The sequence below is a fragment of the Scophthalmus maximus genome, chromosome 21 (assembly GCF_022379125.1).
Source record: "Scophthalmus maximus strain ysfricsl-2021 chromosome 21, ASM2237912v1, whole genome shotgun sequence".
Classification (NCBI taxonomy): Eukaryota; Metazoa; Chordata; class Actinopteri; order Pleuronectiformes; family Scophthalmidae; genus Scophthalmus; species Scophthalmus maximus.
The window spans coordinates 10,928,898-11,000,986 of NC_061535.1; the positions used below are offsets into that span (position 1 = coordinate 10,928,898).

Sequence of the window (72,089 nt, forward strand, 5' to 3'; positions counted from 1 at the left end):
CTTTGCAATAAAACCAAAACAGCGTTTGTGACGGGGGGGGGGGGGGGGGGGGGGGGGGGGGGGGGAATATCTGCACGTCATTTCACTTTGGGGGCCAGTACAACCCTGCGGAGTTTATCGGCATCATGCTATTAGTCTTATTTACTTTTAATGTGACAGAGACAGAGAACGCCACGCAGCAGCCTTTTATTACAAAGCCTCGAGAAAAGTGCGGGTCATGCATCACTCTCCCTCTCCTCTCCCTCGCTCGCTCTCTATCGCCTCCATTGTTTCTTTTCCCCATCCATTTATCAATTCGACTCCTTTCAGTGCCGGGAGGATGCATTGTCGTAAGTTCACACGTGGCACCGAGAAAGCCTCCTCTCGATAACCCTCCCCGTCTTATCTGTCTCCATTTTCCGCCATAATTCACTTAAAGGTGGCATCTCCAAGTCAACAAATGGAATGGATTTAATTGGAAAGTGTTATGGGGGAGGTGGGGTTGTTTTATTGTTCATCGCGGTGACGGCTGGAGGAGAAACACCCCCCATGATGGAGTTGGAGGGACTGACTTTGCCGAACAGACTGACTGAGAAAATGCAATATACTTCGCCAGGAGGTGAAGAGATGCAGAGGACGATTTACTGTACAAATGAAATGCGGCAGCAGCGGAGGCCGCCGAGCAGGGCTCGCTTCTACACCCGGGCCCAGCACCCCCACCACTAAACCTCCACTGGACACTATAATGAATGTATTTGGATTTTATTATTCATCATTTTTCCCTTGGCTAAATTATTTATCAACACATTTCCAGCTAAAATGAGAGGAAATTGATGATCCTAAGCTTTCACACTCACACACACACACACACACACACACACACACACACACACACACACACACACACACACACACACACACACACACACACACACACACACACACACACACACACACACACACACACACACACACACACACACACACACACACACACACACACACACACACTGGATTATTGAGCCGGCGGAGCTCGAGGCTGTTGAGGGATGGGTTCTCAAAGTCTATATTCTTTCAACATTTCAGATGTTTTTTGAAGAGAGAACTAGAGTAGGACCACCATCATTCAAAACGGCACACTGTACCTTTTACTCCATTACATTTATTTGATAGCTACAGTCGCTAATTACGTAGTTAAATAATATTTAAGTAAAGAAGAAAAAAACCTGAAGTGGGGTGTCAGGTTTCTTTTCATGCAGACGCAGGATTTTGTTCTACATCATCGCAGTATGGGGAGGAAAATTCCACCGCCGACACGAAAACAAGATTACTCTTGAAATTGTTGCACTGATTCCTCACCGATTTCCATGTCAAATCTCAGTTATTACCTTCAGGGAAATTATCGTCCATTTTTCTTACCACCTCTGGCACCAGAAGTTCAACTAAATTCAAAAAGTTTTTTTTATTTCATTTCCCTTGACCTCTTGGCCTCTTGGATATTTCTTGAGGTTCGGTCTACATGAGCATGGAGAGTTAAAATGCGTACAGTTCATTAAGGCGGTTGTGTCTGAGGCGTTCGTGTGCACATGAAATGAAAACCTCCGCACATATTTAGGTATGTAATCATAGAAGTGGATGTTAGAGACCGTCTGTGTTTGCGCCGATGTGGATTTGCTTTATTCTCGTCTTTGCTTTGATTAAACCTAAAATTCAGCTATACGCTCTGTGTGCTCGTCTTGTCGGTTGAGGTGTGAAGCTCTGCTTCTTCATTATAATGTTTGAAATAAGTTGCATTGTTTAAAAAACGACTTTACACAAACAAAAAAAACTGGATTGGATTTGATTAGATGTTTTCATTTCAGCCATGACAGCGTTTGAAGCTTGAACATTTTAACAAAAAGGTCAGATTTTTTTTTCTATCTGCTGTCCTTGAGGTGTACGTGGCAGTTGCTGCTGACGTGGGACAGAAACGAAGCAGAGATTACAAAACATTTCCATTCTGCAACCCCAGACCTCCTTACAGTACTGGCTGTATTAGGAGCTTTGTTGACAATGAACTATGAGCCATGACGATGAGAATGACAAAAGTAGGAAAAAACTTCAGCCATTTACCTTCTTTCTTTTTTTTTATGCAGTTAGAAAAACTCGATTAACAAAGCTGACAAAGTTTGGAACTGCAAACTATCCGGTTCACTGTGTATCGGCGTTTGGGTTTGAGATCAATTTCAAATTTGTTTAAGAAGTTCCAATAGGGACCAGAATGCAGTTTTATCTGATTTCATTTGTCATCAGGGACCAAGTTGATTTTGCCATGAGCACAAAGGAAAAGAGGTAACTGCAAATCATCCAGTAACTGCAATTGTTATGTGGTGCAAGCATTCAGATATAAAACTTGACCATTTAACGAATATGTAAACACATTTAGTTTTATTCAATGATATATCTTTTGAAATGTTCCAAAGGCAAGTAGCTGCTCGTTAAAGGGAAATATTTATTCACATTAGTGTGTGACATACACCAGACAAATTTTCAAACGGCAGATTTCCAGTTTGCTAGTTTCCAACACTGGATTTTTTCAAGTTGAATATTATTAACAGTATTCAGTCCACCTGTTCTGACAGCATATTTGTTTAGTTGTTATTGTCTGACAAAAAAAATCATGTCTTGCGGTGTGAACAGCAGAGCAACTCTGAGTTTTGTAGTCAGAAGCCTGAAGTGCCCTTTTTTATAGATTTTAATTTTGTTTTGTTTTTTAGCGTAAAATGCACTCTCTTGCTGGTTTCATTATATTTTAAGCACCAGGTGTTCTCTGTTTGTGTATGTTGAATATTTAAAGAGCTGAACCTTGAGGAGAAACTGTTCTCCGAAAAGGTTCCGTCTTTTTGTAGACGTCTGAGGGAAAAATTGAACCCTGAGGGCTGGACCAGCCAATTCCCTCCTGCCATCACCTTACCCCCCGTTTCGGTTAAGGGACAGGCCGATTCCCACTTTAAACTAAAGCTATCTGCATTGACAGACAGCACTGGACAAAATATATATTTTTTTGTGATGGAGTGAAGAGACCGTGTGAATCAGGAGATGGATTCAGATTAAGATTTGATTAAGGCTGCCGGAAGGTGTTAAATTAGAGATGAGGACTTGGGTACATAGGGTTAGGAAATAAATGCCAGTAAAAGTATAATAAATGTGTGAGTGTGTGTTGGTGTCAGTGTGTGTAGCTCTCATTTGTATGTGTGTTTGGAGGTGCACCTGCATTGCCTCCAGTGTATGTCCATGAAAACTGCATCTAAAAGATGCTTTTCACGTTCAAGCAAACAGTTCCTCATACATTTAAGTCGTCGGGTGACTCAAATGCAAACACACACACACACACACACACATACAGAGAGAAGCACCCTGCACCTCCCTTACGGTCTCGTTATCAATAGTGACATAAATATCTTTCCTTCCAATGAATACTTATAAACAGATAAACCGCTCTCTATTAAACGGTAGCGTTAGATGGAAAGTCCAGGTGCTAACGTGTCGTCTCAAGGCGTTGTCCAACGGAGGCAGTCTGATTTTTTAAAAATTATTATTGGGGGTCATTCACAGTGTCCATGTGCGGCTGCCAGATCAGAGAGCGGCGCTGCGCATGTTAAGCAGCAGAATGTTTGCTTCCACAGATTATTGTGTTCACGAGCGGGACTGGGCACCAGAGAAGCTTCCAAACTGGGATTCAAGGACAACTGCCAGTGGATATGATTTGTTTTGCATCCCCGCTGTGGCTGGAAGAAGTGCCGCCGCCGGAATTTGAGCCAGGGTGTTGAGTCATGCTGCTCCAGTTTCCCTTTTGCAAACTTTAACTTGACAATCGGCAAAAAAAAAAAAGAACTTGCGCATTGCTTTCAATTTATCAAATACCAAGGGCACAGAAAGTGTCCCCCAACTTCAACTGAGAGGATTAAACTGGTCCCCATGAAGGAAGATGACATTTTTCACACGTGAATCCAGTGATCCAGAATGGGACTTGTCATAAAAATCACGGAGGAAAGACACAACAACATGAATACATGTATCAAAGTAGCCAATCCAGGGTAGCTGCTGCTCAAACAATAACTTCCTTTTTGGAAAACCCCAATTTTCCCTAATTATATCTGAATGCAATCAGTTCATGTCCAACCTTAAATGGTACAAAGTAAAGTTAATTTAATAAAACACAAAAAACAGGCCATTTCATGGATTACAAAGTTGCTAAACTTGGGAGCCTTTATTATTGAGCCTTTCAAAGCGCTAAGACAGAAATGGAAATAACAGATTTGCTTGGCCTCCGGTGCGAACGCACCATAACATGCTTGGACGGTTCTTAACAATATTTGATTTCCACTGTCGAAAAAGAACGCCACAAGTGTGTTGTAGTAAATTTATTATGACCGTAATAGAAATGAGACAATAAAAGTATCTGAATAAAAAATGGAAACAATTACTGACTCTAGCAGTGTGCTGAAAGAGTTGTGAGCTTTGACCAAACTGAAGCGGTGAGTCTCACAGGCTGCAGGAATCGGGGTAAAAGGCTAACACTCATCGACTCTATACTGCGAGTGTGCTACGTGCACAAATCTGGCAAGCTCAAGAAGCTCCCAGGCGACCTCTTCCTCGGTGTGAAGTGTCAAGGGCAGCGAGTCGGCATGAGAGCTGGTATTAGAAGCAGCAATGTAATGAGTCGAGTTTATAGGCGTTTGCGGTACCCAACTTTGACGCCTAACAGTAGAAAAAAACAAAAGCCCAGTTGTGAGTAATGAAGATATTGGAAACCTGTGCCTCCTCCGACTATGACATGTCAAAACGCCTGCTGTGAAAAGTTGACTACAGCTACATTAAGTAGCTGAAAACGTGTCTGTCAATGATCACCTGCTAAATGTAGCTGTCACAGGTTAATGTGATAGCTACATTTAGCTTCTACAGATCCATTCAAATCCGAGAAGCCCCGGCAGTGAGTCTAATAGATCAAAACAAATGAACTTGTCTCAGGCAAAAGGTTAGCGATCCGCTCCTTCATTAGGAATTTGTCTTCCTAGCGTTACTGGTATTGAGGCTGAACCATCTCATGTGAAGGCAAAGGAACTTTTACACCATTCTAAAACTAAAAAAAACTTGAGAATTTGACCTCATCAAAGCTAATAGTGGCAATATTATTCAACATCACAGTCATACATTTTAGTTTTTTAAACGCACTTTTTGCTACACTCCTGCCTGACCTGTGCACTAAAGCTGAGCTGTGGACCACCTAAAAACTTTTGGAACTTTTGGAATGATTCTGACACCGAGGTAAAAGGCTGCGCTATAGAGAGAAATCGCTTCTATCTTAAAACTCCACAGTGTAGCGGAGGTGGGATAAAATGCGAGACTCATATCAAATCCTGAAGGATCAATTGGGTGAAAACCAGTTAGCTGTCAAAAATGGCAGGACATGATACTTCTCTGAATTCAGTGAAGAAAACGGTCACACTGCCACACTTAGAGGCTTCTCTGCCTCCTACTGTGAAGATACTTTTCTTCAGATTCAAAGTACTTGACATCGGGGTCCGTATCAACCTGTACCCACTTTAACGGTTTCCTCTGACAACACTGCAGTTCTAGATGCCGCGAACACCACCACTCCCCCTGAGCCTCATCCTATTATTTCTTCTAGGAAAAAAACCTCGGACCTGTTCTCTTGACGTTATTCCGCCTGAACTTTCACAAAGACGTCATTGGCACCATTGCCCCTCAGCGTTCTCTCAATCATTAGTAGGTCCTCGGAAACAGACCAGGTTCGTCGGTCTTTCACACATGCAGTCGTCCGGCCATAAAAAGTCAAACTAGCAGTTGGATCCAGCGGTTCGCAGTGATTACAGATGTGACTCCAAGCTCCCATTTCTCTCTGAAATCCTTGAAACAGTCTTTGTTAACCAACCGTTGTTCCATCTGCCTCAAAAAAATCTCTTCTCAGAGCCCGTCAAAGGTACTGAACTTGCATTGCTGAGGAGAACTGATGAGAATCAAGTAACTGATGTGTCCTCCGGCTCCTCGATCACACTGCTGCCTTTTGACACAGTAGATCATTTGATTTTCGTTCACAGGCTGAAGAAATGGGCGACAATAACCTCTTCAACACAACACGAGCCTCCTTGACTTTCCCGGAAAAAAGCGGTATGCTCCATGTCATGATCGTAGACATTTTGCGACGGTGAACCGTGCCAGGTACCTCTCTCCCCTTGTGTGGGAGGATAAGGAATTGCCATAAGCAACTAAACAAAACCTTATATTCACTCAGTGTGGTAGGGGGATGACACTTTCCATTCGTTCTTGTTCGGCTCTGGAGAATTGTTGTGCAGTGAATGAAATGATTCAGTGGACTTCTGCAAAATAAAGGAAGTTGGCGTCAATATTGTGTGATGTTCAGATAAGTTTATTAAGGTCCTGTGGTGAGCTGGAGACTTTTTCAGAGTTTACCCTGCAACCTGCTGCAATGCATGCTGGGACAGGACTCTCGACAGAGAAGGTGGTTATAAAAAGTAGATGGATGACGGAGGCCTCAAAGGCAAAGTATGAGACCAAATAAGCAGATTTCAGGAAGGACGTATAACATTTTCTATTTACATAGTGGGGATAATTTACATATTTGGCAAGTCACAAGTATGTGGATACTCAGCATCGATATTATGTTCCCACACACAAAATATCAAGTCTCTCAGTATAATATCCAGTTGTAGTGACTACAGCAATACTAAGTGTTTTCCTGGTTATCTCACAGCGCTTGGTGAAAAGATTGTGGTCTGAGTTTAATGAGGAAAAGTTTCTGCAGCCGATAATAAATGTAGCACTTCATCCTTTCAAAAAAATACGTTGCCTCTGAACATAATCCAGTCAGCAAATACACTCAAAAATGTTTTTGTTTTGGTTGCAGTTTAGTTGAATGGAAACATAATATCAGGGTGATGGTTTTTCTTTTGGCAGTGTACCTCACTCCTCCCTGCAAAGGACTCAGAATGTGCTGCAGAAAACGCTCCTCCCCACAGATGAGTGGAGAAAGCCACAACCACTGGAATCACAAAGCCCCTGCCTGTGGTCCTTTCTCCTCAATAATACACTGCTGCTGCAGGCGGCTGTAAATAAATAAATGAAAATGAGCGGGGCTACTCTCTCTCTCTCTCTCTTTCTCCGTGAGTACCTTTCTAACCCAGGGATTATGATGGACCTCACTACAGCTCAGTGCTCAGCACTGTAATGTCTTGGAATATTTGTACAAACATTGAATAACGAGGTAGATTTAAAACAACTTCTTATGAAATACCACACGCATGCACGATATTTTTTCCAATTCCGTCGTATTTTGATCACAAAACAACACAGGCGCGCGATGGTGGACATTATTACTAATATCTGAGTAGTAAATCTCGCGATGGAAAAAAAAGGTTTGCCTGTTTTAAAAAGGATTGAAAAGTATATTTGCAGATCCACAGCCTCTATAGGCTGATTAATCCTAGACAACAATAGCTGCTTTTTTTTTTGAGGTTTGGGAAATTTAATGGATGGAATGCAAACTGTGGAAATAACTTCCTCCCAAAGACTTATTTGCAGCTTTGTAACATAATGCCACTTTTTTTCCTATGTTACAAAAGCTTTTATAATCAAACTGTTTTCAATAAGGTTTGCAGTAAAGTTATTAATCAAAGATAAGTTAGATGAATACACGTCATTCCAGCTACGTTTTTGAGTGAAAGTTTGGGGTTTTATCACAGTGCGGAACACTGTACTTTCTGATTACATGTATTGTCATCCTGTTTTTCAACTTATTTTCCAGGTATTTCCATAAGTTTGTCACTTGTCTGTACACGTATAAGAAATACGATAAACTCATGTGCAACCATGGCAATGCAGCCTTGTCTCCTAGAAATATTGCTAAGCTGACTAAACGCTACATAAATTGATGGTATAAAGTACACAAGTGCAAAATGTCTGAATGGTTTTCTCAAAGTCTTGAGAAATGAACAGACTGAATGTGTGCCTGAAGTCACCATTGCCCCTTGTCACAGGGTCAAAGTTCAAATTCGTTGACGGCGGAGCCATGAACAGAATTCCATTTGGAAGTTTTGCTGCGCGACATGCCTGCTGACCCAAAGCTTCCCCGTCCAATGTTTTTATTTTTTAATTTTAACTACCCAAGAGGCAAGGATGAGCTCCAATTAGAAGCACATTTACACCTCAGTGAGGAGAGGACTGCCAGACTGCAACATTCCCCTGTTACTACCCCCCAGCGACTGATTGTTTATAAGATTTCGTTCATTCCGTTGGATTTGTGGTTCCGAGGGTGACAAAAAAAAAACGAGAAAAAAAAACATGACCCTAGATAAAGTAGTTCTTCGTCGTGCACCCATCCTCGGCCACACAGTGTCTCACACCGGTTATCGTCCCCCGAGACTCAAACACCGGTTCAGTATTAATGATCTGTGTTTCCATCTCGCCGTGGCTCATTAGGCTGGATCTGTCCCGCCGCAGAGTAAACTGTCGTCTGATGTGATGTGGCCTGCCCTGCAGCATGCAGCTCTGGGAAATGACAACCGGTCCGGGCCTGACTGCGGTGCTCCTCTTATCTCTGCTGCTGCTGCTGCTGCTGTCATCATTTGGGGGGGGGGGGCTGAGAGTCTATGGAGGCCTGGACAAACTCCCTGGTGAGTCAGTCAGAGAAAGTGGGCTCCAAAAAGTTGGACAGTAACTTCATTAGTGACTTATTAAATTATAGTCCAAGCCAATTGATATTCTGCCCTGCAGCTAATGCAATCATATTATTTTGATTTATTTTTTCCCCCCCATCCACCAGCTTGACTTTTGCTTAGTTCAATTATTATTATTATTTTTTTTTAACAGACTAGCCATCTCTCCCAGTCTTTGGTGGTAATGAAGCTCGACTAGGTTTTCTGCTAGTGCTGTTCTATTCCCATGTTTTATGCCTTGTCCAATTATTTGCCGTCATTTTGCTCACTAAAACTTTCTGGAAAAATCTTTGAAATTATTCAAGCCGTTCATTATGTCCTACTCATTCGCATTGACAGCTTTTATGAATAATGTGCCTCGTTCAGGTGCACGTACAACTACAGACACACACACACACACACACACACACACACACACACACATGTCCACGCAGAGATACGCAGGTTAAACTAGACCGTGTCTGGCATGCAAAGTATAATCAGCAGGATTTTTCTCAACAACCAAAATGGATCAAATCAAAGCTGACTTATTGCCCAGAGTGGTACTGCGCAAAATAAAATCACTGAAGCTGGTTAACCCTTAACACCCGATCAATGTGTTTTTACGTCACCAAGCCTGTCTTCTGGAAATTATGTTGAAAACAGTTTGCCACTAATTTGTTTTGGCAAATATGCCGTGAGGGAAATGCTGCGCCTTCAAGGATCAATTGTCGTGACAGACCACCCAATTGTAGCGAAGGTGTTTCAATTAATTCAACATATGTCGACAAAACGGTGGCCCCATGTTGAAAAGGTGGGATTGCGTCTGTCTCCGGTTTTATTCCTCGCGACTGTAACTAATTGTACATCAGTATGTGCTCTGTGGGAATAGTAGCTGTCTCGCTAAAGCGTCAGGAAAAAGGCCGGCTGGTTTCTACACTTGCTTTTATGAAATAGAAGAACTGAGCTGTTGTCACATTTTGGAAGTAATCTGTGCATTATAGTTTAATTTTTACCTGTTAAATGTTTGTCTTATTGAAAATGTATCAAAGTTTTTGGACACTTGTATTTCATTCACTTTGCCTTGTGGGTCTGTCGGCCTATGAGGGATTACCACAGATCAATTAGTGTGTGCTGATCAAAGTATGTGAACAACTTTTTTTTTTCCGTCCAGCCACTAGGAAAACCGGTCTCCACCTACGTGGCAACTAAGCCTAGTTCGCATAAAGAACTGAGCAAAAACATCTCAGGGTTCAGGATGTTTACAGGTACATAAAGTATGTGTACCCCTCAAACAATATCTTATATGCATTTACACATTCAATTTCAGAAGTGCCGACATGTCCAAAGGTTGCGTTAATCCAGTGAACCCTCTGCAAACACGCTTTGTATAGAGCTCGAACACTACAATCACCTGGCAAGCATTTTGACCAAAAAATAATGTTAATTACCAGCCAAGTAAGTGGAGTACTTTCTCTATCGTTGACCTTCGGTTATGTAAGCGCCGCATCTGTCTAAATCACTCACACGCAGTGACAATGAGGATAATTTAACAAGGTTCCATAAATTACTCTGCGGGGCAATAACTCCTGCCTGGAGAGTCACTACTCAATCAGTCTCAATTTGGCAGCACTTGCTGCTTCAAGTGTTTTTTGTTGTTTCTGAGTAAAGTGCATCACAGAGCCGATGCTTCGGAATCAGTCTGGTACACTGACGACGTGCTGAGCAGATTCCCCCCCGCCCCCAAAAGTTTGATCGCGTGGGTAAGTGATTCATCAATATATTGTCTCTCAACACTAGTGTGTAGGATTAAGCATGTCATCCTACATTGTGGATTTCAGTTTTAAGACCATAAGGAAAAACTCCTCCACAGTGCTACTTGCCCATAAGAGCGGGAAAATCGGAGTAAATTCTCAGCTGTGAAATTTCAAAAAGTAACCAAACACTTGCACAGAGCGTATAGGTTATTGCTCTTAGGACAGATCTGACGTTTTAACTAAGTTAAGGAGAAGCTCTGAGGTGGGACTTAAGAATGCAATATTGTCTTTTATTGGATCTACCAGCCTGCACAAAGTGATGGAAAATATTTTCACGGTGAAAAGAATGCACATTTAGTATTAGGTGAAGTAGCAATATAATCCCTGCAAGTCTGAAATTTAAAATCTACTCGAGGCAAAAATGAAATGAAATCAAACAGCCAGTAGATGAGTCAAGTATGATTGGGAGGAGATTAAATTACAAATTATCTTCTCAACTGGATGGCGATATCAAAATGTCACGGATTTCATTCATCAGTTATCAGAGAAGCGAGCTGAGCAAACAGCCCCATGTCGCAGCCCCTCCCGACGTCCCGTGTCAAGCGAGGAGCTTCAGAGAAACACTGATTTTTTTAAAATGTGAAATTCATTCATTCAGCATTTTTACCGGTTTTAATTGCAAGGTGGGTTCGTTTTCGAGAAGTGGAGATCCTCTGCGGATAATTCGGCTCCTGCTAAAAAGCTCCTGAACAATGACCACTGAAGATATTCTGAAAAAAATATAATAATTGTTGAAGTAAGCAAAATGATAACTTCATGCCATTTTTTTTTACAATAAATTATTAAAATTAACAAAAAAAAAGATTCTGCCTCAAAAGTGATGATGGACAACTTGAGCTCATGATATTGAGCAACAGCAGTCGTCCCCCCGGCCCCCAGCTGGCTCCTCCCCTCACCCAGCTGGACACTGTGTGCACTATAGAGGGAAAAGCCCTGAAATAATGAAGCATAAACAACCATATAACAACAGCCTGCTGCTGTAAAGCGACATTATTGGTGCAAAAAGTTTAGAAACTCACCATCTGCCCTTTGCTGCGTCTTTCCACAACAAGACTGAAAAGCCAGATAGTCCCAAACAGACGACGCTGTCCTTTTATAATGAAGGTTTTGTTCCACAAAAGAAAAATAAAGAGAGAAAAAGCGACAGCGAATGGTACAAATACGTCTTGTAAACAAACTGTGACAACCTATTGTCCCATTAGGGACAAAGATCAACTAATGAGCCTGAACAGGCCATTTGTAAGGTCACTGGCTCTGAAAACTTTATTTTCCCTCTCCAATGATGCAGTAGTGGACAAGGAAAAAAGGGAGGAAGGACGGAAGAACTGCACTGTAGCGACCAATGGCTGCTGAGCGGAGTCTCTGACACTTTTTCTAATTTTTTTTGAACAACCAAGACAAAGCAAGAACTATTCAGAGCACTCCCCTTCAAATGAGAGCATGTACACCAAGTTTAACAGAGCCAGCAATAACCCCCCCCCCCCCCCCCCCCCCCCCCCCCACACACACACACACACAAGCCAGAAAAAACACAGAATGCAATAAAGTTTCAATGTCCCCCACTCGCCAAGTGCTTGATCATTGTTGGATTTATTTTTGGGGGTTTTCTCTGTAATATTGTAATATTGACCTTGAGGCAATGTATGTTGTGATTTGGCACTATACAAATAATATTGAACTCTAGATATTTGAATTTTTGTTCAAATATATATTTATTATTTCCTACAAGCCTCTATCCAGGGGGCGGCTCTCTACATCCGTGGGTCAGTTTTAAGTCGCACAAAAGTCAGTAGGAGTGGTACCTCCTGTTCGGTTTGCAGCTATGTCGTGTGCGCCAGGTTTACCGGCGTTACCTCCGGTTCCAGGAAGTCGGTGCAGCAGCAGCAGCAGACGACTCACGCCGGCGATGAGCCGATCGGGGCCGTTCATCGGAGGGAGAGTTGGCGGTGAGATGTGGACATATGCCGGGTTGGTGAACCGCAGCGGATTTGATTCAACGGATGCCAGTGATTGACACACAAGCTAGCGAACCGTGGGGCGGTCCTGCTGCCTCTTCATCGGTGAGTGTCTGCGAGCACGCGCCATTTCTTTCTTTTTAAAACTAGCCAGTCATTGGGCTAGGAGCGTCGGCGTCATGAGGGGGCGGTGTCACGTGACTCATGTAGACTTCAGATAGTTCCCGGAAGTTCTTGGCGCGCAATTCGAATCCATTGTTCAGAGCGGCAGAACTGCGGTTTTTGGTAATTAGCAGTCAATAAATGTATCGATTTACTATAAAGCAGACCAACATGCCTATGTAGTTACTATATGCAGTGAGTTAATACATTTTCTCTAATCATAAATAAATCATAAATCACAATCCACTTACACGCTTTAATGCGCATTTAGATTTGATTCAGATGTGCTGATTGTTTTAAAGATCTTACCCTTCATGAGTGCGACACAGACTGTCCATTGATCCATTCTGCTGCTACTCTATTCTGCTGCTCATTTCCAGGAACTATTGAGAGGCTCCACTTTCCGCCATTGCAGGGAAAAAAAACTGGTCGATTGGAGTCACCGGAGATGTCGCTACACGCTCTCTCAAGGGCTCTGCACAGACGTACATACACTCAGATATACTGTTCATACATAAATATATGTAAACACACACACACACACACACACACACACATATATATATAAAGAGAGATATATTCACACATATCCCTATAGAATAAACATTTGCATGAACCAAATGCCAAATAACATGTTAGTACTCAAGGATGACCATTTGTGAGTTTTTGCTTTTTTTTTCTTCGTTTTTTTTATTCAGAGCTGATTTTTTTGGGCGGTATTTTCTGTTATACAAAGGTCAAACTTCATCCGGCATTTTTTCATCCTCACTGAAGGTGTTTCATAGCTCTAGGACTGCCCCGCAGCAGGAGGGGGGGTTCAGTGCAGCCTCTGGTCCACAGATGAACTGAAACTGCTGCAGTGGCCTTGGGCTGCTCCACACCGCCAGGCTTTCAGCCCACTAATGATTCATGCTGCTTTCACAGTTATGGATGGAACGAGGAAATTGCCACATTGTACATCCACATTCATATTCTATCATGTTATAATTTTAACGAGATGAGCTATAGACCTTGGGGCAGTGGCTAATCAGGTCGATGATTAACCGCAAACCGCCCCCCAACCATCCTGCAATGTGTCATCATTCATGTTTCACTGGGTTCATGAGCCCCAGTCAGAATATGTCTGTTTGAACAGAGCACTCTTTATCCTCGCAGCCTGATCAGAAATGGACATTTCAGCACTTTGCTTGAGACTAATGATCCAGAATGGACTGAATTACACCTGAGAGGATCGTTCGTTGAAAGGATTATCCCATAACTATGTCTCCAAACCTACAGACCCTATTTTAATTCCTATGTTACAATAACATAGAATCATCCAATTTGCTGCAGCGATTTGACTGTACTACTGGACGGCTTCAGCACATCAACATATACCATGAGGACCTTTTTAATCACTCTGTTTAATCTAATTATCTGAGCCATTTTCTATATATATAAAGCACTGTATACATAGTACAGTATAGTTAGTATTGAAAAGCTGCCTACTTGAAAGAAAAAAAAATGCTGGGTCATTAAGTGGGAGCTGGTGCAGCTCTTTTTAACAATGAACTTGTATTCATTCATTCATGATCTGGTAATATGGATGAAGTGGTCTTTACTGGGAGTCATTAAGCCTTAGATTTAAAAAAAATCCAAACATGACTCCTTCAAATTGAAATATCTGGAGCCAAGTGTGTGATTAACGCTTTCGTAACGTATTTCATGGCTTCCCAATAAAATATGACTTAAATATGGCCGCCCTTTCTCAATTACTCTAATACAAGCTAGTTTACTAGTTTGTTATTGCGATAATCTTTTATCTGGGTGTGTATTAACATACATGATATAAATAAATAGAATTTAATTAAGATTTTAAAAAAGCATAAGAGGGAATATTCTCAAACATGCGACAAACCTGAGGGTGAGTTTAAATCTCCAGTATGATCTGGGAAAAAAAACATGTTTCCCTAGAGTCAGATAAGAGCATCTAATAGAGAGATCAACAGAGATAATCCAGGATCTACCTTCACCTGATCTTGGTCAATCCTCAAAGGTGCTGTTATTATCCGACTTTCTCACACTTATTATCCCTGTGCCTTGGTTAAACTCTCCCCAAAAATATATTTGCATTAGTACAAATACATTTTGTAACAAAAGCTATTACAATTACATCTGGTTTGTTTGTTTCATTTTGTTGTAAGCTTTTTTCTTTTTTCTTCAACACTACAATGAAGTTGGTGATATTAAAAATCTGCAAATTTTACAGTTTTACTTACAGCACAAAATCTTCACAGTGAACAGATGTGAAAATAAAGCATCGCTGTCAAAATATTTCATTTAGTTGAAATATTAACTAAATAAGCTTTTGCCTAGTGGCGGTTTGAAAAATACTTAATTTAACAATGAAGTTAAGAAGTGAATAATTCAACAGTGAACTCCGGTCATTGTTAATATAGGGACGGTGGCCACACACAAAAAGAATCAATGTATGGGAAAAACTGAGGATTATACGCTTGGTTCATTCCGAAACAGTAAAAATGTTTCCTGACATTATAAATCAAGTGAGAATTGGAATCTTTTTGACTCCTTTTTGCAACCAGTGGAGTGGCCCTCTGCTGGCCATTCCAGAGAATACAGTCTTCAGGCGCTTCTGCATTGGTTTATTTTATGGACCTGGTGACCACGTCCATTTTTGTATACTGTGGTCTGCTCATTGCGTGATGCACTGAAGGTAGCACAAAAACATTTTTGCTGGAAGCTTGCTAGCTGGAGACAACAAGCAAGTAACATTCTTGGAGTCGCTGGACGGCACTATTGATGGAACTATAACATTTTGGCTGTTCCACGGAAATGTCGTTGATATCAATCTTACAGTCTGAAGGCGAACAGGCGTAATCCCCCAAATATTCCACTGTTCCTTTTGTGTTAATCCTCCCTTACCCAAGTCCTGAACCTCCCCTGAAGAAGTGAGGCCCTAGGCCATAATGTGCGCCGTCTGAAAGAGTAAGTGCTTTTTCACAGAGCTAGCTGTAATGACAGCACACAGCCACGTGCAAACACACACACACACACACACACACACACACACACACACACACACACACACACACACCTGTTTCTGCCACCGGATTTGGTACACTTTTCACTTCTCATTTAGTCCCAGCAGCTCGACTATTGCTCCTGTTAGCACCTGTGCACCCGCCTTTCCCTTTTAATATCTCAGCGCAGCAGAATGGCCAGATCAGCCTCTCAAAGTGACCCTTCTCTCTGCCCGTTTTCCGACCCCCTCCACCTGTCACGTTGATGAGAATTAGATGCCACTCCTCCAGCCGTGCCTGTCTCCTCTTTAATTGGCGTTTGATATTCTGCGGTTGTCATTTCGAGAGGGAGAACAAGGGGTTGCCATTCATCGTGGCTCCTGTAAAGGGGGGGGGGGGGGGGGGGGGGGGTTGTCATTCAGTCTGATGGCTCTGTAATGTGTTTTGGGTAACAGACACTCCTGGGCTGTCTGTCAGTTAGCTGAGCCCTCCATCTTTCCCCTTATTCAGGGGACAGAGATTTCATTTAGCCACCCCGTCCATCAGTGAAATGCTCTCCTCTTAAACCTTTCACTTATAAGCCGACCGGTTTTCCTGGACGTCCAAAGGTATGAGCGTACGTTTTCTGAAACGTTCTCGCCCCGCCTCCCCGTCTGCCTGCACCGCTTTGATATCAGATCATAGACGAACTCAAAGTAAACTTTGTATGTCCAAGAGCAAGTGAAAGTCTTCAGTGTGTGCTCCATTTGAAGGATGGCATAGGGGAAAGAGGGGATGGGAAATGAGAAATCAAAATGAGCCTGTGTGTTGTTTTTACGGCTGCACACAGTTTTTCATGCCACAAGACGGTGATTTGGAAATTGCATTCTGCGAGACTGCGCAGTGAATCCAAATTAAACAGTGAGTAAATGTGTCATCTTCTCCGCCGATCAAAGTGATATTGCCCACTCCTCAAGGCAGACTGTTAAATGGCCATTTGAGCTCCCGAGGTATTTTTTGCCTATGCAATAAAATGGCAGAGGGGAAGCCTCCACACAGCCATAGTCTGTCCATATTTGGATTATTTGATCAAACAATTTCTTAATTTATCTTGAGGAAAAACAAAATGAGAATCTTCATCTACATAATGCACTGCTTTACCTGATCTCCTACACTTTGTCTTACTCAACTGATTTAGCACTTAAGACTTCAAGGTCTCCTACTGTACTGAAGCTACAGTGTTATACCTCACTGTGGATAAAAGCGTCTGCCAAATGAGTAGAGGTAAATGTTATTTATTGCCCCCCTCTTCCGCCTCAAGGACTTGCAAGGTGATCTAGTTGTACATCACATGCAAATAAATTGCACCGAGGGTCAGAGAGCACAGAAAATCTTGAAATATGCAAAAGGCAGGCGCTTTCCTCCCGAGTCTGGGCGAGGTTGTTGGTACTGTTGACATTGTCTGGAGTTCAATAGGAGACTTTACATTCAGGGCAAATGGTTATTGACCAAGGTTTTTTTGTATTCTAACCTACCTAACTATACCAATAATATGGTGTCAGAATCTCTTCACTTCACTTTCCTGACCGTATTCTCGCAATATGGTTTGAGACTCACAGCTTCTGACTGTGCGTTGATGAACCTGTTTGTCCATCTATGTCTGTGTTTAACTAATCACTGGGCACTCTGGAATTTACTAAGGACTAACCCTTTGCCTTGGAAACACTGCGGTTCACAGCTGCTGCAGTGATTTTGCAAAGCAGTGACAAGGATAGTCGAATTTCAGAGTCTGATGGGTTTGATTCCTACGTTGAAGAGGAATAATAGGAATCCATTTGAAGATGGTTACGTGTATTCAAAAAATATCACAGTAATAATGCACTTTGTGCAAAAGTATGACCATTTTGGCGAAGTGCTGCCTCTGTCTATGTGAAATTGACTGTCCATTAGTGAAGGTTTACTTTCCTGAAAACTGTTGCAATGCTTATTTTTCATTTGCACACATCCCGTGGAGCTTGACAAGTAGTATGAAGTCACTCAGCATTATCTCAGTCCCTTTAGCAATTGGTGAGACTTGAGTGACAGACTTCCACTGAATACACAATATTACAAAATTATAGACATGTATTATATTTTAGTTACCCATCTCATTCATATTCTACTACCTTTAGGAGCTTCAGACTTTGTGAAACCCATGTCAAACACCAGCACAATTCTTCCACACAAGTGTTTTCCCGAGAGATTTGAACAACTTCAAATTTCCATGCAAGTACCTTTAAATGGGAAATTTAAGAAATTATGTAAATGATCATACAACCATTCTGTACCCTTAATCATTCTCGTGTTGTAATTTGAGATACACATATGGCATCTTTGAACATTAAAAACAAGTTGCCATTAAAAACTGTTGAAGAGAACGGCATTGTTGTTTGGAGATCACAGCTTCTTGATCATGTTGTAAAACCATTTATTTAATATATTGTCTCAATAACAGTTAAGGTGCAAACAGCTTTTGCACCTCAATGATATGATTTGTTTTCTTGAGAAAATTAGGTAATTTTGCTATCACACGTATTTTATGTTCAGTAAAAAAGATCATTAAAATCATATTGTGAGCCTGATTATTATTTTAACTTTTTGCAACCACACAGTCAGCTGTGGTACAAGGCAGATGGAAATTTTAGTTTATTTGAGCATATTCTCGATGATTTTTTTAATAGCTGCCTTCAGAACAGAGCAGAATTCGAGCCGTCGCTGGCAGCCGAGATCAGTCAATCACGGGGAGCGTGTTTGCTGGGCGTGCGCGTCACTCCCTGAGCAGGTATGGGTACAGACAGAATCAAAATCACATGGGGAGCTATGGGGAACATTGTCTCGTTTCCACAATGTTCCTGTCAGCAGCCGGCACTGTAAAAGAGCCCAACGGGACCTGTCAACGTCTGTCAGAAAGTGCACACAGAAAAGAAGCCAATGCCTCACTCACTTTGGCAAAGAAATTGGAGAGCTGCACACATTTGCACCATTAACCTCAAATCACTTTTCTGAAGGCCTGTATGCACACACACAGAGCACATTCTCACTCTATTACTATTCAACCAATTGTTACAACTGGCTACCATGGGAAGTAACGTGCTGTTTCTATTCGGCGTGTCTGGGAATACTCGTATAGTTTTAGCTTCATTACCTTCCAATTTGTTTTAGAATTGATTTTGAAATCATTTCGACGGACTGCGAAGGCACTACATGGCGAAGTTCCTGAGTATCTTGCTGAGCTTCGAAAACAATACTATCCCAGTTTCGGCAATCACCAGAACAGTCCCATTTAGTTTCAGAGCGCAGTATCCCTGTAAGTGAGCTTATGATTGTACATTTTCACAGTTTATGTTGAATGCCAATATTCAGTGCCAGTGTAAGAATTGTGCCCTTTATATTGCAAAGTAAAGATGTTGAGGTCAGGGTTGTTGATTAGAATTCCTGTCACAGACAACATGACATGGGGGTTTGCTATTATTTTATCGATAACCACGCCTAATCATAGTCATACTGTAGTTACTGTCCAAATCAAATTTCAAGAGTTTCACTGTCTGAGTTCTTTGCTTGTATGTTTCTAATGAATTCATTTGTGATAAAGTCAGCAGACGCCAGGTAGTACTGCACAATGCACAGAGTGTGAGGGTAATGGGGGGTTACCCAACTGGACATTAGGTCTATCTGTGGTGTGCACATTTTGTTAACATTTGTGTATTCAATTACATTATGGAGTAGGATCAAATTCTTGTGTTTTACAGGGAGCTCTAGAATACTCCCGAGTACCTAATGAAAGTTCTCTTCAGTTTCCTCATGAGAGGAAACATGTTGTAAAAGAGACTGGGCTTTGCCATTATTTAGGCACCAAGTAGTATTTATGACTTGAAATTCTGTGACTGCCCTTACTCTTACACTTAAGAACTAAGTGATATCATCCCCACATCATACTGCAGTAAAACAAAGGCAAAGTGCACTATCAGCCGTAAAGCTGCCAATGTCAGCCTGAAGGTCAACCTACAATATGCTTGAAATTAAATTCACTTCACTCTCATCTAATCAATCATTCGCTTGGTAGATAAATGTAATTTGATGCTTACACCTGGCCAAAGTAAAACACAAAAAGCTGTTTGTCTCAGTTTGGCATTTTTGCAGATCCCACACTTCGGCCTTTTACAGAGGAGTAGAATAATGTAACAATATTGATTTATTCAAAAGATACATCATTATAACATATAAGAAATGCATTATGAAAAGGGCAATAGTCAATAATAGAACTCTCCATGAAAGTAATGCCGTAGAATAAATAAATATGAAAAAAAAACCAATCCGTACATGACCCTTTCAAACAAAGTAATTTATCTCTTGTCAAATGCAAGAAAGCACTGGTTTTGTTTGTTCAAACGGAGGAACAACTTTATATCTCCACACTTGGAACATCGCCAATGCACCTCCCTCGCTGAGTGCTGAATGTCAGCCAGTGTCCAATGGCATCGTAGTGAACTTCCTGGTTGGGGTGGAGAACTTGGCGTTGAAGCGACAGACTTGTTGCGTGTGCTGTGCACTTGGGGGCTAGCCAGTCCCTCGCTGGTACCTTTTGTTGACTTCCTTCAATGGAGCTGCCACTGACAGACAGAACTTCTAGAGGGGGCATTGGATTCTCTTTGAGAAGGTCACAGTCCCTTTTGTAGATGAGTCGTGCATTCACAAGGCTCACGATGATGATGTAGCCAAACAAAGGCAGATACGAGTGTTTTATAGAGGCGCACAACCGTATCTGAGAGATCGATGTCCCCCATGGCTTGACTGTATGCCAGGATAATGGATGGGCAACACTGTACGTCCTTTGTTAATGTTTTCCCTGAAGACACCCACCAAACGTTGCTGATCAAGGTGACACACTTGTTGTGCAGCCCCTTTGCCCCTCTTCATCATCGCTCAACAGTGTTGCAAGACCTGAAACAGAAAGAAAGATAAGATAATTTGATTGTGAGAGTCTGTCTTGTAATATTCATACAACTCTTTAAAAAACACAAGCATGTGTACAGTATATCTGTATCAGAAAATGACACTTGGATACATACATGGTGTGTGTGTGCGCACGTTATGCCGACTTTTATGACAGAAATTTCATCTAGGAAAATGGTCAAACAGTTAATACAGTTAAACTGCAATTGTCATAAAAATCCATCTCACTCTATATGAACACTAGAAACAAGCTGAATTATTCTTACTGACATGAAAGATGTGTTCATTAAAGGGGGATGATGGGGGGGTTTTTTAGTACACAATTTATACTCTAATAACCAAATAAATTGGTGAAGCAGCCACCCCGTCAATCTATGTACATGAGTTTGCCTTCTTGGTCTATCATCCATGAAAGACATATTAATCTTTCCTTCATTTCAGAAAACATCTGTCTGGCTACTTATAAATCCTTCATGTCTTTTATAACTAATCATTTTTCGTCAATGTCTTGATTGAGCTGTAAAACTCCTGGCATGTCAGGCACAAACACACACACACACACACACACACACACACACACACTGGAAAGCATGTTGCAGTTGAGTCCTTTATGCAAGTCATGGCTATTTACTGAAACGGTACTACAGGCGCTTCATGCCTCGATGCTTGAGACATCAAACAGTGCCTAAACCAATATGCACGCGTGTATATGGCATTGCTTAATAACTGAGGAAAGGAATTAAGATATTAACCATGTGTCCAAATTTGTTAAAGGTTTGCATGTGCTGCTGTCGACTGGGTAGGGTTTAAGATCATGCATGTCAAGAAAACTACTGAGCTACTACTGCGAGTCTGACCTTCCCTGTGAACTCAAACCGGCTACTATTAGAATCTCCGAGCACTTCCTCCGTCTTTGTCTGCACGTCTCGGCCTCCAAACCCCCAATCCCTCCATCCGATCAGCGTGATGGAATAGTGCGCTGCCAAGCCACGGGCATTTAACAACATCTGAATGGCTGCCAGGCATTTCATATGAGATTTTCAGACAGCAGAAGAAAAGCCCTGCGATTTGTCAGATTGGGGAGCGCTGGATGCTGCCAGTCTCCTCAACACTCTGCCTATTAAACCCCTCAGCAGTAGGGGTTCCTGAACCCCACTGCTGACTTCCAAACAAGACTCACATACAGCCAGATACCGCACTGCTAATTCTCCTTTGGACTGTTTCTCCAGCTGAATGTATTTCCTTCAGGCTGTCTCTGTGAAGAACTCTGTCTCACAAATGCCATCAGTGGAAAATCTCTCCTCTCTATCTGAACGCTATTGTCCGCCTTCATGTCAAGGCTAAACTGTCGCAACCCACTATGGCAACTATTATGTTTCCCCTCAGATGTTTTCTTTAAAGGCAAAATACTCGGGGGCGAACACATACAGTATATGTATTGCAGTGTGAGAAAAAAAATCCACATTTCCGGATTAAGATTTTCACTTGCGTAAGCACTGGACTTATAAAATGAGTCATATAAGATAAATTCTTCTAGTGAGGTAGAAAATACTGGGATTCCTCAGAGTCCAGCGGGATTATGGTAAAGTTGCTATGGTAACACAAGTTCCTGCAGGTGAATCGAATCTTGATTGCAGGCCAAACTGACATTGTATAAGTAAATAATAATAATAAAGAATGGCCAAACTGGACTGACCAGTAGAAACCTGTGTTGTCAATGAAAAATATTATTAATTGCAAGATAAAAGTGCAAAATAAAAATCAGCGTTTGAGGGTCGTAGAGAAAGGTTTACAGCTTCAGCAAGCACTCAAGGATAAAACCGTATTCATTATTCAGTTTTTCTGCAAGAATATTTACTGAATGCGAGCCGTTTTTTACAGAGGCATTTTCTGAAAATCTTGAGCTGTGCTGGTGGTACAGTCCGTCGGCAGCAGGAAGGAACTGAACACTGTGTTCATTTCTGCATCCACACCAAAGTGACAACCAGAGACAACGATCACTGGATTACTTTGGTGCTGAAGAAAACAATGAAACATGATGATTCTCAGGCAAGGAGCAACTTCCTTTCCCCTGAGATTTTTCTCTGTGCACTTGTGGATGTTAATCCATGACTGGCATCGGAATAATCATACCCTTGCGAGGTGTAAGTCCTGCGGAATCTAAAAGTGGGTTGCGTCTTGTTTGTGGATTCAGAATGGGCGGAGTTGCGACTCAGTGATTCAAGGCACCCGTCAAATCCGCGGACCTACAGCTACAAAACTAACCTGCCGTTGTTTTCAGGATGCTGGGCTGCATCTGTCCCTGTCACCTCCCCATTTTCACACACCATCTTCGCCTCTCACCTCCACACCTGCACCCTTCCCCCCTTTCAGCTCTCCTCAGTCTAAAAAACCTCACCGGGCCTCATTCGTCAGGCCGTGCATGTTCTGTGTGCCTCTCTGCAGACACGGTATGTCTCACTGCTTGTGCTAACTGCTCACCTCGTCTCTTGCTTGTTTCAACCCGAGCAAGAGACGAGAGAATGCACCCGACGATGTTGCACAGGTCACTTTTGAAATGAAAGCCATATCGCTCTTTCAGAATGTTGTCGACAGTCAATGAAAATGAAGTTAAAAAAGTCAATCTAAATATTTTTTAGTTCTGATTCTTCTAAATCTCACTAAATCTTCTAAAGGATTCGGTCTTCTGCAATGTAGCTGTGAAAAACTTTCGATCGTTCAGTAGACCATCTGTTGGCTTACTATTTATTATGTTTTTTTCATTATAAACCATAGTGCAATGCAGCTGCAGAGAGAAGAGATTATATTTACTTTTTTTAGTCTCTCTTTTCCATGATTTCATAACTGACATTAATCTATTTATCTTGAATCATTCCATCTGGAGTCCAGGTTCATTTTGGTTAATTGACCCCGCTTTCTAAGCATTTTTGTCTTTGTTTAACACATTTTTTTTCATGGTTTTTACCCCACATGCATCCTATCCTCACTCTTGACACTTTTCGTTTTGTCAGATCAACAAAGTACAACGACCCCAAAGCACATGAACAGTTACACAGGCATCTATGTGGGATTAAGGCATCGTAATCACTGAAAATATGATAATAGAACACCGGTTCTAGGTGTTAAAAAATAGTGTTTCAAAACATATTCTAGCAGAAGATCCAAGACGTAACACTGTAATTTGGCCTATTTACAAGTTGAGTGCTATACAAACTTGTTTGTGGCCTCTTTCATTGAAAGTCGTAACATTTTACAAATGTCTTTAAAGAATAAAACCAAAACGATGGTCCACAGGCGTAAATACTAAAGCTCCACATTTGCTAAGGAGCCAAAACAAAATGCTCTTGAGTGTTTGATAAAGATACAGAGAAGGCACGTGAGAACAGCGATTGGGTGTCCGTGTGAGTCAGCTTGTGGACCAAACTAATGCCATCGAGTCAGAGGACGGCAACAGCTCACGTTGTCCTGATGCTAAGATAATTGGTGAAAGCAAAACAGATGAAAAAACACCAACTGTAAGTTAAAGTGAGGATGTGTGGTCGGTGAGCCTGACTGCTGGATTTAGAGCACATCGATGATTATCGATGGGTTCAGCGAGGTAACACGACGCAGGGGCAGATGCAGCAGAGCCGGTCGGCGTAGTATCCCTGGGTATTACGTTGATACAGAGGGACCTCTGCAGGTAAGGTAAGTGTGCCCTGAGGTGGGAGAGAGAAAAGGGTTCGTGGAGCCCGGGGTGGGTATGAAATGCAGCCAGGAACAACCATATCGCCAGGACCAGCTTCAACCTGCACAGCCAGGCGGAGCAGCTGCGGCAGCGCTCACAGCCAGTGGCTGTTTACTGTCGGAGCTTGGCCTTTTGAAATGAGGCATGAGCAATAAATGCATCATGTAAAGTGACACATCCTCTCCATCGTTCTGTAGCTGCACAGTGGTTATACCCGGACTGGACCAACACGCTGTACACTAACTGCTCCTATGTATTGATGAATGAGGTGGATGAATGTGAAGTAATTTATGTACCAGGTGAATTATCCACTGATTCTGTTTATTTTTTTATTACGGCTACGTGATTTTGGACAGTGGGGCAGACGCTCAGCGAAAAACAAAACCAAAGCTACTTAATTCAAAAGTATTCCGTCAGTTCTTTTTGTTCACAGAAAGGTTTTCTTTTTTACATTCAATTATTTTTTACATTAGAATTTTCCGTGGAAAGGTTGAAGTACCCTGTTTTCCATCCTCATTCGGTCCCGATGGAGTTTTAATTTAAGTGCCTTGTTATAAAGATCTCAACTTGTGAAATGAAGGGATTTAATGTTATTATTCAGGAAGCAGCATTCCCATTTTGCTGCCGTTTATTAGCTATCCAACCAGAGAAAAGGTCATTTTCCGTCGAACTTTTAATGTTTTCATTACAACAGTGTACCTCAGTGTAATGACTTGATATCTTTTTTTTATTTGTTTTAATTTGATGGGTTCACAGGAATATTTTATTTCTAAATCATGTTTTTAACGCATGTGGATGCATGCAGACCACTTTCAATGGTGTTTGGACCTCGCTGTATACACTGTATATACTGTACAAACTGTACGTTGCCACGGCCTATATTATCACAATATTTGTAGAAAGTTTGAATAATAATAATGTGAATTATTAGCTGTTGTTACGTTAATTATACATATACTGATAAAAACAACATCCTTTTGTTCTTTGTGAACAGAAAAATATGTATTTGCATATGGAGCTGGGAAGGGAGATCTGATCACAAGTGGTCACTGGAGAGCCAGGTCTTGCTTTTGGTTTTTGGCACAGCTGAACTGATGAATTTAGAGTCGTTCACTTGTGCTTGGATCACTAGAGACACACATTATTGACTAGTCGCAACAAAGCCTTCAAGTATATACATCCAAGTCCACTTGCCCTCAATTCAACTTCCCTCGAATACCTCGTGAATAATTTATAGTCCTCTTCATCCAAATATGGAGGGAAGTTACAAACTCGGGTGCAGAAGTTCACGCTCTCCTCTTCATCGATCCCTGCCTGCATTTTATCAACACTTACCAGCTCAAGAGGCTTTAATGCTGAGAGATTAATGCACCCCCTCCACCGCTGTAGGGCTGTAAGAAGTCTCAGGGCCTCCATTAATCCACCATCATGACTCACCTGTAAAACCCCCCCGCAAATGACCGTCCACGAAGTGAGGAAAGCACGGCGCTGGGGACTGATTATCTCTTCAGTCATTGCAGTTGTCGCGCTTTTGTTCTTTATTTGGTTTTGGTTTGGCACAGCTGAATAGACGCGCACACACACATACAGTATATATAGGCTACCCTACACCAGCTCAGTGGAGCACAATTGCCATGGCAACGCAGGGCTAAAGAGCTTTCCAAGTGGCAGTGCTATGGCAGGAATTCAAAGGAGCGGTGTCTGTAAATGCAAATATCATTTGGAGAGAGACAATCAGACACTAAGTGGGGTTAGCCAAGGTTCCCAAGAAGACTCAAGACAAGAGAGCAACTATTTGATTCGAAGACAAAACACAGCGTCCCTTTGCAATTTTAAAGTAAACAGAATTGAGCAGCCTGCAGGTCATCAAGCAGAGCGAGATGATGTCACACATGATGAAAACTTGTTTGTGCGGCCCATTCTATAGAGAAATGAGCTGTTACACAATGTTAGATCATTTACTAGCACATCGGTCCTTCAGGTGTAGCGGTCGACTCATCGCCACAGATCGCTCCAGCTCAGACCAGTACAGCACCACATGGTGTTGGGTTTGGTAATTGGTAAACTCAGCTCTAAATGAACCCTAATGTTCGCCCATGTCTGTTGAATGTGCAAAAGTCAATTTGCCGAAATGTTTTCCATGCATTGATTCCCATATCATTAAAAAAAAAAATCAAAAAATTCAATCAAATAAAATCTTTGGAAAAAGCACCCCGTGTCTCCAAGTGAACAGCACTGGCCCGTGGCCAAACTTAATTGCGACCCTCTGCTCTCAAACATGAGAAAAACAAACACTAACTGATGACTTTAATGTTTATTCATTCATAAGTATTCATCTTTCCAAGTGGAGCATTCAGTGAGGCCCAAGGGCCATTAATCCTAATCTTTTTAAAGGATTATAGTAGCTGGCATATTGACAGGCAACTGCATCAACACACATCATTACACTGTAGAAGTGTCAAATAAGCTCTCACTCACTCTAACTCTCTCTCTTTCTCTTACACACACACACACACACACACTGTGCCTTTACAGCCTATGCCATGATTTCTCCATTGTGGTCCAGAGGTGAAATGTCAGACTTCAGACTGCAAATCCCCTGAACTCATTATGTGCAGAGACAGCAGACTTGCAGCGTTTTTGCGAGAACAGAGAAGCGTTTGCCGAGAATAACAAAGGACTTTGATCCGGACACTAAATTCGAGATAACTGTATCCAATTGAATTAACCGTGGTTAACTTATCTATTCACCCGATGACTACGAAACTACCTCTATAAAAGTCTCACTTCATAGTTTAATTAGAAGGGTCTTTCCCGGCCTGTCTCCTCCGCAGGCAGGCCGGGGTCTGGAGCTGCCAGGAAACAGTATATTGCCATAGGACACTTTCAGGAGGATGGTCGCCCACATGACTGACACAGACGCTTTCCAGTTGCAGAAAAACAGTGTTTGATATCTAAATGTTTTACTATGAGAACAACAGTATGAGTCATCCACAGGATGCAAAGCAAGGTGTCCGTACGGACTTCCCATCAGAATTTTATTTCATTTAGTTTTTACCACACACACACACACACACACGCATGTACAGACAGTTATGCAGCAAATTTAAATATAAATATACATAAATCAAATCAAAACAGTTTTGGGACTTGAACCACACAATAGACAAGAGATGTGATGTAATCTGTAGCTGTGCTTAAACTGGCAACAACTTAATATTTAATTAATATTTTCCATGTAACACATGATTTCAAATAATATAACAATGGACAATGGCAGGGACAAATATGTAGTGGCGCCCTTATAGCCTAATATTTTGTGTAACCTCTGTTTGAGTTAATCTTTGCTATCATGTGTCCATATGTCTCAGCTGGTAGTTTGGTCTGTTCACCCATTGATTTTGTGAACTGCTGTTTTTCGACGCCTCGAGTTAAGCATTTTGGCACCATCTTGGATTTTTTTGTAATATATGATTGTGTATTATATATATGATATTGATCATTGTGCCTTGCACAGATTGAAGACCTTCAATCTGTCTTCCTGGGTCTTCTTGCACGGAGGCCACTTCAGTTCATAAAGCAGCATATGGAGCAGCCAGACACTGTTGTACCTTTTGATATTGAGGTGAGCTGGTATATGTTTTTGAAGTCTTCCTTGGTTCTTATTCCATCTGTCAAACATAGAACCTTGTGTTCTATTTGATTGAAGACATATACTCCTTCAAATATCATTACAATCCACATAAATATCACCACTCCACTTCCAATTGAAAAAAAGAATCATTTTGTCTGGGGCATTTAAGATATTTCCTAGAATAAGAAAGACTTCTTCTGAGAATTTTTTATTTTAAAAATAAATATATTTTCAGTACCTTTTATTCCATGAAAAGACATAAAGGTATGCATGACAAAAGAGCTTTTGATTTCCATACTTCATTATTTATCTGTTTTTTTCCGTAAGATATGTAGACACACATTGCATTTCAACCGCAGGGTTTCCAATCAACTTTTCTCATTGTCTTTCAACACATAAAACTTTATATTGCTGTTTTTCAGTACTTACAATGGGTACATTTGTTCCCTCTCTCTGGCCAGGATTTGATTGCACATTTTCAAAGTGGCCAAAATTTGCATTGTTCTCGTATATGCTTCTAGTTATGTTGTAATTTTAATCTTCTTTGTGTTGTTGTTTTTTTACGCGTGTCATTACAAAGCAAAAGCAAATTCTGCTGATTCACCGCTGTCACAGCAAATACGCCGACGCTTGGTTTTGTTCAAATGCAAATACTACAGACCTGAGTCAACTGAAATGAAATGAACTCTGAGATTGTTCACTTTGATCAGTCCTTTAAAGGGTGACTGCACAAATTTTACACACAAAGCCAAGTTTACTCATCATGAGCGGCATTGCACAGCCTGTGAACAGTACCAGTCGTATAATGTCCTCCGTTGCCCAGGGGGGGAACTTTCCACAGTCGGAGAAGGGTAAACATGGAATCCTATTGATTCACGGTAAGAATACACGGTGTAATTTTGGGCAGTCGGAGAGATACATTTACCAACGTGTAAGAGGTACGGCAATGTCTTTGGTCGTGGCTCCAAAAATGGTCCAACGTCACATTATGAGAGGTTAAAAAATAGCTGAAAGATTGTGACCAAATCATAGCCTGGCAAGAAATTCTGACAGTGTCAAAAATGTGACTTATGTCACTGTCTTCTTCTACTAACGGGGTGATGGCTGGGAAATTGCCCTGATGATAGCGCACAAGATTATATGCATATTCACGGTTCCCAGTCCATCTATTTCCTATTATGATATCCGTCTCTTATGACTTTGGTGGACCCCCTTGACTCGTAACTGTCTGTGCCCCCTGAGCTGTTATCAACCAGCTTTGTCTTTGTTTCTGTATGAAATACCTTTTGACGCCGACCCCCCCGACAGCTGTACTCTGACTTTACTGCTAATTAGTAAATGTTAGCGTGAAACGTTGAACAAAGATGGTGAACACGGCAATTACTGAATCACACCTGCCACACATCAACATGCAAACATTGTCACTGTGAGCATGTTAGCACACTGGAGTTAGCAATTAGCCCGAAAACACCACTGTGCCAGAGCATAGGCCCAAAAGCTAATGGTCTAATTATGTCATTGAAAGTTCGCCCATGCATTTGACTGAGAGTCAGCCGATCCCATCCTCTACTGCAATTTTGGCCCTTCTTTTTTTTTTTTCTCTCTCTCTCTCTCTAATATTTACATATTTATATTTATATTAAATATGTACAATTTATGTTCATCTACCAATTCAAATAAATGTAGTCCCTGAATGTTCAGGGTCTGCAATTTTGCAATCGTTTGGCTCTGCAGTACTTTCGCTGGAGTTCAAAGACAACATGTCATGCTGGGACTACTGAAAGGCTTATTATAGTCAAATCTTGTGACATGGAATATCAAGGAAATAAACAGGCCTCCCTTAAAAAATATGTCAAACATTTTCACATCACAGAGCCACGGCACAATTTTTTTTACTCATCTTCCTGGAGCAGAAGCAATTTGTCATACTTTGCAGGGGATGGCTCTCAGTCCGAGCTTCACACAGAGACAATGAGAAGTCCGGCCCTGGGTCTCACTATCTTAGGGAACACTTTCTTTTTCATTAAGCCCCAAGCTCAAAGGTACAATCGCTTCACCCACAGAAGGTTTCTCTAATATGTGGCAGTTCAATCTATTCACTGCAGATTTTGAAATTTGTAAAAGCCTTGATTCTGACCTCTCAAACATTAAACCTACATTCCTAAAATGTTTTAAATGTGTATATATATATATATAGATATATATAGGTATATATATATAGATATATATATATCTATATATATATCTATATATATATACAGAGAGAGAGAGAGCTTGTGACGCATTTTTGAAGCCCTGACTTGTTTTCCATAGAAGTGCCGTGAGTCATCCTTCTTTGTTCATGTCTAAGAAAAGGAGTCTAATGGAGCGTGTAAAGAGAGAAGTGTTTGTAGGGCAGCTTTGGAAAGAGGCAAGAAACAGCCAATTAACTGCAAGAAGGAAACATGGGTTTCTGTGTTCCTCCAAGGCACTCGGAGGGAGCCGAGGAATGGGAAAAAGAAGAAGAAATATACAAATACCTAAAAAATACAACAGGTCAAGGAAAATTAATCTAATCCAGAGAAAGGTGCTGCGGCTTTCAATAACTCATTTTGTGTTCATCACCATTATTTTGACATCAGAACGAGTGAGGGCTGCAGGGTTGCCTCACGGCAAGAAGATTGTGGTTTTGATTGGAGTTTGTGCCTGAGTGTTTTTTTTTTTTTTTTATCCAGTTGCTCTGGTTTCCTCCCACAGTCCACGCACATGCAGGTTATATGAGTGTGAGGTTGAATGGTTGTCTGCTTCTGTGTGTCAACCACCTCCCTAACCAAGGTTAACATCACTTTTCTGCTCAGCGAGACGCTGCAATTATTGAGCGCAAAACACAAGACTGTATATAAAAATGGACGTGGTCCGCGGGGTCCGGAAAATGAAGCCAATGGGGAAGTGCCTGAAGCATGTGTTCTCTGGAGTCGCCAGCAGAGGGCGACACCCTAGTTGCGAAAACAAAACAGTTTCTATTGAAGTCTACGAGAAAATGACTCCACTGCTCAATTGATTTATAGCGTCAGTAAACATTTTCCCGAGGACTTTAGGGAAAACATCTTTCAACATTACACGTCCTTTGACAGTTTCTTCCCAGCTAGCTCAACAGCTACCATTTAAACATTTTGTATACTGATATTCCTCATTTTTGTATAGTTTTGCGGTTCCTGCTTCTTCTTTTTTTACATTTGTATTTTTTTTATTTCATATATTTTCAAAGCAGAATGTCAGACATTCGGTTATTAAACCTGTTATGGCTCTGACCTATTTTCCTTCCCACCGTTGCCACCTGTGCTGTCTGACTGACTGAAGTCACTGATCTGACAAGTTGCTTCAAAAAAACAGCAAATCCTGTGAGATAGCTCTGCCCCTGAGCCTTCACCAAGGCCCGGGGCAATATTTTTTGGTGCCATTTCCGCTAAAAAATTATGTAATTGGCTAATTCGCTTTTTAACCAAATACTCTGCCTATGCAAACAAAAAAGAGTCAGAGTTTTTTGTAATGGTTGTAGGATGGTAACCCGCACATTTCTGAAGTTAAATTGCTAATAAAAATGAGAAAAACATTAGAATTGCAGGAGAATACTTAAAAGAAAACGTAACTAATTCTGATATGTGGGCTGTGATTGAAGAAGGCGCTATTGGGCTTCGGACTTTAAAACTTGTTGCCGATTCACGTCTGCAGCAAATTTTTAAAGTTTTTCTGAAGGCCAACATGTCGCTATTCCCTCTCCCTGTGCTGTCATGCCAGGGAGCAGATCCACTCGTTCCTGGAAAGTTCTGGAATGGAGTGAGGGTTTTTTGGAGCCCAGCTGTCAGCCAGATGAAGCCTCCTGCTCTCGGCGAGTGCTGTGAGCAGCGAGAAATTCTGGGTCTGTCAACGGAGTAAATAACATGTTGTCCTTTTTTTTTCTCTCTCTCTCTCTCTTTCTCTCTCTCTCTCTGTCAAAGTTTGGCCTCCTTGGCGCAGTGCACGGGCACAGAGCTGTGCCAAACTATGCTTGGCTAATTTGAGATTCTAGACCGAGTAACCACATGGCAAACGGGGAGTGTTTTCCAAGGCTTAGACATGAATCAATGATCGTTGTGTTTCTACATCACCAAGCACTTCTTATTTTTCTTTATATCGAGAGTTTTGGGAATTGTTTTGCCAGTTTGGGAATGACTATTATTTCTCTGTTTCTTTGGTTGGCTTTGCAGTTGATCTTTCTGATGCCACTGCAGATACATATGTTACTAAATGAACTCCCCTAAGAGCTGAAAAATGGCGTCTCAGGGCAGCTGTAGCAACACAGCGGACGACTGGAACAAGTTTGCTCAGAGTCACTCTCTTCTTCAGTGAACTTCAGCAACCATTTTCTAAACGTTAACAGTTTGTTTTTTGCGGCACCGCGGGGAACAAAGCCCTACTTCAATTAGCTACGCTCACTGGTTCCCAGTGGGTGTGCCTTTAAGGCGAAAGCTCGACAATCGTTTTCCATTTCTTCCTCAAATTCCCTATGAGCCCCTGTGATCACAGAACGTGTCACGCATCCACGCGATGAGTCTTTTTCTTTGGTCCGGTGGTAGTGGGCCGAGACGAACACTCACAACAATATGTACAAAATGCGCAGATACTCGCCAGTTCTGTTTCAAGCGTGGACGTCAGTGATGTCGGTCGGACTTTGCCTCGCGCAAATGTTTCGCTCAAAATTCAAATATTTCCACTGGAGTGGGTGAAGCGAATGGCGCTAGTTACGCATCCCTGAGTGACACGGGATTTGCGTCAACGCGCGTCTTTGCATCGACTCTGTTTGTCATCCCATCAAGTGAAGAATTTGCTTCGCGTTTGGTCTGAACGCATCATTAGAGCGAAAAGCCAAATTATCTTTCTTGTTAATGTCTCGCTTTCTACAAACACTTTAACTGAACCTTGCACCGGAAATACAATAAACCCCATTTTCTTTATTTTAAGAAGAAAAAAAAACCTACTCGAACATTAATCCTGACACTCACATTTGAAGTTTTTGACGATATATCACTTTTGAAGGCCGATAAACAGATACGCATGTTCGCAATAGCGTCTTTGAAAAATGCTGACTATTTAAACCAAAGATTCTGTGACCGGGGTAATAGGGGAAACAATAGCTTTGACCAAAGTAAGTTTTGGATTCCCAATACTGTGTACACACAGTGTACAGCATGTCCAACTATAACTGCTGTGTTCAAAGGGTTTTATTTGTCCACACAGGCTCCTCTACAGCTCCTGTTTCAGCTTGCTGGGGACAGTCACCTTGACTTTTTGTGAAACGGTGGTCAGATCTTTTATGCAGGATGTCACAACAATATTACTGCTCAGCTGCTACTCAAGTCGAGCATGATAATCTTGTTAACCGCGCTGACCTCACGGCTGAGGTCCCTCTCGGGACTTTGAAACATGTTAATTCTCTCGGCCATTTCCACCTTAGCCTTAGCAGAAAATGCCCTTCTCCCCGGGATATACTGTATGTCCTATTGATCAAACTGCCTGTGAGACGCGAGGAAGCCCCCCTGATCCTTTAAACACGTTAGCCATTTGGCTCAGCGTGCTGCCACCATTTGTACACGTTTTTACTTTCAAGCTTCTTTACATTAGTGAAATCAGCAGCATGACAGCATTGTTTGGTTTATTGCATAAAGTATATTGTGTAAGCTACATAGGATGCTGTACATAGTGGTGTAAAATATCAAAGTGCTATCTGTTGTTATGTTATTCCTTTATGAGCTGTGACAACTGTAAAGAATTTTCCGGAAAATGTCTGGAAAACTTTGTCTGACATTCTTTCCTGGAGTGTGCCGTTCACATACGACAAACGCAGCAGGCGACTGTCCGAGTCAGAGGCGTCACAGTCACATAGAATCAACGCCATAATCCTCGGCAGAACCGCTTATGTATGCACTTCTTTTATATTTGTGTTTCTTACACTTGTATAGTTTTGCGGCTCTTATATTTCTACATTTGTATTACTTCTTATTTTTGTGTTGTTTGACTGATACCCGCTGCTCTAACACCGGAATTTCCCAGTGTGGGATCAATAAAGTACATCTACAGTATGTAGCAAACACACACGCTCACATCACACACAACACTGCCTGCGTCTCGTGTGGTGAGGTTTGGTCCACAGAAACTTTGTAAAACTCTTAAAAAGAAGAAAAATAACAAAAAAATTGATATTTAAAATTCTGGTTGAGATCCCCATATCTCCACAGATACAACGTGTCAGGTTAAATTTGGGCAAAACGATGCGCACATCATCTAGATATTAATATTTCCATTTGATCTCATGGTGCAGGCATAAAAAAAAAAGTTATCTTAGGTTTGAATTTTTCTCTCACTGTAACTTGCATGTAGCCGAAAAGTTCAAATATGAAAATACATATAAATAGACTCAAGCTTCCATGTTTTTATTATTATATTCCTGTGAACGGTCAGACGCACAGTGTGTAATTTATAGCACTTGATTAATGTAGCGCTGCAAAGCACAACATCAAATCACATTTCACCTCAGAAGTGATTATTATCATGATTATTTTGCGTTTCATAATAAAGCCATCTATGTGATTGCATTCTGCTCCAATGTGAGTATTGTGAGCTTAACTCTACATGCGGTGTATACATATTTCCGTCATGATCAAAGGTGAGTTATTCACATATTCACGATTGGCCGGCCTGTGTGAGGTTGTTGTTTTGTTTTGTTTTTACAGAAACCTGTTGGGGCTGAATATTTGAAGTATGTGATGTTTTTCCATGCTGAAATGTTAAGTCTGTCACGGTTGGTATCTCTGCACCGCACTTGACTGCGATAAACTCTGATTTCAAAGTGGCGCACTGCCAGTGTTTTGGTATCGTGACATGTTACCTCACGCTCTCGCTGGAAACCGATGCAAATGAGCCACCTTGTGCCGGGGACACTTTAACCAAACGTCACCGTGCCGTGTGGGATTTGTTTCGAAATGCAGCTCGATTAAAAAAAAAAAAACTAAAAAAAAAGTTCACTCGTTGCAAGTTCGCTCCGGGTTCCCGCGTTTGCCGTTAATTATAATCCTGTCAGCACCGCGTTCCGTGTGCGAGGAGCGAGGGCTGCTGCTGTCGCCGGGCGCCTCGACAGTATATACCGCCGCGGCTGGCGCGCTACAGCTGCGGGTAGTGTGGGCTGGATGCACTCCCCTTCACCGGCAGGCAAAGGCTGCATTATGCAAATGGACAAACCAGAGGAAAAGGGAGAAAGAGGAGGGAGAACGAGACAAGAGACTAAGGGGGGGAAGAAAAGTGGTCAAAATAAAGCGAGCGATGGAGAGCTCGTGACTCGGAAGGGGGCGGGTTTAAGATCATCGGAAGAGGTTGGGGGGGGGGGGGGGGGGGGCAAGAGGAGTCACATCGTCTATACATGCGGGGGCGAACATGTTGACATCTCCTGCATTTAAATGCCCCCGCTTGCTCTCCTCCACTCGTCAGCTAAATTGGGCGAGACAAGTGTTTGGGAGAACCGGTTCAAATGGGAAAATCTCCATGAGAGGAAGAGTCGTGTTTTTTTTCCTCCGGGCCACATTGCAGGTTTGGGCAGCCTCTGTATTGTACCGCGTGCGTTTAACATCTATTCACCGGTCACGTTTTACGAGAGCACGGCTTTCCCTTCCTTCTTCCTTTTTTACATTCATTTCGACCTTTGACCCAAAATACCACACCTGCTGATGGAGCCGTGCTGCAGAAGTGAATAGACTCGGGGTTTAATAATGACACCATCAGGCACAGTGGCTCACAGATTGCTGCGCTAAGTGCCTTTGTGAAATGCCTTTCATATTCCAGCTCCGTCTTCACTGGGATTAAAGTATGGAAGCGTTTTACAGCGCTATCTAACGCAGGGCCCTAATGGTATGGCGTATAGAAAGAGAGAACGCCAAGTGAGCAAAGTGTGCGAAATATGTCAGCGCAGACTGTAAAGGCGATTGAGAAAGCTGGTATGGTAAGCACATTCTCAGCAGAAGAAAAGAAAAAAAACGTTTCAAGGTGCAAACACAGAAAAGAGACTGGTGGTTTTCAAAGCTTCAGTGATTCTGCTGCCTAAGGAAATGCACATGTACTAGTGGCGGGTTGCATTGTTTTTCAAAACTTATTCAATCTCAGAGTTGTTTGCAAAAATCTTTCTTTTTTTTTTTAATAGAAATCTGACCCTTCCATGTAGCATAAATACTTTTTTTTTACAACTAATATTGCTTTCCCAGGTAAACATTAGTTGTTTTGTGTTATTTTAATTTAATTAGAAAATTGCAAATTACAATGACATTAAAATTGGTTATCGATTGTGTACAAAAGTTACCAATCTACCAATCAACTCTTGGTAGATTATTGAAACTGGTTCCCTAACTCTAAACGTCATTGTGGCCCTAATGCATATGAGATGAGTTTTTTCTACACTGTTCTGTAATTGTTAGTTATATTCATGAATTCTTCCTTAAATTCGACTAACCATGTCTGCTGCATCAGTCCTTCTTCCTGGTTTGGCCAAAAGAGGTGGCTGAGGATGGAGCCTGCGGGCGTTACAGGCGTGTCACGAGGAGGGGTTCGGGTGGAGATGGGTTCATTTTGGCTCCGCAGGGACGGGGGACTGGGCCCCGGAGTTTTCGGTTCACTCTTTCAGCGTGCATCTGTGTCTTCCTTCTGTGCACTTCAAAATTTAAAATTAGACTTTAGTTCGAACGGGAGCAGCGGATCTGCAGCGTCACAGTCCGCGGGGACGCGGCGCTCTGCTGTAGCTCCATTTGTGATTTAAACACATTAGTCAACTTGTTTTTTTCGCATTCAAAATCTTAGCTGGCGGGTATTTCTCTCCCCTGGATGTTTGCTCCACATGTCTATTAGTTTGCATTGCATAGTGTCTCTCACTACACCTGACACGCTGCACTATGCCCGCTTTGTTTACCAGCATCATAGGTTTGGTGCTGTCTGGGTTGATGGATGTGTCCTGCAGGAGTTCCATTCTCCCCGACAGCCAGCACATCGACAAAAGCCACTGCATCTTAAAACAAGGACAGCTTGATTGATTCATTTCCGTGCTGTTGCCTTCATTTGTAATTACTGTTATATTTTTATGTCGTTACCACAACCTGCTCCCCCCACAGGCTGATGGATAATACATCTCTATCCACTCTTGCACTGGGCTTAATTGAGTCTCTGTGATGCAAATTCACTGAGTTTATTAAAGGCCGGGGTTTCAGATAGCGATAAAGGATCTGCCACCGCTGTCTGTCAGTTTTATGAGCTCAGGAATATGTGGCAAAGTACATAATCTCTGTTCCTCTTAACTTCCACCAACTTTCTCCCCAATATTCTTTCACAATTGAACGTCTTTAAACCAATTTAGTCTAAGGATGACTAAAAAATAGCTTTTTAAAAACCCTTTAAGCTACGGTAAGATCGAAAGGCAAAGTGAACCCTGTAGGTTATTTAGATATGACACACAAGTTACAATAGAAGGGGACCACGCAAAGTTTTATATCAACAAATGAACTGACTAAATGACTAATTGAAATCCAATTCAGGGGCCACAGCGGGCATGACTGGGTCGTCCCATTGCACCTTCAAACACGGCAGAGAAATGCTTACCTACATCACTGAGCAACAAAGGATCAAACGGGTGCATCGTTCTCGGACCAACCCATCCCGAGAGTCACCGCGTGCGAGTGATGAATCGCTTTTCAAAAAGAGAATATGGCAGCCGAACACCAAGGACAAAACATAGAGGAGTTCATCTTTAAATGTATGTATCAGGCCTCGACTCAATTAAATAGCTACTTGTACAAATGTTAAAAAAAAACTAAAAAGGCCTTAAAACTTCAGTTTTGTGAAATGAATGGACATCAGCAGTCTTAGCGGGTGGGGCAAATAAGGATGCAGCACCAAGAGTTTTCTTGTGAATACTGGACTGTTGGTTCAAGTGACAATCAGTGTCGTGTTTACTGCTTTCCCCACTGAGGCCAAAAAAGTCATTCAAAAACAATTTAAATTCCTTTTTTACAGGAGCAATCGCAACAGCGGCACGTGTTCAGGTTCATACTAGAGCCTGTCTAGCCATAATTTTATGTATTTTCTTATGCAGAACCGAACAACCGAGTATTGGTTGCATCTCCAAAGCCTGATATATCGTATTCCTCTGTGCCGGTTATTAACCAAAAACTATTAAAAACACATCAGTGAGCCGCACTTGCACCGGATGATATGTTCCTTCATCAACATGAACACAAACACTGAAGTCTCACTTATCCTGCTGTGGACTAATGGTTAATTAGACCAACTAGTTCATGCTTCACCATCAACTTATTGGATACTAAAAAAACTTCAAAATTATTATTTTGAAGTTTTCAAAATAATAATAACCCACTCGTTCACTTTTTTTGTGAACCGTCTGAAGAAGCAGATGGTTTTAATACTAGCAGAGTATGGCGCTAAAAGTGACTTTTCAATGTGAGAAATCACTGATTGCAGAGCTCTTGCTTCCTATCGCCTGCGGGTAAACTACAGTCATTTTGTGCCTTGAAAAGGTAAAAGCCTTTTGTTATTGCCCCTTTAAACTTGGACTTTTTTTTTTTTCAATCTGTGGGGTTTGTGCTGTTGCCACTTCTCTCATCATCCTTCTCTCTTGGCCATTCCTCCCATCTAAAGTGTTCCTGTGGTCTGTCCACCTCATTTCCACTGGGTCCATGCCTTAGGAAGACGAACGAGCTGTGTCTGATGTACAATCCTGCAGGTGAGAACACGGCCAAGAAAGCTCTGACTTTGCTGAATGAGAATCTAACAGATTGTAGGCCTGAGAACAGAGAACTCGCGGTCTCTCTCTGCACTCTTAAAGGTTCGGCAAAGGGGTGGAAATTATCGCTCTCATATCTGCCACCGCCCCAAAGACTGATGTTCACCTCACTGTCATTTATTCTACTCGACCTGCTAGTGCAGACAAGGTCAGTCTGGCTTGTCAGACCCCCCTCCTGGATCTGGATTGCTCTCCTGGACACTTCAGGATCCCAGAGTGGCTGGATGAAGCAGTGTCCCCCTGAATACATCAGACTCTCCACTCACTTAGCACCTGCAACTGCACAGCATTCGTCTTCTTGTGTTTTTGTGTGTGTGTCCGGGTGATGGAGCGAAGGGGGGAACGTTTGCCTGTGTACATGGTGAAGAGTGTAATTGCCAGGCCACTAATTCCTGCACTTGGACAGCCACTTGCTTCTTGCTGCCCTCTGTTTCCAGATTGACCTACAACTCTCAAGTCAATGTCTCCCTGCCTTCCTCTTCTTCCTCTTTGGGGATAATTACAGACTTCAGTCTCTCTCCTATGTGTGTGTGTGTGTGTGTGTGTGTTTAATCGCTTAGTCCTTCCATTTATTTGCGGATCCAATGAGCAAAGAATTAAAAGCATTTTGTCAAACACTGAGCCACTGAGTCGATATCTGGCCTCAGCACTCTGGAGGAGATGATGTTGTTGGACGGCCAATGGATTGGAGGGCCAGTCAGGCAGTGTGTGGGCTGTCAGAGCAAGACTGTGCTCACATGGCAATAAATCCCACCACATCCTGTTGCCCTCTGTCAGTTATGAGACATAATCCCTTTCTTTTCTGAAAGTCAAACAGCCTCTCCGTACAGCTCATCCACTGGAGTGCTGGGCTCAGGCACTGGTTTCCACCACAAAGAGCGGTGTTTTAGAAATAGCAATAACTATAATAACCGTTAAGTACAGGTTTATGACTGTCCAAAGCACTGGCTGGGAAATGTTGACACAAAATTTGAATGATATGCACTTATACTTCATCTATTTCAAATCAAATTTTCTCTAAAATATTAACTAAGTAGGTAGGATAAAGCATGTCCACATACGACCAGTACTTAAGTGTACTTGTCTGGAGCTTTTTTCATGGTACGAGGAGGGCCCCTTAGGAAAACTCGCCCACCAGCCTAAGCCGTGATATCGTAGACAACAGTGTCTTGTGATGAAAGTATTGGGGATGGTTGTTATCTTATCTTATTGTCACTCTCTTGTCTAAATGGGAGCCGGTCCATGCAGATACGTCCCAAACACTTATTCAAGTCATACAAGAAAAGCAGAGGCTGTTATAGCAACAGATTATTGCCCCTGGCAATTACCGTGATGTTGGTGAGGGGATGATGTTTTGGTTGTCCAGATACCTGAATTTCAACCAAATCGGATTTTATTCTTTCCTCAAGGGTTCAGATATTTTTTAACCATTCTAGCAAACTGACTTTACTGACGAACATGTTGGCAGGTCCGCTACTTTGGTCGAAGCAAAAAGTTTCAAAGAATGAATACTTTTCACCCATCTTCCTCACAGGGCCCCATTCATTACCCTATTGGGTTACGAAAAATGCAGCAGTTACAATCATGGGTTGTTTTCTCGGGCAAGTAAAGTATGGGGAGGGCAGGCCCTTAATTACTTCACATGTCATGCGTAATACCATGGAGCTAAGCTGATTGGGTAGGACACATTTCTTGCCTTATGTTTGACTGTCTGAGACGACATGGGGCTTGGTTATTGTTACTATGGTCACACTGATTCAGCATGATGGTCAGCATTTCACTGGGGTCCTCTGCTAGACATGCATGCTGTTTGAGTTGAGCTCTGCCCCCGCAGCTATTTCCAGAAAATAATGGTGTTGGTCCTCACAGGGATCCCACGGCTTGCCACTGGTCTAGAGACAGCATAGTCGCCATTGGCCCCACCAGCGAGTTCCAAGAAGCTCGACTCCAATGTGTGATTGAGGCGCTGCTCAAACGCCAGTTTCCACCTCTCAAGCAAGGAAGGAAAAAATTAACGGTGGATACTTGAGTGCTCCATGGAGGTCCGCCTCCTGAAGACTCAGCTCACCTCTCCACCTGTCCCAGCCCAATTTAATCCGACCAGCGCTACCATCATTACAATATGATGCCTCCCATTGGAAAGTCCTATTGTTTTGCCTGAAGGGCCCCTATGGTACTCCACTGCAGCTTGATACCTGACTTTAATTGGGTTTTTAGAGGCTGTTTATGCCTTCACACAACCCGACCCCTATTAATTTATCTACTTAATCTTTTCTTTTTTTTTTACAATGATACATTGGTATTGTACATCAATACAAAAAAGAGACCCAAAAAGGTGATTATGGAAAGTCTAGTAGTCATTCAACATTAATAATGCTTTAGCACAGTTTGCTCATGATAAACCAACGAGACACTTATTTCGATGTTTTTCACGTCCCCTTCTTTAACATTATTTGTCTTTAAAGGCATTGATGCTAATTTATTGCATGAGACAGCAATTGTTAAGTCTGATCACAACACAACAACCTGTACTGACAGTTTTATGTACTGTAATTTTGCATTTATTATTTCCAAATTACATCAAGATCAGCCTCACATTTGACATGAAATTTGACCTTGCTGCCATGAGAATAAAACATCTTAAAACCAGTTTCCTTCACTCTGTTATTCTCAAGTCTTTCACAGGTTATTTGTTTGTTATTGTTCGTGCGACTTCTCAAAGAGGGAACACATGGCGGTGCATCTGTTTTCTGATTATCCTTAATGGCATCTTGGCTCTGCTAACATTAGCATGAAGGTCACCAGGACATAGTGGTGGAAAGAAAAAAACCCCACACATAACTGACTTTGGAGATCCAGTCTAATCATGTTCACCCCCTGTCAATTTAATAAAATCAGGAAAGCAGCATGTCTTTCGTATATTCCTGTTATTTCATTTATTGCACCCTCAAGCACATATGAATAGAGAAGAAATTAGATGTATTGAGCTGTGAGGTTTGGATGTGGCGTATCAGAGCCAGGTAGAGAGCAACAGTGAGAGAGAAATGAGATCATCAAGAGAAACCCCAGAGGAGAGAGTGATACATGTGGCCAGCTCTCTGTTGTGAATTTATTTAAAAAACACGCCAAATACCACCGTGTCACAACATGAGCCTGAAAGTAAATACCTTCAATAATTCATACAAACGGCAGCGACTTGCTGTGATTTATTTGCTGTACTCCACTCTGCCTAAATTAGCCATAAAGAGCGATATAACATTTGCAGGCATTGCACAAATGATATGTAGGTTGTATGTTTTGTCATAACTGATGCCATTTATCTTGTAAAACTAAATGAGTAAGGCCTGACTTTAGGAGGCCTGCGTCTTTCTTTCTGCAGGGAATTAATTTCTTAATGTGGTTCCCAGCGTGTGCTCCTGTGATAAAATATGGGCCAATTCAGTGTTTCACTTTTACAGCCATATAAGAGCCAAACAATATTTATCCCCACGGTGTTTACACTCTGAGGCTCCTGTGCTTATCTGCTAACAAGCTGGACTCTTTATGTTTTTATAATTTCCAATTATTCTGATCAACTCTGACCGAATTCATGAATTTCCTTAAGTTTGGGCTATTAGTATTATGTCTTGCTACATGCACTTTGCTGCAGTAGGGTGTTGGATATTCCAATAATTACCCCTAAGGATCAATAGACTGATTTGATCAAAATTGTATGGATTAATACTGTAGTCATATAGTAGATAAAATACACTGAGCCTCACTTAGGAAATGCTCATACCCACAGATTTGATCTCGACCGGTGCATATGAGTTAAATCAGAACTTTGGTCATATTTTATATTTCAATTTAAGAACAAGTTATGACCCCTCATGAATCCATAAGAACAGATTCATGTTTTGGTTTGCGTTGTCCTGGGGCAAGAAACTATAAACACAGCTAAGGGACAATACTTTACATAAATATCATATCTGAGTGTTTTTTTGTTAACATCTGACATCATGAATCCAAATTGATTTATTCCTGCATACCACAAAATGAACCTGTAAATGGCAACACTGGAGTAATGTGATCTCCAGGATAGTTATCATTTGAGTAGCTGAAGAAAACAAACACATTGGCTTATCTGTACTTGTGGCGACGATTGTGTTGGTCAAACAGAAAGAAATTTTTAAATATAACATTTCAACATTCAAAAAAAAAAACACAGGCAGTGTGGCGTATGCAATGGCAAAATCTTACACCACAGTAAATGAACCAGGTGGAAATGGGGTCTGTCTTGGAGACAGCCAGAGTTACTGCATTACAAGACAGAGACATGACTTGTGTCTACAACAGCCTGATTCCCCTTCAATTTGTTCGGCTGGTGCCTCTTTCTTTAGTGCAATATCCACTCAGTGGCCACTTCATTAGTAACACCTGCCCGCTAAAGCAAACAGCCCGCTCTTCCAAACATCCCATTATGTGGCGATAGCTCGGAACACCCAGCATGCAAACGCAGTCAAGAGGTTCAGTTTGCTGTTTGACTAAATCTCAAAATGAGCCAGATGTCTCTCATCTACGTGACTCTTGAATGTGGTGGGTTTGCCGGTGCCAGACACAGGCGCCTCAATGTCATTAAACAGCTAAAACTCGAAGTTAACAGGGAATAGTGCGACACACAAACCAAATGTGTCTAGCAGCCGTTCATGGGGCTAAAACACTTGGGTCAGCAAGACGGGTCAGAGGGGACTTGTCAAAAGTGACAGGAAGGACACTGTTTTCGCAAATTCAAAATAATTCTGATTCCCAAGTGTGAAGTTGTGGATTTCGTCCATATGGACAGTCCCTGCATTTGTAACTCTGGCATGCCTTATGGACACCGATGCAAACATGACAAAGCAATGATTTTCGTGCAATTGGTTGAACAAATGATGGTACAATGCATCAGACAGTTAAAGCGATTTGGGTTAACTTTTGTTTTGTGTAGTCTATGTTGTAAATGGAAGCATTTCGGCATTTCATTTAATCCTATCACTCAATAAACTTTGTTTAATCATGATGTCCTGTATAAGGTATGTAATGGTAGACCATTGGAGTATTCCCTAGGGCTCAAACAACTTTTTTTCAATAGCTCTGAAGGGCAAATTGTGGATAGATCATGGAAAACCAAACCCCCCCAAAAAAACATGTTTTTGGCCTAATAAAAAACAACAGGAGATGAAAATGGATAGCTACGATGCATGTGGTGGAATAAAAGTTTGGCTGAGAGTTATCTAACTGATAGATAACACTATGTAAAGTTGTGAAGCCATTATAGCTACCCGTTTCAAGCTTCAACGGAACGTCTTTGTGCGCACAAGACCAGACAAAACCAGAGCTCTGACTGAGCAACACTTGTTTCATCCTGTGGTGTGAAAACACCTTGTGGAGTATCACTGATTTTGTCTCCCCCTCCTTCTTCTGCCTGCTGGCCCTCCGGAGCAGCAGAGGGTCCTCCTTCACACCCTTCTGCTCCCTGGCGCAAGCACCAACTGTGGAGCACACGTAATGGCCCGGGGCCTGTTCTCTATGCTCTCACCAGATGCCTCCACTAGAATCCTGTTCCCCGCAGAGCGAACTGTACATGTGAGGAAAATGCAGGCATGAAGCAGATGATGAGCAGGGAAACACTATCCAAACACTCCCTCCACATATTGAAGGGCACACGGACCCCTGGCCCTAATTCATGAGTCATACACTCAAAAACTGATCTCAAAACGGTCATATGGTCATTTCACTTTGTTTTTGCCCAGCACCAATCCCTTCTGCCAGAAAAATAGGTTTCTGCACTGCACGTGGTGTGAAAGAGAACTGTGCTGATGTAGCATTGCGCTCCTACCACACTTTCAGCAAGGGTGGATGTTCTTGGGGTGATGTCTGCCTAGTCGAAACCTGTCGACAGTACCAACAGTTCTTTTCCGTCTTTTTAACCGAAAACCAATGCGAAATCAAATGACATCACTCGACAATTCATCAGACTCCACACCGGGACAGTTCCCTTTAACTAGTATTGATGTGAAATCTGCCAGAATTATGAAAATGCAATTTTTCATTCAACTTGAGAGAAGAATAGAAGATTGAAGTTATTCAGACCATTTATAATCATGCAGAACAAAAAAAACATGAAGAACAAGAATATTAAAGTTAATAAAAAACATCATCCAGGACTAGGTTGTCAGGTGTTAATCAAGACATGCCTCACAGAATCTCATAATACAAATATACAAAACAATAAAATGAGAGATGGTGAAATATATAGACAAAAATATAGACCAGAGGAGACGACACTGAGGTAGGCAAATAGATATATAATGGTGTCTGTTGAATCCTTTTCTATATATTTTGGCAACGTAGCTATGGTATCGTCTGTGGTTAACAACACCATGCAGAAAAAATTAAAAATTTTAGACTGATACTTTGTTGGGGAGCACAGAACTGCTAAAACTTGCCTCTGTGTGAGTGTTGTGATAATAATACAAGTAACCAATCATGTTCTTCGTATGATTCTATTGTAGAGTTTCTCCTAATCTCCGACAGGCCTTGTTATAAAGGAAAGAGTAGTGTGTACAATGCTTAGCCGGGTTCGGAATGAAGATGTAAAAGAGATTCATGCTGAGACGGGAAGGGCTTGAAAGTGTGGGTTGAGCCAGGTGGAAATAAATATGGACTCTTATTTATAGTATGAGGAGCGGGCACATGCTCATTTTAGACTTACCCTTTGACGTAATGAGAGCAGAGGAACGAGAGGATCTGACTTACTAGTGAGAAAATTGCAAAACAAAAGTCCTAATGATGTCTTGAAAGGAGTCAGAGTTATGAACAATTGTAAAAAAGACTTTACCGAGGAGGATTGATGGAGTAAGTGGCTCAGATGAGATTTGTCAGCTGTGGAAAACATGAGTCTGATCGGTTCAACTGTGTTAAAAGCAATTTGTTTGTGGTGGGCAACACAAGAGGATAATGAGAATTTGTTGTTTACTTCGCTTTGAGTCGGTGATGCAGCCGTGAAGCTATAGAAGAAAATACAGCATGAGAAATCATGAGAAATTGATTGGACTGATTTTTAATAATATATATATAATTAAATGAGTATTAAACATCCCCAAAAGCTTATAAAAAATGAGAGGTTTCAAGACCAGATTGTATACATACATTATTCATTACAAAATACTCGCATAATACCGCATTTTGACCAAAATTACCTGGAACTTTTTCTCCCAGGAACCTTTTTTTTTAAAGGAACTAAGAGGTTCCTGCAGATTATTGTTTGAACATGGAGGATATTCAAAACAGATGACTGCTAGTCGGCATGCTATACTTAAAGGAAATAGATTTTCTGACCTTTTTGCTGAAGTAAACAGCGGGAGTACTCGACCAATCAGACATCTTACCCAAGGGTACCTGCACTTAAGTGCAGCCAGAGGTCATCGGCTTCCAGTGGTGCTTGGAGAGCAGTAACCACTTTGTGCCATTGCTCATCCTCTTCTCACAGCTTCATTACTGAGAAACTCAACAAGAATTGTTGTATTTGGGAAATAACACGCTGTCATGGAGACGGGCCGCTAATAAAGAAACACCAAAGCCCCCAGTCAGCGACGAATACCTCGGTATGAACACGTGAGTCTGGTCATTGGTTTTCCCCCCAAAAAAATAATTATGTAATGGGAAAAGTTTTTCCTTAAAAAGGTTACATTTTTGGGCTATAGTTCCATCCGCCCCCATTTTTTTTGGACTACCTCGAGAGCGCCCCCTACATAACCCAGGGTTGTTTGGGGGCACTGTCTCCAAAGGACATTATTACCGATTACCTTTTATTCCCAGTCAGTAATAAATCAGCAAAGTCAGAGGAATTTTAGCGGGCTGAATTTGTAAAGACTTTTAACTACTCATTTATTTATGTTAGGACGCCAAGATTACTGTACATTTAAATATTGTTTTACAAGCCTTTCAATGATTATATCTCAACATGTAATGATATTCCACATTCAAACATAGTTATTCAAATGCTTTCGACCTACTGATCACGAAAAACCCAAAAAGAGTTGTTAAAATATTGTGCATCTGGTCCAAATCCCACTTTTTTAGTCCGTCTGTGTGAACCTGTCCGTCTGTGTCTGCCCACTCATCCTGAGTGTCTGCCTATCAGCTTCCTAGCAAATTGCTGAGGGTGACAGCTTTTCGCCAAATGCCCAAAATGCTAATGGGTCTTTTTGTCTATTTAAATGACCTGTACAATCGCAATGCTCACACACATTCACTATTGCTGACTAATGTTGATAAGGGGCCCCGCTGACATCGCCTGTTTGGCTCCGGCCTCTAATTAAAAAACATCCGGGTGTCCGATTTCCCTCCACCTCTCCCCCCAACCGGCTGATCCATACAGAATTCCTGCGAGATTAAAAATGTTAAGTGGTTGGCTTGAGGCAGCCGCGGAGCCCTCATCGCTTCTAGTGGTGTTGTTTCATAAAAGTAATTCAGTTATTGATTCACCGGTCAAAAGTGATATGTGTCGGGGACTTGAGGACTCTGTCGAGGTTGATCTATAGTCGAGGTGAAGCTGAAAGAGACGCGCGCGTGGGCGATGCAGAGTGAAGCAGATGGGGAAGAGAAACACAAAGGAAGTTGGAATGATTAAGTCGGCAGAGACATGACAGGAGGTGCCTCACTTTCAGAAGAAGAAAAAAGTTGTTACCGGCTCCTTTCGCATGAACATCTAATAATTCCTACAGATACAGACAGAAGTGGCACCGCTGAACAATAACGTATAACGTTTCTGACAGGGTTGTTTTGAGGTGGTTGGGGGGGGAAATGCACTTTGCTGATGAATATGAACTTATTACCTGGAAAACAAAAAAGGGATGCAAATGAAAAGAGACTATGTTTCTGGAATCAAAGCTTTTATCGATCAAACGTTCATCAGACTTTGATGTAGCCTTCCATTTGAGACTAAAGCCAAGTCAAGAGCAAGAACGCTACGATCGACCCGTAGTACTAAATACCCCCGGGGCGCCCGCAGAGGTCCTGGATGCAAGTTATGAGCTGAGGTTGGCGTCGGGGGAATTGCTAATTGAGGTGATGAAAAGAGCACCGCTTTGTGATTGGCTGACGGAGAAATCACTTAAGAGCAACGTTAAACGCGCAAATCCGCTTTCCGGGTTCATTCAGGTTCCGTTCGCTGACTCTCATCCCAGTTCATAAGAGATGCTGTAAACGTGGCTCAACTTGGCTCAGACATAAGGGAGATTTTTTTTTTCTTCCCCCCCCCCCCTTTGGAAAACACGATGGCTTCCCAGGTGAAAAAACAAAACAATCCCGACATTACATCCTATTTTGTATGTAACTGTTCCCCAGCTGTCTTCATCGTTCATCTTAACACTTTACACCAATCGCACGCACCCACGCTTCTGTTGCATGTGATGCGCTCTCCTGTCACGCAACATTCACATTTTTGATGAAAACAGCCGTCCGGGGGTCCGTCAGGGGTTCGGCACTTCTGCATCCGGACTGGAGGAGCCCGGGAATGGAGCCACGACCCGCTCTATATTCACTACCTGCCACCTCAAAAAGAGGCAGAAACTGTCCGATGTCACTATTTTCAGTTACCTAACATAGAGCAGGGAGGGCGGGGGTTTGGTGTAGACAACGTCAATAACCTTGAAACCTACAGTTTTTTTCTTTTCGTTGAAATGTGCCCGAGTGGAGCTCACAGAATGAATCTTTTTCGAATGGGGAATCTGCTCCATCGTGGTCCGTGCTGTGATGATCTGAGCAGCTCTAACTGCAAATCAAGTCTTCAATAATTCTAAAATGAATATTGGGCCACGAGAGGAGCGTTTACTCAAATTGTTTTAGATTTCTGTAGGGAACAGCGGAGTGGGGAAAGCAACACATGCAGGCATTTGTTATTATATTACAGTACTTTATGTGATCTACTCCTGCTCACTGTTCTCCCCTCTCTCCTCTTCTCTTCCTCTTCCCTCGCTCTCAGCTCCACCCTTCTACTCCTGGAAATCTCCTCCACTGAGAGGAGGAAAAACCTTGAATGTGTAAAAAAAAAGACCAAAAAAAAAGGGATGAAATGTTTGTCTTACTATATCTTACGTCTGCTTTCTGGCGCCTCGGCTCTGCTTTTCTCTTCTGCGCTCGTTCTGGTCAAAATGTTTTCATCTCTTTTCCCGCCCTCTTCTTTCCATTTCCTTATTCTCTCTTTTAAACTTTCACTCGCTATTTTTTTCCCTCCTACCTTTCACATGGTATGTTTTTATGAATTCTGAATGGACGGTCAGATGTGTCCGACGCAGGGGCTTTTAAACAGGGTAGGGCAAAGCAGGCAATTGCCCGGGGGCCCCGAGTTGAATGGGGGCCCCCCAAGAGTGGCTGATTACGCTAGTCCACAGCAACGACAATTTGGTGTACGAGACTGACAAAAAACTAACAAGGCCCCTGGTTTGATATAGGGCCCCCTAGGTCTCTTTTGCCCGGGGCCCCCATAGGCCCTTGAAACGCCCTTGGTTCGACGTAACACCATGGCTGAAATACGTCTGGTGTCAGCAGTCACGGTAAAAGACAGGAGGAACAATCCAACAGAGCCAATAAGGAGCTGACTGTGGAGTGGGGCGATAAAATATGTCTTCGAGCTAAAGACGGCAACCCCCTTAAAAGTGGAGTATTGCATGACGCAACCTCAAATGGATGGATGGATGGAGGCCAAGAAAAGTCAGCAAAGGGAAAAAATGAGCAGAGGTATTTAGAGATCGAAATGTCAAAAGGGTTTCCAACCGCGGCACGTCCATCGACCCAGTTTCTCTGGGTTAGAGTCGGTATTTTTGCGGGCTCCACTTCTTGATAACATTGATCCTGTTGTGTGACTGACATCCTAACGTGAGTCAGGCTTCTGTGTCAGGATTATTGATCATGTATGTCTGATAAAGAATCACGAGACACCCAGGACACTGTAATGTGTGATGCAGCAGTTTTGAATTATTATATTCAAGTGGCTGTGAGGTTTGCTCCGGTCGGGCCATTGAAACACTTTTTTCTGCGTATAATCCTTAAAATGAAATTAATTATTTCCACTTGAGAAAAATCGGGGATGCAGACAAATGCCTGAATGATACAGACAATTCATGCAAAGTAGCAAAACAGAAAAAGAAAACTCCTCTCAGGAAGACGACGTGCTGTGTCTCCGGTCATGTGGTTGGTGAATGAGAAAAATGATGCAATGCACTATTTACCCAAAAAGTTTATCCATCCCATCTTCAGCATTTCCAAACTTTTCTTCCAACCCCAGTTATAAATCTACTTTAAATTGACCTTCATCTACCTACAAAGACACTTTGAACCGAACGATATTAAAATGAATCGATCAAATTTTAACACGTGGTCTTGGATGAAGGAGAAGGGATTTGAAAACTTGACAATGAGCAGTGAGAAGGAGAGAAACCTTAAGCCTTCTATAACTTATCTCCTGCTTACCCAACAACACACAGTCTGCTGTTATAACAACACTCTGCCACTACTTCCTGTTTGATTTTTGGGCTCGGGGACTCACGCCGGATCTCACGCCATCGCAGCCGGTCAAGAGTGTTGCGCAGCTTCGCCGGAGTGCGCACGGGCAGAGAAGACGGTGAGTCATCGTTGCCTCTCCACAGGCGAGCTCTCTTTTAAGTTTGGCATCTTTTTCTTTGCACCGTCTCCGTCTCGCGCCGTCTTCCGAAACCCCATCCTCAGACCGCCCGAGCGTGGGGTTGGCTCGACCGAATCTTTGTGACCATGCGTCCGGTGGGAAGGAGTCAGTAGGATTCCCCTGGCGACTGTCGGCGCCTTTTCCGATCTGATGACTACGAAAGTCGCAAACACCCACACTGCGCCTCACAAGGAAACAAGTTTTTTGTTTTGTTCCCTGTTGGCCACCAACCCGGTAATGTTGAGTTGCTTCTTTGACCTTTGTGACACAAGAGAAAGTTGACAAAATCCAGAGGGACTTCGACATATGGTTCTGTCTTTCAGTGCGCACCCAAATCTGTGACTTGTTGCTGTTCATTAACAACGGAGCACTGATTTAGTCACATGCATGGTGTGCGCCATATGGTGGCAAAAAGGAAGACACTCTCCGGAGGAGGGATGGACGCCGGGGCGTCGGAGGTTTGATACGATCTCCTTCAGGCTGATGTCACAGAAAAGGGGAAGGAGAGACTTCTCCAAGTCCTTTTTTTTTCTTTCTTCTTTTTGAAGCTGGTATCACTGGAGACCGAGGGTCTGAAGAGCTGACAATTAAAAGCATCCCCTTCAAAAGGCACGACTTCAATCAATGAGCGCTAATCAGAGCTGCCCGGATCCCTTCGTGTCGCCGAGATCCCGCCGCCTCCAGCGCTGCTGAGGAGATTGATCACCGTAATCCGCTGCCACATCTTTGGACAAATCACTGACTAATTGCGCACGCGATGGAGAACAGAGATGTGAAACGAGAGGAAAAGGGCAAAGGGAAGACGAGAAGTGTCCAGTCATTAGCGATCAGAGCATGGCTCCGGGACTGTCAGACTGTGGCTGCTTATTAAATGTGCACACTCACAACCCCCGGGTACAGTACATCCTCACCTCACTAATCTGATTCATCCGTCCCTCTGAGTGCGCGAGGTCCTGCTGTTCCCGACTCTGTTTCATGCTGGCCCTGCCAAAACTCTTGCCAGGTCTGCCACAGTGTCTGTCTGTGTGTGTGTGTGTGTGTGTGTGTGTGTGTGTCTATCTTTATATGCATGAGTAAGTGTGTGCCATGTGTCAGAGAGCCCCCGAATCGAGGCTGTGCAGTTCATCTGTTGTGAAGAGACCAGCATATGCGTATGAATCTTGTGCCATATGAACACATATGTAAAAAATTGACTGGGGTTCGGACTATAGAGCAATCGGAGCAATTTGAGGCGGCATTTAACAACAGAAGAAGAAGAAACGAAGGAAGCCGCGGTACAACACCATATGGAGGGAGGCGGAGACCGAAACGGAATTTGACTATACAATGTTCTTGCCGTGTTCTGATTGATATACGTTCTGACTGATGTACGATGTTCTTTCTTCTTTATAGGATGTTTTTCTTTGCCACTGTGCGACCTGACCCATGGGGCCTTGGGAGCAGCCGTATACACAGGTGCGGTCATATCTCATACGGCCTGTCCGCCCTTCCCCCTTACCGAATCCATTTCCTCCCATAACTTATCTCGGTGCTTTTCTTTTTTCCTTTCTCACAGTGTTGCCACTATAAGAATATACTCCGACAAAGCTTCTTGGTCAGACATCGCAGACTCCGTTTAGATGCTGCGATCCCTTTGCAAAGGTAAGTTCATTTTTGCGATAAAAGAATATTTGCATTTACAATCTTTATTTCAGATTCCCACCACAGGGCGGGATATTTAAACTGACATTTTTGCATGATTGCTAGAGATGGAAAACCAGTGTTGCCACATTGGACTTCACCAAAAATTGATCCAAAGAGAAATTAGACATTAAGTAGACTTCACCAATTAGCACAATGACCCTTAAATTTCCCATATGATTTTTTTTCCCCCTGTTCAGTTTGTAAGAAAGTGTCATTAATTAAAATCTTACCAAACGTTTAAGGGTGCAAAGCTTAAAGTCCGACTATTTGAAATCAGCAAGCATATTTTGATTAGATGAATAAAGCCAATTCAAATATATAAAACTCTCTTTCCATAGCGATGGTGGTCTGGAGACATTATTGGATATTAGATGAAAGGACATGACATTTCAGTTCAAAACAGTACTTTTGTTCCAAGGTGGACGTGTTCATCTGTCCACGACTTGCACATCAGGTCAGGAGCCTTCATGAATTTTCATTCGCACCTAAGAGAAAAACAACAATGTAAGTGAAATGCCACAAATTCTCTGAAATATCTTCTCAGTACTTGCTCATAAAAACAGATCTCTTTGTGTGTGTGTGTGTGTGTGTGTGTGTGTGTGTGTCAGGTTTAGCAATTGCTGAAACACAAATGATCTCTGAAAGCTTTTAAAGGCGTGAGAAATGAAGGCTGCTTCACACATTACAGCTGCAATTCTTCACACAAGTGGGCGCATTTACTTTTTTGCCCCTTTGCCTTTTTCCGGTTGACAAATTGCTGTGTTCAAATCTGGACATTCTCCACAAAATTTGGGAGCTGGCGAGGAAGTGGAACACGCCATGTGAGCTGACTGCTGATGTACAGGTCCCGGCGGGCGATGCGACCCGTGGCCAGAGGAATTCTCCTTTCACCTATCTGTCGGGCGTTTCTCCTGCCGCCTGTGTTTGTGTGCGCGTACTGTGTTTATGAAGCAACGCCTGCGAGCTCTCTGGCTGCACGGCCATGAAAGAATGCTGCACCACCACTGCGGCATCTGTTAACGCATAACATCGACATGCATGTGTACCGCTTTTCCAAACCGATGCATAAAGAAAGAGGGAAATACAGACAGAAGAAAAAACAGAAGTAGAATGCATATTAAATCAATATAAAGCCAAAGGAAACCACACGGGTTTCAAAGCACTGGCTTTTGACTTCCGTCGAGGAGGCGAGAAGAAACCACCACAAACACAATCGCCCCGTTTATTATCTGCCTCAAAACTTGGAACCGTGGTTAGTGTCCGGTCAGTGTTGGATAAATTATACGATTCTAGTATTCTTAGGTCACCCCTATCGCACTGTCCCACTGAGAAGAAATGAATACAACTCTCGTCCTCGACTGTCCCGACCTCGGCTTCCCCCGACTCGCGGCATCTGCACCACTCGATATGTGAAACACAAATGTGATGGCCAGGCCGGGTGACCTACACGCAACTTCAGGCATCACAATTCGTCGACTTCATCTCGACAATAATTCATTCTTACGTCGCTCACGCGAGGCACGGGCTTTCTCCGGAAAGCTAATACATAGACAGCAAGAGATCGTTTCTTGAGAGACACCTGCATTCTCTTTGAAAACATTACCAGTCGAGAATGCGGAAATACAAATCCTCTTTGGCCACATTCAAATCCGATGGCCCGCCTGTACAAATACCTGCCCATACTGTAGCCCATTGAACATTCAGCGTGAGTTTCCATCATGACACTTTCCCAGAGGCCTTTCCTCCATGACAGGAGGAAAAAAAACGTCTTGTGTGTGTGTGTGTGTGTGTGTGTGTGTGTGCGTGTAGCAACGAGTGCATCTGCGAGCAGGAGAACTTGTGTGTGTGACCATATGTGTCTACAATACAGCCAGAGTGAGGCAGTCGGCCAAGCTAAGGCAGCGCTCAGCCCACAGCAGCTGTTTGGCAAACAGGCAAAATGCCACCGCGAAGAAAATAAATAATCCATGCCTTTAATTAGTAACCCCTGCGGCCGCCGCCGTCCGCCATCTCCTCCTCTTGATCTCCTTCCCTTTTTTCTTTTTTTTTGATGTCAAGGGGCCGGAGACAGGAGTCAGTTTTCAAAGGGAATCCGAGAGCCGCCCCCTCCGTAGTTCAAGGGTGATCGCGACGCAAAGCCGTCGGCCTCCTCTGCTCAATGGGCTGCGGCGTGTTTGCACCCGACGTCGACGGAGAGAAAAAAGTGTCAGGGTTGTCAAGTGCTGCGGAGGCGAGGCGACAGCAGCCCCGGGGGGCGGGGGGGGGGGGCAGGAAGAGACTTTGTAAATGATTTCGGTCGACAGCCTTGTGATGGGACGAAGGATGGCGGCGACACATTTTTTACTGTGGCGGTGACACACCGTGATGCTGATGCTGATGCTGCTGTGTCTTTGTAGGCTAAAGTTCGGGCCGATTTTCCAGCTAATCGGTAACCGTGCTTGAGACAAGAATTATTATTGATCTGGGGGTCACGATTGAGCTGCTGCCGCGGCAGCAGAGGTCACGATTGAGCTGCTGCCGCAGGCTTAATATACAGTAGAATACAAAGAGAAAAACTAAATGTATCGGCCAGCCAAAGTGAGAGGTCGTAAACCACAACACGATACATTACAGTTTTTCTCAATTGCTTAAACTCTTTTTCTTACATCATGATACCACTATTTTCACTTAGGAATATTTCTTCCAGCACTCTGTGTTTTGTTTTTTATGGGGGGGGGAAATGCTATTTACCAAACGTATAGCTCTTATTACACAGATGTGTCTTCCGTGAAGTTTTTTTTTTCTTCTTCTAGTCTTCTTGTGAAGCTTAGGCCAGGACAGAAATGGTCTGAAGCCCACTGAGGCATTTTTGCTCCTTCAATTTGTGCCTTTCTGTTTACGTGATATTTCTATGTAAATATGTCATACTACATATATATGTAAATGTGTGTATTAAATATTGCCATGCAAATATAAGGAGGTGGCAGTATGAATTCAGATCATTGATGCAGAATATATGCCTGCATAAAATGTTGAAAAACATGTTGGATTTTACACAGCATTACAGTTGTGGATATATGGCGACTGAAGAAAGCAGTATTTTCCAAAAGAAAAATATATATATATATATATATATTTCATATACTAAAAGGAGTGGTGGGGGGAGTACAATAACAAATATCATAACTACAAAAGATTCTGTACTTTTGATTGAGGCAAATAATGACTGTTTTGACATCTGTCTTGCCGACAGATAAGATGAAAAAAGATTTAAAGCATTGCACATTTAAAATAACAAATCAATACTAAGAACGATATGATAATTTTTTTCACATAAAGAGTATATATACAGACAATAACTTCATTATTTTATAATTGGAATTTAGAAAACTTTTTTTTACGAGATTTTATTCCCCGATATCCATTAATGAATCACCCCATTACTGTAACTGAAATACATTTTTAAAAATGACCATAGAGAGATATACTCTCCCACAACATCCTACATCAAACCAGATCAGTTCAAACCATAACCCCTTTCGAGAACAAGTAAAACAGAATCAAGTCAGTTTCATGTACCGCCCCTCAGAGGGATCCTCGTCTACATGAGGCCCTGTATGGAAGGCGTCCGAGCCTCCTCGTCCCTCCCGCTGCAGAGATTTGACTCCTCGCCGTTCGACCGCAGGTCCCACACCTATCCACCATCCCCATCATGGTCCATTTCTCCAGGTCGCTCCATCTGACCGGGCCTGTTGCTGATTTATTATTCCGGCTCACCAGTGGCGACCTGTGGTCGGCTGCTCCGTGGGGACCATTTGATGATCGATGGGAGCCCGGAGGTCACGCGAGGATGGGGTGCCAAGGAGATGCTTGGTATTCATCAGACTTCCCGAAAACCAGCTTGATACTTCCGAAAACCGATTTAACTCAGGAGAGATGGGGGTGACTGATTTATTATAAACAGCAACAACAACAAAATAAAGACAAAATAGGTGGAGATCAGAAAACCGAAATCTGATCAAATATTCTTATATTGTACCTCCAGTCAATAGGTGGCCTTGATTATAAAAATGCAGCTCCATATCATTTTTAAGTAACAAAGGTCACTCCTTGATCGAAACAACTGCAAAGTAAAAACAAATTTAAAATAATAGCTAGGGTAAATATGGAGCATGTGCTGGGGCTTGCAAACAGGAAACAGCATAAATAACAAATTAATGAGGAGGGAGATGTCCTACTAAAATATGATAAAATACACTTATGAAACTGGAGAAATTAGGAATAACAGCCTGTTTTGGGGTAAAAAAAAAAACCAAAGCAAAAGGGGGAGGCTTGCTTCCCTCTGCAGCTGAGATGAATAAAGAGCCATGCCAGTATTTTTAGGAATATTTGAGGAGACTGTCATATTCAGACTCTGGCTGGATTTGGTGTGTATCTAGACGCATGGAGCCTTGGGCCTGGTTCCAGTGCAAACCCCATGGATCATGTGGCAGCGTTGGGGTGATTTATGAATAAGAAATTCAGCAGGCCTAGTGGAGTGATGCTATATCCATGGTGCTAAAAAAAAATTATTCTGGCATGGTAAATTAGCATTTAACCTCTTGTTTTGTTGTGTATGATCATATCGCCAATGTGTCCACGAGAGAAAAGGACAAGGCTAAAAGATTAAAACAACCTTGCAAAATGCGGTGATGCAGTCCCACATTCCCTCTCGTAAACGTTAAGATGGACAGCGCGGCTCCACTTCCTCCCGTTCAAAAATGAAGCCAAAATATCCTGGATAGGGTTTCGGCCGTCTCGCACTGGTGACGTCATTTGTAGCCAGAGTCAACGCATGCATTGCTCCGTCACGCGCGCTCGACCAATCGTAAGTCAGTCCCAGCTGCCGAGCATGACGTTTCACTAGTTTGTATAGCATCAAATAACTTTTTTAAAACCAAACTTTGGAAGAAAGCATGACCACTTCAACATACATCAGTGTGAGGTGTACAGTGTAATGTGTGAATGTTTGATGTGTACTTGCAGAAAATGTAGCGTCATTTCAAAAGAAGACAACCTCCTGCTGCCAGCGTTTCCACAACAACAGTCGACATGTCCGGACTAAAAGTTTCATCTCACACATAACCCTTGTGCAGGCAACATGTCTGATATTTTCTATTTCTCTCAGCTCCTACATTAGCTGTCATGTTTGTTCTTCCTGTTGTTGCCATAGGAGCAAGATCAGTGCAGAAAAATCACAGCTGTCGACACGAGTTGAGGACAAGAGGCTCTTGAGCTGCCCAATTGATCAAAACAATATACTGGGGGGGGGAGAGAAAATGTAAAGTGAATGGTTTAATCATTTATTTATTCCATTGAGGAGTTAATATGCGATTGCCACTATGCAGCCTTATTATTGCGCTGAATAGTATAATATCCGTCTGAATCCCAACACATTAGCAGAATAAGAAATGGAGAGCCAGTTTCATCAGAATCTGTTCTTCCCTCATTAGCATGCAGATTTATGCAGCCAGGGCTCTTAAATCTAATTAAATCCTCTCCATAGGAAGGTCCTGTGGTGCAGCTTCTATCGTGTTGCTGAGTTATGTTCACGAGAATGTGTTCAAACAAACAGATGCCCCCGAGAAGAGCGGCATAAACAATAAATAACTAGCTGTCAGCTATTCCTGATTACTGCATTCCAAAGTGGTTGTCTGTCAAAAATAAGTCACATAACGTAAAATGTTTTCAAACTCAACATGGGTAAACTTCATTTGGTCAACGACCAGAAATGTGTTTTTGATCTATTGTGAGTACTAAGGAGATTAGTCGCACAGTCACAACAGGGGAGCAGACAGCCAACTTTTTTTGACATTTAATGTCATAATCATGTTTAAAACTCTTTGGTGAAGTTATTACAGTTTTTGCCAGGAGGTGACTTACAGTTGTGTGTGTGTGAGTCCATATCCGAGGCCTGAGCAGGGATTCAACGTCCTTGGCCTCATGTGGATACACGGGGGATGTGATCATACCCTAAAAAAACACTGCTAATTTAACATGCCAGAATTAAATCCCCCTTCAAACTCTTACTCAAAAATGTGATTATTTCACAGAAAATAATCTCAGACTGCATCGGCACACTGTGATGTCAACATGGTGGTCCCGAGCCGCATCAGTTCTAGGCATTAGCTCCGGTCACGCCCGAAGCTGGAACTTCTGAAGACAAGGCGGCCCTGTATTCCTGATAACTGTCAACTATCAAACTTTGTACATCCACACAAGCAAAAAGCAAAACAATAATAAGAATAACAGTACAAATCACAGACCTTGAATTTAATGAAACGCTTTTCCAATTATCAGATAAAAAGTCTCCCTTTTCAAGAAAACCTTAAATAATTGTTGAAATTACTTTCCTTCCCACGTATTTATTGTATCAGTGGTTCAATTAACTGTAGATTAAAAAATGAACTTGCCTTAAAAGATCAGCAGCCTTCAGTAAATGTACAACAGCCCTGGGTACTCAGGTGCACAGTCATCCTCAGTGTCTGCTTCCAATTTTCAATGGCCGAGGTTTCACCAGGACAAAATCTGGATCAGCAGGTTCAACATTGACCTTATCATCATCAGTTCAGTAATAGCTGTATGAAAATGGTAGAGTACTTCAGCAGATTTAGTGATACGGTACATATGAAGTTCACTGTCTAACTATATAACAAACCCATGCTATGCAGCCTGGTGAGCACAGTGTGTCCATTTCAATTTATTGCTAAATGTTTATTTCTAATCTATGACTATGCAGTTAAACTCCACAAAGGATGCCCCCTTGTCACCAATCCTGTTGGATTTTCACAGACAGGTTTTCCTGGCAAAGCTGAGGTGCAGAGAGTGCGCGGTTTGAGAACCTCAGAATTTTATCCCTGCTCTTTGCAGATGATGTGACTCTTTTGAGTTCATCAGACTGTGAGTGTGAAGCGGTTGGGATGAGAATCCAAACCTCCAAGTCCGAGGCCATGGATCTCTGACAGTGGATTGCTCTGACCGTGCGGGGGGGAGTTGCTGCCCAAAGTGAAGTAGTTCAAGTGTCTCAGGGTCTTCTTCACTCGTGAGGGGAAGATGGACAGGCAGGAGATGGACAGGCAGATTGGTGCAACGACAGCAGTAGTTGTGGCATTGTACTGAAGAGTGAGCCGAGCCCGAAGGCAAGGCTTTTCGATTTACCAATCGATCTACTTTCGATCCTCTCCTATGGTCATGAGCCTTGGGTAGTGACTGAAAGAATGAGATTGCAGATATAAGCTGCAGAAAAATGTCTTTCTTCGTAAGGTGGCTGGGAAGAGATCCCGAGGTTGATCCAGATTTCGTTGCAGGGATTGTATATCTTATCTGGCCTGGGAACGCCTCGGGAAACCCCAGGAGTACCTGGAAAATGTTGCTGGCGAGAGTGATGTCCGGAACACCCTTCTTAGCCTGCTGCCACTACTACCCCACCTTGGTTAAGCAGGAAGGAAATGTGTGTGTGCATGGATGAATGGATGGACACACTACACAGTTCTTTTTCTCTACTGCATTGCTGTGAAGCATCAGTCCTCCACACACTCTGCAATGATGAATTGAAGGAAACTCGTCAATGATTTCTGCTTTCTGCTCACACCATCAGGGTGTGAGTCTGCACATACAGGCTGCAGCAAAAACAAAATCGGCCATGTGTGTCATAGGGACTATGATGCTCCCGTGCTTGGCTGGGAATTCTCCTCTCAGCACACACATGTAGCAGCTGTTAAAGGAGGCTTAGCAATCATACCGTCATACTTCTGCTTTCTCCCGGTAGCTTTTGACCACACCATCTCGATTATTACCCCCTAAATTAAAGTCTAGTATGAGGTGGAAGGAAGACCTGCTGAAGGGTCCGTCATGCCTGTGTACCTGAAATCCTGCATGTACCAGGATATCAAGTATTTAGCCGTAATGGAATTTTTAAGCCCCCTCAAACAGCTGCAACATCTGTGTCATGTGATAGGACATGCTGTGCGTCAAAAGCACATCATTTAGCACAGTGGGGGACATTTAGTAAGACTGTGTACTGATATGTGGATAATGATGCATTCACAGACTGTTTTTTAGGTTCATCACCAGTATTGAAACACATTGAAGTGGTAGACGAGTGATATGTGAATACAGTATGTGTTTGCTCTGTATCAAAACAGAGAGACTAGAAAAATGTCTGGGAACTATGTCTTGATGTATGGTGCGTGGAAGAGCAGAGGAGGGAAGGAAGAAGCAAAAGTACTGTCTGTGTATGTATAAGTTGTGCTGGACAAGAGCAAACAAGTCGGGACAATTGCCACCAGTGAAACACAACAGCACATCTAACAAGTGAACACAGTTTCAAGCCAGTGAAAACCTTTTTCCTGTGTAATGATGGCCAATTTTGACAGCTGTTGAAATCCATTGCGAGTTGTTCCAAGAAAAACTAAATTTTCTCCACACAGCCATTGAGCTGTGCCGCACAGTGTTCATTTCAGATTAGCCAAGGAGTTCTTCTGGCAGTGCAGGGTGCAAGTGATACCGAGTCAACTTGGTGAAATGAGGACAAATCCGGCCCGCTGGATGGAAAGAGGGGTAGACAGAGGGAAGGACAAACAGGAAGAGAGGGGAGAGTGAAGGAGACACAGGAGCCGCGGTTGAATAATGATGCGGAACTCAACAGTCTGCTTTGTTGTCTGAATAAATGCAACACTTCAAAAGCAGTGCCGCGTGTCCTACAAATTGAATGAAGGCACCAGCTGATGGTGTGAAAAACACAGTCACTGGTCTTTTGGTCAAGTCCTGAGAATAAGACTTTTGTCACAGCTCCTGCTGTGAGTTAGATTTTCCCTTCCCTGTTTCCGCTGTTTCTCTTTCTCTTTCTCTCTAACTGGTAGAAACTCAGTCATTATAAGCATTTTAAATGATCTCCTTTGAACCATTGATAGAAGTGACTGCACAGCCCTGTTCACTGTCGTTCACCGTTTAGAAACCTCCATAGGTCTTAGCGGGACTTCATTAAACCTTCTAAGTAACCTCTTGACAGAACCTTCTCTGTTGTCATAGCAAATTCCTGCTCCTCTGTTAACCATTTTAATTGTGGGGTTCCTCAAGGCTCTATTCTTGGCCCACTTAGAGACCCCAAACTGTGGAGCTGTCCACCTATTGAGATTTGACAGATTTGTCATTTAATGAGCGTTTATTAATGTTTGGAATCTCAAGGACAGAACATGGACAAAATAAGTCTTATCTATATAGATGAACAGGTACCACGAGAGGTAAAAGAGAAATGCTTTTTATTTGTGCGTTATATGGATGAACTCACCCTTTATATTTCAACACAAGATAAAGTCATGGCTGCTTTTCAGCATGCACGTCAGTCCGGACAGAGCATTGAGGCAATTACCCTATTTATTATCGATTCTTTTCACTAATAGTGAGCTTCTACGAGGTGAAAAGTAGAGAGGAAAGTGTAGACAGCAGAGAAGGAGAGCAGTCACGCTAAATAAATCGACTCCAGCTTCCTGCAGACATGAAACAGGCTGCTGCCTTCCACCAGAGCTACATGTCCTGGGGTGAGAGCTGCTCCTGCCTGTGACACCCCTTGTTAAAAAACACACGGTTTGTGTGTGTGTGTGTGTGTGTGTGTGTGTGTGTGTGTGTGTGTGTGTGTGTGTGTGTGTGTGTGCATAAGTTACCAGGAACCCACGCACCCCATTTATGGATAAGTGTTGACAGGTGTAGAGCACAGTCCTCCGTGTTTGAATTGGAAATTCTCAGGAGCGCGGTAATACTTGTGCCTTGGAGACCTCATCTAATCTGACTGAGCCTATCGACCCACGTTACAAGCCGAACAAAATCCCCAGAACCAAGATGTTTATATAGAAATTGATTAAATTCTGGCCAAAACAGAGCGTGTATCATAAAACTGAGATCAATAGTGCTCATTCTTTTGAGATACGAAATGCAGATTTGAGTCGTGTTGGACAGGTGGAGGCCGAGGCAACATTGGAGTTTTTTTTTTCAATACAATGAGGAGCTGAGAAATGGTACCGATTTCATCGTGAAGGGGTCTTTTCTTTTCATGATCCGCTGTAGCACACAGTCAAATGGTTTTGTAGGCTGTGAAGCCGAGGCGGAGGCTGTCTGAGGTTGCTCTCTTCATCAGCTGCCTTCTCTGTCTTAACACTGGCAGCCGAGACTGATACACGATGCCTGGAAAAGGGAATTCAGCTGTCACAGAGACCCCAAATATAACCTGAAGAAACCTCCATTCTCCAGTTCTCTGCCTGCCTCCGTCTCTCCCGCCCTCCCTCTCCCTCTCCCGGCTCTCAGTTGTACATCCTCTCATCCTCTTCTCTCGGGCTCTTTCCAGGTTTAAAACACACTTGCAAATGCAAAGAGAGCCATCAATTTTTCAAGGGTTTGACGAGACCCACCTCTCCCCGTGACATGCTGCCGGGGTAGTGAAAAAGCTCACCTATGCAACTGCCAACGGGAAGCGCTTTCTTGGATGCCTCCCACTCGGAGGCTTCTTAATAGGAAGCTTGGCTTCCTTCCATCTGCCAACTTTCTCAAGCGGCAGATCTTGAAGAATAGCAAAACACCAAAGAGAGGGACCGGCGGGGATGCTGCTGCTGATTATTTCTGCTTCCCCATCAGAGTTCTCCTTTTTGTTCTGCAACTGATACAGTCATTCCCCCCCCCCCCCCCAAAGTGCCTTCACATTGATGTGGCAATTTGTACGGTCAGATGAACTGAAAAAAAAAATGAATATACTCAGATTTAGGTTTTAATGAGGATGGCTTTAACGTCCTGTTTTCTCTGTCATTGTGACCCTAAAAGCCACCTAACAAACTGCAAATGAGCTTTATATGTATATGTTCAACAAGCATGTGTTCACTTTGCATATGTTAGCAGAGAGATGTATAATCAGTTCCCTATGTTGAGCCCTAATGAGTGTGTTAAAGCCCCGCTCACAATATGCCTTGCTTTATGGAGAACCGCTAATTACACAGCCATGAACAGTGGCGCTAGTAGGAGATTAAAAAATGGTTAGTTTGACTGAACAGAACTCAATTGGGAGCAGCAATATCCATATGCACTAATCCATTCTGCCACAGCAGCACAGTTGGAGGATAAAGAGCTGAGTATTTTGTTATTGCTTACTTAAGACCTTCATGTACGAATCTCTGTGTCTCCTCTGCATCTGTGGCACGGCAGTTCGGAGGAAACACGGCTTTCATTGGACGGCAACATTCGTGTACACTCCGAAAACATTGTGCATTTCATACACAACGGAAAACCAGGCCCACAACCACATTCCACGTCATCCAATCAATCGAGAGTACCCTATGTGGGCAGCTGTGGCTCAGGAGGTAGAGCGGGCCGTTCACTAATCACCAGGTTGGTAGCTTGATTTGGGGCTCCTCCAGTCCGCAGCTCCTGGTGGCTGTGCCATCAGTGCGTGGATGGATGATCGGCGTACAATTTATAGATACTGCATGAATGCGTGTGTGAAAGGGTGAATGTGACACGCGGGGTTCAGTGCCCAGAAACTCCGTTTCAAGCCCGTTGTCTGTTGATGCATAAGGGCCCACAGAGCGTTATGGGTTTGAAGTCCCAATTAACTTTTTAAGTATCTGTCGCTGACCTTAAGAAAGGCGCCTTTGCTGCCTTAGCCGAGCCACGGGCGTGTGTCTAGATGCAAATCCTTGCTCTTTGTGTGTGTGATTTCAGCGAGAGTCCGTGGTGTACAGACAGAGGATTCAAATCTTTGTTATTTGAAACCTTTTCATGTTTCTTCCTTTGAGTGAAACAACGAACATTAATAAGAGATTTGTTTTGTTGTAGTGGAATGAACTCAGGACTCATCCTTTTGAAAATGCTGCTGGCCCCTTATTTGTTTGAAAACTCCGGGGTTTGCGTGTTATAGTCTAGACTTATACTTTCATGGAACTTTTCTCCATCGCTTCTCCTCGCTCATAGTATTTTCTGCAGCTTGGCAACCATACACAGCGCAGTTTTGGATTGAGAACCTATTAGTGTGGTTATAGCCTCAGTCACTCTGTGAGCATCTTACGTGTTTAATCCCATTCATTTAATTTCCTTTTGAGCCATGGGCTGGTCATCCATCTCTGCGACGAGCTACTGGCGCGACTACTTTGTCAAAAAGAAAGAGGGAGAATACGTTTATACGCACCGTGGTGTAGCGTAGCGTTGCGTTGTCGCCTCACAGCAAGATGGTTCTTGGTTCGTAACCCCGGATCGATTCCTCCCACAGTCCAAAAATTGACCATAGGTGTGTGTGAATGGTTGTTTGTTTCTGAATCTGTACGTCCCTGCGCTATGTTGGCAACCTGTCCAGGTTGTACGCCGCCTCTCGCCCAATGTCAGCTGGGATTGGCTCCAGTCCCTGATGGATGGATGTTCACATTGGTCATCTCCAATTTTCCAGACAGCCTTTTTCTTTATCAACTGCCGTACGTTATTACTAACAATATTATTTCACTTGAAGTTGTCCAAACTTTTTTCCTTGGTATGTTTCACAGCTGATGACTCACGACACAAATGACATTCCCGTGGCTAAAACTACCTGGCAGTCTTCATCTTTCCAAACGTATTGTGAGCTGCGGTCAATTTTCAGTAAGGTGCAGCGCTTTTCTCTTACTCGGTTAAAGTAAATTATATATAGATTCAAGTCCTGTAGATGAAACAAAGAAATTAAAAACCAACATTTACGTTCGTGCCGCGTCCATTTTTAAAAAATATTGTTCATGTTTTAAGTCCCTAGAGGAATTTATATCATCATACGCTAATATATTGGGAACGGGGGAGGAAGGTAGGTGGGCTGAACCCCTGTCTAAAGAGGGTCAAAGTGACCCCTCTCCCTTGCTGTTCACACTTTGCTGTGGCCTTACACAGAGCAGCCACTTCAAGCCCTGCACTGTGAAAGCTCAGCCGTTCTCCGTCATCACTTAGGCTACGAGTGCATGAGCTCGCCCCCCGGACTCGGTGGTGTGTTTTACTACAATATCAGTGCGGGGCCATGAGTCTGGCTGAACCTCCTTTTAACACGATTTGCATAAAAGCGTTGAATTTGACAAGGTTAAAAGCATTTGAGCAGACAAAAAGGCACCGTCCACCTCATCTCCATGAGTAAGTGGCCGACCGTAGGTCGTGACTGATTGCGCAGCCCTGCACATTGGGGATTAACCATGCAAAAGTAAATGATATGGGGAAAAGTTATTTATCTTTTCAGAAAGTTGTCTTTGTGGTATGTACTGGTGCAGAACATCCTGCTCACAAGTCGAAATGTTCATCGTTTTCTTACAATTAAGAGTTGCTGGAACGGTGTCACTGCAACGTCTTCCTCTTTGAGGGGCTACGAATACCCCGGACCTCTTCAACTGCAATTCAGTTGACAAAAAAAAAAGGGGGGCATGTGACTGACAAAGACCATAAGCGGCGGTGTTAAGTACAACCCTTATTCGTCTGCAGCGGAGGTATACGGGCGGGTTCTGCATGTAATGGACTCTAACACAGACGGGCAGACTTACAAGTGTTACTACTTCCACAGTTCCAAACAGGATACAAGAAAGTGGCGTTTGGCAGGCAGGAAACTGAATCCAGAGAGGCAGGCAATTGGTCCTAAGAGGGAGGCAAACGAGAGGAAAAAAACAGGAAGACCGGATGCTGAGGCAGAGTACTCCGAGTTAAACACCGCGTTTCAAACAGTAGTGTTGATTCTGACAACTTGGTAATGAATTTCTTACAGTGTTGTAATTGTTTCTTGGACACACTTTTTTAAGCAAACATTTCAGCTTTCTTGCTTTTAATTTGTTTTACATTATTGTAAATATGTAGATGAACAAAGCATCTGGCGAAACAACCCTGGACTCAAAACTGCGATGGCTATTCGCCTGATATTTTTCAGACTGAAACGTTCTTTCCAGATTCATCAATAACGAGAATCATCATTAGCTGCACACTGTACATATGGATGAGTGGGCAGACCACTGACTAATTAGGCATTGTGCACATCTTTGTTGAAAATTAATTGGGGAATGTCAACGTGTAATTGCTACGAACAAATATGGCTAATTCTGATATGTGTCCTTATAGTTTTGAGGGGAAATAAGAAGGCAGTCACCCACACAGCAATGCAATATAAAAGAAAATCCTTTATGTCCATGTACGAATTGCTACCCCCTCCCCACTTGTTTCTTGACTCATATTAAATATATATACAGTGTGTACTATTGGTCATGTTACTGCTAGTTAAAATATTCACAAAAACACTGTGCTGGTTTTAGATTTTTAAGAAAAATACCTATAATCTATTTATTGATTTGTTGTTGTTGACAGTGGAATAGTCTCCCAAAATAGACATCATATGGTTTCATTAAATACGTTTTTATTTAGTAGAAAGGAGATTTTTCTGAAACGTTACATACATTTTTCTTTCACATCAATATTGTGATTTAATATGACTTCATTAGCAGTTCATTGTGGTCTGAGCCTGTGAACTTAATACACCTAATTCCCTGTGATGCGCCGTGCTCCCATGTGTGCTATGTCATATATTTCAACCACACACACACACACACACACACACACACACACACAGTATAGCCTAGAGGCCGCATGCGTGTGTCTATTAATTACAGTGTTCCTCACAGCATTCAAATGCATTTAGGATAGAACGGTTTAAATGATTTAAGCTAGAGGAGGTTTGGCAGTCTAACATGCAGGTCGTCTTAATGTGAAATGGTGGAAATGTAAATAGCAAAAAAAACCTCACAAGCGAGAGAGAGAGAGAAAAAAAGACAGCTAAGAACTGCCGACGGGGAATTCATTTTCTCATTCTGATTCAAGGACGTTTCAAATCAGTGATAGTGGGCCCTGGTGGGAGACGGGACGGGGTGGAAAAACAATCCTCGCTTTAGTCTTATCTTGAATTTTATTCCAAAATTGATTAATTTCATGAAGCGGGGGAACTGAAGGCTTCAATGCCTTGACTCCAGATTTCAAACTAAATTAGTTGTAAGAGCAGTTGAGAAGCTCTGTTTATCTCTGCTTTTGAGTCACTGGGCTCATGACGCTGGAATGACGCTGGAATTGGGCTCGTCTCTAAATGGATTGTTTGGTCACATTTAATTTCGACTAAATGGGAGATGGAGAAAAGCACAGCGTGCGCTCAGTGCGGTTAGTCTGACAGATGGGGCTGATAGTGCCCATTACGGGACAGTCAGTATAGTCCATCTGTGACACTGATGTTGACCCCATGTCACCGTCACAGCTCCATAAACAATGGGAAGTGGAATGGTAAAAGGATTTGGGGCATTCGCCAACGTCGTATTCACACAAAAAGACACTTGGATAGAGGTTGGATTGCCAACCTTCAGAATAAAAGATGGACAGAGTTCTATGCGTCCATGTATTGTGTCGCAGATACAGCATCTCCTGAAGTTTGCATGCTAACGAGCTCTCCCCAGCCCGGCCCTTCTCGCAATACCACCTCGAACCTCAAGAGGCAATAGTGAGTCACCGTACGTCAGAGATTGTGCAGCACTGTGCTTGGGTTTTTTTCGGAAAGAACATGCAGAACGTGGAAACTTCATGGTTGAGCTTTGCAGGTAAAAAGGGGACGTGCATAAAAAAAAAAAAGTGCATATTTCTAGTGGAGAAAAACCAGATTTTGAGAACCAAAGCAAACTAACAATCTTAAATCAAAGACCATGAACCTGTAGTTCCCAGACGTATTTCACAGGAATTATGGAAAACTACCAGACCGATGGTGTATAAGATAGCAGCGGGACATTGCGGCTGCTCATTGGAGCCGAAGAATTAATCCAATTTCAGAAGATTGAAATCAAAAATGTGCTGCATGAAAACAATTATCCACAAAGTTCACCGGATTCCTTTTGCAGAGAACATTGTGAGACTCACGAGTCATTTCAGGGAAAAAGAAGAAAAAAAATCTGTTTACTAATTCAGAGATGTGATCTTCTTCTTTTTAGATATATACACTTTCAAAATAGCCAACATATTCTGTGCCAAACCTCGGCACTGACATCACCCACATGCAACTCAACTGCCGACAGTAGAGAACTGAGTTTGTTGTGCTAGTGGTGGTTAGAGTCGCCTCAAGCACCTAGATTTAAACAGAGATGAGGAGGGGGCTACAGGGGTCTGGTAACAAAATAATTCCTCATCTTTGACATTTTCAGTACTGAGTTTGATCGGAGACTCTCTTTTTTTATCACTAAAACCTTAAACTAGTTCCGAAATTATTCTATACATAAATGTCATGTGTCTGTGGATCTAGATGAAACTGTACACAGTACAGATGTTGTTAAATGTGCAGCATATCTACATTGTTGATTGCATCCATTTGTCTCATAGGGTTCTAAATCTGTTTGGGGTTTTTTTTCTTTCTCTCTCCGCCCTTCACCGTACGTGAATGCAAGGTGCGAGTTGCCAGGGCCAGGCGACAGAAGTGGAAGTGCTAACCGTCTCCACTTTCACACCCGCCGGCCGGGCCCCTCGGTTTGACCCGTCGAGGCACGCCGGGCTGCAGAGGGGCCGTCGGCCACAAGCGCTCAGCCGTCAGCCACTGACACCCAGACGACGCCCGGCAGTAGGTGGACACCTGTCCATGTGTGAGCCGGGACAGGTGAACTGGGGGGGAGGGGGGTTTGACATGTATTAGAGGCAGAGGAAAGAAAAAATGGAGAGAAGAATAATGAAAACGATGCAATGTGGGAAAAAGTGGAACTAAGCTGTAACACCGTGCCACAAAAAAAACCAAATTATCTCAACCAAACAAATCCCCGAAATCCTGCAGGGTTGCCTCTCCGACGGACTGACATGACTGCCCTTCTTGTTTACTCCCACTGTTCTGTTTTTTTGTGTGTGAATATATTGGGAGGACTTGTTATTTCTTTGACCCTTAATTGGCAACACTATGACACAGAGGGATCGAGGCTGGAATGGTAAAAAAGAAAAGAAAAAAAAATTCCTCTCAAGTTTTAGAAGATATGGATTGACGGTTCGTTTGAAAAACTGCCGTCATGAATAATGCTTCGTAATGAGCAGACTGATGCAACACGGGGAATCAAACATTCATCTTCTCGTCTTCGGCCAAATACTGAAAAAAGGAATGTGCTTTGAGTGCATAGTGTTTTGTTGCAGAGGCGGAATGAGTACGGCAAAGATCTCTGTCCGTCTCACTGCACAGCTCGACCGCCGCGTTGCGCGTCACGCCGTCCACGCGCAGCGAGCAAGACCCGCTCATTGGTTGAAGTTGACATTTGAACGTCCTTCGAGCACACAACTGCGTTTCCTCAGAGAGAACCACTTTGAATAATTTACTTAAATAGCACGGTGACGTGGGAGAGGCTATTTCAGATGCCCCCCTTAGAACCCAAAGTGAAAGTCCCATTCATTTCCAGCCCGGGGGACATCATGGGTACATGATTCAGTTGAGTCGGAGCACTTCTACAATAGACTTCCCACAACTTAAACGCGTTTACGGCGACTCCCAAAGTGCATTTCTGCAAACAACATCCAATCGCCGAGCTTTAAATCCTGTTACGCGCGCCGCTCGCAGCAGATGGGGGCCGAAGCTGCCCGAGGAAAACAAAATTCAGTTTCAATCCATTCACTTTTGAACTCTGGGTCAATCCGGGGCCGAAATCAGCGACTTACCAGTCTGTGGTTTTTCTTCTCAACTGCGGCCAAAAAAGCATGTGAAATTAATGAAACTCACCATATGAAACAATTAGTATATTCCATAGTGACGTAAAAATAAAACTTACAAACAAATAATCAAACCGAATGTTAAAACACTGATCAATTTTTTTTGATTCATTTTAAATGATGGAGTAATGTATACAGTGAAATGAGACCACTGCCTCACTGGCTGCAAGGGAAATAGTGGACACATGTAAATGTATGTAAATGTCACTAGGAACACTAACTGGAGCGACTGGTGTGTTTTCCTTTTTTTTTTAAATCTCTAGAGCTCCTTGTGCGAATAATAGCGATGTTAAATAGACATTGGGAGACATGATGTGACCATTCTTCCCCCCCCCCCTGCATTTGCCCCCGAAGATTTGTCTCTTTTTCTATGACACTATAGGGGAAAATGCTGCCAGCTGCGGCGTTGAAGAGAGCTGGAGAAGAAGGAAGTCATTTTAAGCCAGGTGCTTCATTGAGAGCGAGAAGTCGCCGCGACCGGCGGCGCACCAAACAAGCTATTTCACTGCTTTTTGTCTGCTGCAGCGTGAGCTCCAATCAGGAAATGAATTGCTCCCAATGGCAGCAACTGCGGTAATGGATGAGGGGGCGGGGGGGGGGGGGGGGGGGGGGGGGGGGGGAGCTGAAAAGGAGAGAGATGTGCACCGGAGCCTTTCCCTCGGTGTGTGTGCAAGCGTAATCGTGAAGCAGACACAGTCACATGGATGTTGCTGTTTGTAATAACTGTTACATCCGGGTAGATGTAATCAAAGAAGGATCCCGAGGAGTCGGCTAATCAATTCCCCTGGGTAACAGGTCTGCTCACGTCTGTGGAGAGACACTGTGCAGTAATAACTGATGATCCCTCCCCCCCCCCTTTAGACCAAACAGGACAATTTCACACCAATGTCATTGTATATCGATGAAAATCGCGGGCAACGCGAAGTTGTGGAGCTGTTCCCGAATACCCATTTAATTGACGGTCGCCGGCGGCAGCCATCGCGAACGACACGGTGGCGATGCTCTTCCTAGCTATCTGAGACGACCAGTGTGTAATTGGAGGTCGTGCTCTATGCATAGGCCTCAGCTGACCGGTGACAATGCGTCGCGTTGAAAAGTTATTCCATTTCATTTAATGTTGCTGCACAAACGCGAACGAACATTATCATGAAATGACACATAATCAGGTTTTTTTGGTAATTATTATTATCGTTTATTGTTCGGATGATTAATTGTGGTGGATGATGATTGAACGGTGAACCACGCATGCTGCTGGCCACCGTGTTCGGACTGCACCACCTGGACAGTTCATGGTGGAGAACTTTTAGCGAGAAACCGCTCCACTTTGTCAGTTTTCAAGCCGCCCGTGACCACAAGGGGTTTAGCGTTCCGGATGTCACCGTGTGCTTCACTGGCTCTGGCCTTTCTACGTCTCAGCACATTTGTCAGGTGTGCGGTGGAGTGGACGTTTGGGGCGCTGAAGAGAAGGCGGAGCTCCATCTTTTTTTTAGAAGAGGTGAAGGTGGAGTTAGTGCCGGAGGTCACTATGGACGAACCTAACCCCCTGCATCAGGGGCAGAGACATGCCGGAGCCTGGTCATAGTTGCCACATTCATGCACAAATATGCCCAAAAGAATATTTAATTGAATCTCTTGAGACTTTTTCATATCCCTTATGTTTCTCGTGTTTTGAAGCACTTTCCTGCTTTTGTCCTTGCACTCTTTTTTTATGCTTATGCATCATCAGACCAAAACAAATTCAACCTTGCGACTTGGCAATAAAACCTGTTTGTGACTCCACTGGCTGTCTCTTTCATTTTCATGAACCGCTTTAAATCACCAATCCTGCCAAGATAAAACATTATATATATATATGTATATGGTAGCCTGATAATCATATTACTAATAACTGTATTAATTTTAGAACAGAGGCCTGTAGCATGGAGCCACCTTTAGATGACTGTCTAATGATTCAAAATGAGTATGCAGAGCAATGTTTGCTCAGACTACACTCCCTCCACGTGCTGCGATGATGGCTACATACATAGCAGCTTATGTCAATGTAAAAATGTGCTATAAAATAATCTCTGCACGTCCACCTACACCCGCAGTCTTGCACCCATTGGACGGCACTAGTTGACAATCACGTT

At 42.7% G+C, this 72,089-nt stretch overlaps 1 long non-coding RNA gene across 1 annotated transcript; it reads left to right on the forward strand.

The window, feature by feature from the left end:
* Positions 1–12,324: 12,324 nt before the first annotated feature.
* Positions 12,325–52,720, forward strand: LOC124849757. Its single transcript, XR_007030284.1, has 4 exons — positions 12,325–12,570; positions 51,925–51,987; positions 52,088–52,173; positions 52,634–52,720. It is a non-coding gene; the product is annotated as an uncharacterized LOC124849757 (long non-coding RNA).
* Positions 52,721–72,089: the final 19,369 nt, after the last annotated feature.